Genomic DNA, 72089 nt, shown 5'->3' with positions numbered 1-72089 from the left:
CACGTTGAGTTACAACTGTGCCCACTTCTCGCTGACCCTAGAGTCTGCAGGGTCTCCACCAGACTCAATACACGCAGAATTCCTAACCTGTGGGAGACCACGTTCTAGTTGGAGGGGAGGAAAGAGACAATGAACATCTGTAAGTTTTCCGGTAGCTTAGCCGGTAACAAACACTATGAAGAATGAAAAGCAGGATATGGAGGACTGAGATTGTAGGCAGAGAGAAGCAGGGCTTTCAAAATAAACAGTGGACAGGGTAAGCCTCACCAGGGAGGCGGGACTTGAACAGTCTAGAAGGAGGTGACAGAACCAGGTATCTGAGGGAAAAGCATTCCATACAATGGGATAAATTACTGAAAAAGCCAAGAGGAGGGATGCTTGTGGTCTTCAGGGAGCAGTCAGTCAACAAATGCGGCTAGAATACCGTCAGCAAGGAGGGCAAAGAGGACCGGGGACAGAGATATGGGTTGAAGTCCCCGCACCACCATTGACTAGTTTTGTAGTCACACGCTGTTGACTCGATGTGCAAATGTCTCGGTGAACCCAGTGCTGTCTGTCTCTAGGGCCTAGTTACCTTGCAGGCTTTTGGAAACATAAGTAGGGAAGTGACATATAAGCCATCTTGTGAACTGTTCTGTACATAAAGATAGATGGGTAGACAAAAACATGATGATAGATAGATAGGACAGATAGACAGATAGATAGATGATAGATTAGATAGGATAGATGACAGGTATAGATAGATTGAATATATGATTGATAGATAGATAGATAGATAGATAGACAGACAGACAGACAGACAGACAGACAGACAGACAGACAGACAGATAGATAGATAGCCAGCCATGTTAGATAGCCGTGTTGTTAACTGTTTGTAAGGCTGGGGGCACTGATGGGAGGAGCGAGCACGTCGGACACTGAGGATGTGCCAATGTCTCCGGCTGCTGCCCCCTCCCACGTGGGACACTGATGATGGGCCGAAGTTCTTGGCTGTTGCCCCCTCCCAACCTGAAAAATATGCCTTGGGCTAGCCAATCCTCGTGCTGCTGTAAATCTAAGCTCTGCCTCCCCCTACCTTCTTGAAAATCTCGCTGCCTGCCTGTCTACTTAAGTGTGAATTCCCCAGCCTCCATTTCTATAGACCGGGGAAATCTCGCCCGGGTATTTGCGTTCAAATAAACTACCGGGCCCTTTGTTGCCTCCCTTCACCTGCTTATTTCAGCTAGAATTTATCTTACACTGTTCTGTACATAAGGATAGATGGGTAGACAAAAAGATGACAACAGGTAGGTGACAGATAGGTGACAGATGATAGATTAGAAATACATACATTAGATAGATGATAGATATTCATACGTTAGACGAATAGATTGACAGAGATGACAGATAGATAAGACATATATAGATGATGGATGATAGACTAGATAGGACAGATGATATAGGTAGGTTACGTTAGAAAGACAGATGATAAGATATTGATAGATTAGATAGAGAATAGATAGATGATAGATAGATACAGAGTTATGAACTGAATTTTTGGGCCCTCACCTCACCATCTTCTGCTCCTCCTAACCCCCCGCCGCCGCCACCACACACACACACACACACACACACACACACACACACACACACACACACAAGTTCATATTTGAATTGAGTCAGGGTTGAAGCCCTAACCCCCACTGTCATGGTCTTGGGAGGTGGGGCCTTTGGAGGTAATTTGGTTCGGAAGCTATCATGAGGGTGTGGGTGGAGCTGCCATTATGCAATCAGTGCTATTAAGAGGAACAGAGGACAGAGCTTTCTCCCTCGACCCTGTGAGGACACAGCAGGGATGCGGCCGTATGCAAGCCAGAAGAAGGGACCTCACCAGGAACTGAACCTGCCTTGGTCTTGGACTTCTGCTTCCAGAATGGTGAGAAATCAGTGTCTATGGATGAAGCCCCCACTCAATGACACTCTGGTTATCAGCTTGAGTAGACTAACATAGATATGTAGGTAAACAGAGACGCACTTAAGACGATGGATGGAGAGAGCCTACGCATAGATATCTGTGCTTAGGTGTCTGCATAGGTATCTGTGTCCAACCACCTCTGCACTTTGAAGTCCGCTCCCTATGGGGGGCACGCCAGGAGCACAACTTATGCGCGTTTCTTTTTTAAAGTGCGGGCTGCAGTTTCCTATAACTGGTGTCTCCGTTAACTCTCAGCCGTGTGTGTGTGTGTGTGTGTGTGTGTGTGTGTGTGTGTGTCTGTGTGCGTGCGTGTGCGCGCGCCTGTGCGTGTGCGTGTGCGTGTGCGTGTGTGTGTGCGTGCGTGTGTGTGTGTGTGTGTGTGTGTGTGTGTACGCCACTGCCCCATCGGTCTACAATCACAGGAGATGCAAAAGTAACAAAGGAACGCAGGATAGGGCAAACATCTTGCAAACTATGACCAGAAAGAGTAAAGTTCTCCACTAGCCTCTGGGGATATCTTTGCCAAGTGATTCTATGCAATTTTAGAAAGATCTTGCCGGAAATGTTGCTGGGACCACTCTGAACCATCGAGTTAGTTAAGGTAATAAGCCAGGACAGGAGGGCAGCAAAGAGCACCCACGGTGTGTCTCCTATGTATCAGGCCAAGGTGTACAGGCTTTAATTCTACTACACCACTTCATCTCACCATGGCTGACGTGGGATGACCTTATGCACCACCTTCATCCGTGAGTAAAAAGTTACTTCAGAATCACCTCCCTTAACAGAAAATAAATAAGTGCGGGGACATAAACATTCCTAGAATTCCTGCCACCATCACCCAACTCTTTATGCTCAGCACCCTTTTCATACGAACGGAAACATAGCTCTCAACGCTACTATTCCATTTCAGAGAGACCTCACTCACATCTAAATGCCTAAATGCACTGAAACTCCACCTCCACCTTGACAGCAGAGGGGAGCAGTTTCCCCACAAGCTAGCTGGCCTGCCACCTCAGCAAGCCCACGGGCCACCGGCCCACAAGAGCCCTGCGTGTCACCAAAAGGCAGTTCCCTTAACCAGTGACTACACGCATGCTCTCTGGAGATGGGCCAGCAAGCAGGGCCGCCGAGGTGACATCGGTGCACAGGCAAAAAGACCTACTACTGGGCATGCACCTGCCTCGGACCCCGCAGGCCAGCCAGGGTGCTCCCTGCGTGGGGCCTCGGATATGCCCCGCAGCTCACGCAGCCGCCACAGCGGGAACGGCCCAGGGGCAGAGCAGCCGGAGGGCCCTGGCCCGCACAGGTTCAAGAGCCCAGCCCGCCAACCACACCGTCCACACCCAGCGGACTCGTGCCACCTACGCAGGAGAAGTTCCCACCCGAGGCCACTCCTCTCAAGACCCAAACACACAGCTAACTCACATAAACAGACACAAGGAATTGAGACTGAGAAGGACACAGAGGAATCAAACTGCACCTAGTGACAGAACGTTGACAAAAGTGAGACAACAGATACACAGACAGACAGATGATTGATACATAGATTGGGTTGATATACATACATATAGGTGATAGATTAATTAGATAGATACACAGATGAGAGTAGATAGATGATAGATCATAGATAGATAGATAGGTAGATAGATAAAGGGATAGGTAGGTAGGTAGATAGGAGAGCATCATACTAAACAAAGCTATCTCTCGCTCAAGACCATCTACGTGCTCCCTTACAGGAGACTCACTTGAGATCCAAGGACACAGACAGACTAGAAGCCGAAGGGGCGGGGACAGGTACCCTACACAGGTGAAACTGAGAAACAAACAAACAAACAAACAAACGGATTCTGTCTGAGTCCCCAGAGACAGTCACTAGAAAATAGCCCTATCTGGCCACCGTGAATTCTTTTTGTTTGGTTTCAGCAGGGCCCAGCCATAGATTTAGTGGTGCAGCAACGCCCTTCTCATCTTCTCTCACCTCAACAACTGAATTGCGGTAATAATATGCGTCTGGGCCTTTGAAATCAGTGGCTTTTATGATGTTCACGAATGTAAAGAGGCAATAACCAGATACCGAGGGAAGTTTGGATGCTTAACCGAACACGTCACTCCACAGCACACTCTTTGCTCCCAACTGCTCCTGTCTAGAAACTGGTGTTCCTTTTTATTTGTCCCTCCCTCCTATCAGCGGCGATCACGCCGATGTCCCTCAAACATGGTGGTGAGCAAAGCACCAAGTTTACTTTTCTGTCGACAACAGGCCCAGAGGAAGGATACTTGTGGTCTTCAGGGAGCACTTAGTCAGTGAATGTGGCTAAATACAGTCAGCAAGCGAGAAGGAGGTAAAAGAGGACAGAGGACAGAGATACGGGTTCAAGTCCCTGCACCACCATTTCCTGGTTTTGTAGGTGCACGCGGCTGACTCGACCTGCAAGTGTCTCGGTGAAAACCCAGTGCTCTCCCTACGGCCTAGTTACCTTGCAAGATTTTTGGAGGCATAATGTAGGGAAGTGACATAGCCTATGTTGTTGACTGTTCTTGTACATAAGGACAGAAGGGCAGACAAAAAGATGATTGATTCATAGATAGATAGATAGATAGATAGATAGATAGATAGATAGATAGATAGATAGATAGACAGATAGATAGAGAGATAGATAGAGAGACAGAGAGATAGAGAGAGAGATATAGGTACATATCAATTAATAAAAGCTATTGCTCATAAACCAGGAGAGTAATGGTGAAAGCACACAGCGAAACTACAAACAAAAAAGAAGAATGAAAAATCCAGTTTAAAAAGTGCAGCAAGCAGCCATAAGAAGAAAACAAATCCTACCATTTGCAATGATGTGGACGGAGCTAGACGGTATTATGCTCAGTGAAATAAGCCAGGCGGAGAAAGACAAGTACCAAATGATTTCACTCGTGTGTGGAGTATCACAACAAAGAAAAACTGAAGGAGAAAAACAGCAGCAGACTCACAGAACCCGAGAGTGGACTCACAGTTACCAAAGGGAAAGGGACTGGGGAGGGAGGGATAGGGGCGGGGAGAAAGAAAGGGGGCATCAGGATTAGCATGTAGAATGTGTGGGGCGGGGGGAGCATGGGGAGGGCTGTACAACCCAGAGAAGACAAGTAGTGATTCTACAGCATCTTACTACACGCTGATGGACAGCGACTGTAACGGGGTGTGTCGGGGGGACATGGTGAAGGGGTCTACAGCATCCAAACTACACTGATGGACAGTGACTGTAAGAGGTTTTCGCGGGGGACTTGGTGAAGGGGGGAGCCTGGTAAACGTAATGTTCTTCACGTGACTGTAGATGAATGATGACAAAAAGAATTTAAGAAGTGCAATAAGGGCACAGCTCTGAATCATCAGAATAAAAGGACAGGCTTTGAGTGCTCCAAACAAAAGACACAGGGTTAAAAGAAGGGATGAAAGCTCAAGACCACCTACGTGCTCCCTTACAGGGTGGGGACAGGTACCCTACACAAGTGAAACTGAAAAAACAAACAATCAAACAAATGGATTCTGTCTGAGTCCCCAGAGACAGCCACTAGAAAATAGCCCTATCTGGCCACCGTGAATTCTTTTTGTTTGGTTTCAGCAGTGCCCAGCCATAGATTTAGTGGTGCAGCAACGTCCTTCTCATCTTCTCTCACCTCAGTATGCGTCTGGGCCTTTGAAATCAGTGGCTTTTATGATGTTCACGAATGTAAAGAAGTAATAGCCACATAAAGAGGGAAGTTTGGACACTCAAATAAACACGTCAGTCCACAACACACTCTTTGCTCCCAGCTGCTCCTGTCTAGAAATTGGGTGTTCCTTTCTGTTTGTCCCTCCCTCCGATCAGCGGCGATCACGCCGTCTTTATACTCATGTGTGGAGTATCACAACAAAGAAAAACTGAAGGAAAAAAAACAGCAGCAGACTCACAGAACCCGAGAGTGGACTCACAGTTACCAAAGGGAAAGGGGCTGGGCAGGGTGGGTGGGAAGGGAGGGATAAGGGCGGGGAGAAAGAAAGGGGGCATCAGGATTCGCATGTATAACGTGTGGGGCGGGGGGAGCATGGGGAGGGCTGTACAACCCAGAGAAGACAAGTAGTGATTCTACAGCATCTCACTACACGCTGATGGTCAGCGACTGTAACGGGGTTTTTGGGGGGGACTTGGTGATCATCATGTTCTTCACGTGACTGTAGATGAATGATAACAAAAAAAATTTTTTAAGTGCAATAAGGACACAGCTCTCAATTGTCAGAATAAAAGGACAGGCTCTGAGGGCTCCAATCAAAAGACACAGGGTTAAAAGAAGGGATGAAAACTCAAGACCACCTACGTGCTCCCTTACAGGAGACTCACTTGAGATCCAAGGACGAAGACAAACCAGAAGTTGAGGGGGTGGGGACAGGTACCCTAGACAAGTGAAACTGAAAAGAAAAAAAAAAAAAAAGAAGAAGAAGAAAAAAGATGTGCTGCTGGGATTAAAGACGGCGGCTCACGTGAGAGGGGAGGCGGAAACCTCCTCCCAAAACCAAAACCACATACATACGTACTATATGGAAATAGAACAACTACACCAAATCCCGGAAGAGCAGCAGGGAAGAACGCTGCTGCGGCAGGCTGTCACCTCGAGGAGACGTGTGACGTACAGCCCCGGAGATGTGCTCTGGGAGCACGAACCTACCGTACACGTGCTGCGCTCTGGAGGATCGGTGGGCTTGGAAAGCAGAGACAGGCGGAAGACTTCGAGAGACTTGAGATTCCAGCCACTTGTGGGACAACACAGGGATCCACATCCGGCCGCTGTGGGACAAAAGAAAGGCGGACAGTCTGAGAGACTTCCTGACAGCGAGAGAACTGCTAAAGGGGCAAGGCTTCCGCAGGGCTTGCCGCTCAGGAGAAAGGACAGGTGCGCCAAACTGCCCGGGTGCACTCTGCCCGGCAGGCGGGGGAGCTTTCAGGAGCTCCGGGCGCTCCATCCCCCTGGCTGGCCTCGCAGCTCCGAGGCCCCTTACCGTGCTGTGACTGGCACACGGCCTGCCTCCCCGCCGGCACCGGCCTGCAAAACGGCCGCCCCCACCTACGGCAGCTTCTCCCTGCGTGCTCCGCAAACTGGCCCCGGCAGTGGAGACGGGCACTGCGGTCGGGAAGCAGGAAAGACCTCTTTCCTCCCGGCGGGGGTGGGCACCGGCACCTCTCCCCTGGGACCCCTGCCACCCCACCCCCCACCCACCCCAAGGGCTGAGCATCTCCAGAGAGTAAAGCTTCTGGGAGCTAGAGGGCGCCACCTACAAATATGAACCTTCAAAGGAACCTGGTAACTGGACTCAAATCAATCTTCCTGAGAAAGAGATCTCAAAATAAACACCAGGAGCATGCTCAGGGAGCTACAGAAAATATAACTGCCCCTGTCTCTCGAGCGCAATTCTCTCTCTCTCTCTGTCTCTCTCTGTCTCTCTCTGTCTCTGTCTCTGTCTCTGTCTCTCTCTCTCTCTCCCGGGAGCGCTGCTGAGGCCCTGTTCCGAGAGGGGTGCTGCGACAGCCCAGCAGGAACGGCACAGCTCTCGGGTCCACCCCGGCCGGTGCCAGGACAGTCCCACACGGGCTCTGACTGAACTGCAAGCGGGGGACGCCGCTCGTCTTAACTCCGCAGGAAAGACAACAGTGCCGCATGCTAGCCTCCCCGTCAATGGCTAGAGGCTACGTGGCTCCACCGATACCAGGTGACGTCAACACCCCGGGCTTCATCTCCTTGGCGATCTTTTTTCCCTATGACCCTTGAAAGCAGCACATGGAAAGATACAACCTACCAGTCTCCACACCGCCTCACCTCTCAGTTTTACGCCAGATGTTCCCGCATCACAGCTTCTCCTCTTCGTTCCCGTTTTCTCGGCTGGTTGGTGTTCTGGGAAAAAAAAAAAAAAAAAAAATCAGTCAGATTTGGAATGAAGTGGTAGGGGGTTTCGTAAGATTCTGTTTGACCACCATCAGTAGAACCAAAAGACATCCTTCAGTATGGGAGAATATACTCACTGATGACATATCTGATAAGGCGTTGCCATCCAAAACATGTATCAAGAGCTCACGAACCTCAACACACAAAAAGCAAATGAATCCAGTTACAAAATGGGCAGAGGCTCTCAACAGACACTTCTCCACAGAAGCAATTTCAGGTGGCCGGCAGGCACATGGAAAAGACGCTCCACATCGCTAACCATCAGAGAAATGCACACTAAAACCACAACGGGGTATCACCTCACACCAGTTAGGATGGCCACCACCCAAAAGACAGACAACAACAGATGTCGGCAAGGGTGTGGAGAAAGGGGAACCCTCCTACACTGCTGGTGGGAATGTCAGTCAGCTCAACCATTGTGGAAAGCGGTATGGAGGTTCCCCCAAAAACCAAAGAACAGAAATGCCATTTGACCCAGGAATTCCTCTCCTAGGAATTTACCCTAAGAGTGCAGGAGCCCAGTTTGAAAGAGACAGATGCACCCCTATGTTGATCACAGCACTACTTACAATACCCAAGAAAGGGAAGCAACCTAAGTGTCCATCGGGAGATGAAGGGATAAAGAAGAGGTGGTACATACGCACTACGGAATATCACTCAGCCATAGGAAGAAAACAAATCCTACCACCATTTGCAACAACACGGACGGAGCTAGAGGGTGTTATGCTCAGTGAAATAAGCCAGGTGGAGAAAGACAAGTATCCAAGGATTTCACTCCTCTGGTGAGGTATGAGAACAAAGCAAAAACGGGAAGGAACAAAACAGCAGCAGACTCACAGAACCCAAGAATGGACTAACAGTTACCAAAGGGAAAGGGACCTGGGAGGACGGGTGGGGAGGGAGCGATAAGGGGGTAAAGGGGGCATTACGATCCGCACACATAATGTAGGGGGTGGGGGGCCACGGGGATTGCAGTGTAACACACAGAAGACAGGTAGTGATTCCATAGCATCTTACTACATTGATGGACAGCGACTGTAATGGGGTGCGGGGAGCGGACTTGATAATGGGGGGGGAGTCTAGTAACCACAATGTTGCTCATGTAATTGTACTCTAATGGTAACAACAAAAAAATCACAATGAGCTATCACCTCACAGCATTCAGAATGGCTAGTTCCCCAAAAAACAAGAAATAACAAGTTATTTATGAGGATGTGGACAAAAGGGAACCGTCATGCACTGTTCGTGACCATGTAAATTGGTGCAGCTACTATGGAAAACAGTGTGGTGGTTCCTACATATATTAATAGCGGTTTCATCTGACCCAGCGTTCTTTTTCATACACAGCAGTGTAACTCCTTTCAGGATACTGGACCTGTTTCCAATGCATACACCACCAAGCAATTCTTGAACACCAGCAGGGTGTCTGAGAACTCAATGCTGAGGCTATCTGCCCAGAGACAACACCAGATTCTACAGGGTAAGGTTTCTATCCTCAAGACTGCCCTCCTCCCCAGCTCCAGAGCCTGGTTGCAAGCCCCACGCAATTAGCTTGTGCTTCCCACCTGCAGGCTAAGATTGCGGGTTCCAACAACTTCCCCTTTAGGTCTGCCCAAGTTGCTAAGGTGCCTCAGAATCTCAGAAGAACACTCACGTTTAACAAAGAGTACCATAAAGGACACAACAGCCGGATGAACACACACATATGGCAAGGTCCCAAATAAAAGAGCTTCTATCCTCCTGGGGTGCTTGGGGCCTGGCCTGGTGGCATGTGCAGGCCACCTGGTTCCCCAGGCATGGAAGCTCTGACAGAGAAACAGGAGATGAGAGAGATGTGCTCTTCTCTTAGGGTTTTGTGAGGGCTTCACTGCAGAGTCATGACTGACTGAATCACTGGCCATTGCTGATTCAGCCTCCAGCCCTCATCCCTTTCCTCTTCCCTGGGGGCTGAGGGCTAATAATTTCCATCCTCTAATCACAAGCTTGGTGCCCCTGGCAACCAGCCTCTAACCTAGGATAGGGCCCCAAAGCCTCTGCATTAACCTAACAAGACACCCATTGGACAGTTATGGCTCAGAAGGATCTTCAGGAATTGTGCACGAGGAGCAAAAATACCTAGGAAATGTATTTTGGTCATCTCAATTACCAAATATTTACTTATCATCAGTCATATCACAACAGGTGTCCCCACATACCCATAATGCCTGCAGGGACCTCCCTCTCCCCAAGACGAGGCACAGAGCTTCCCACTTCCACCATAATTTCCTTCACAGTCATGACACTGATCTGCACCAAGGACGATCCCTTTCAGGAGGATAAAGTGAAGGCTTCCGGCATAATGCCAAGGCCAAGGAGGCCCTCCTCCCCAGGGACATGGGGCAGAGAGATGGGAGAAATGGCTTCAGGAGTCTGTTTTCCTGTCAGCCGCTCTCCACTCCCCCAGCCTCAGCTGTCACCTCACCACCCAGCCTGACACACAGGGGCTTGCGAAGAAAAAAATCCTGGAGTCAGAGCAGCTGAACAGCTGCCGTGTGTGCTCAGCTTTGCAATGCGAGGGGTTCCACTCCTCTCGGGGTTCAGACTGGAAAAACCCGACAGGGAAGATGAGGTGGTCCAGCGACTCCCTGTTGCCACGTCGAATGGGGCAGTGCAAGCTCCACTTCCGCTGGAGATGCTTCCTGGCTGTCTCTGAGCACTTGCAAGGCAGCACGATAGGGTGTAGTTAGGGGGAAAATTCCCAAATCTAGAATTTTAATTTCCTGAGTATGATGACTAGACTTTCTGCTGCTCTGACTACACTGGAGAACAAAGAATGTCTAAGCAGCAGGTTCCACTTCTGAGAGACAGCACCCACGTTACCCGTTCGCTGCTGCCTCTGGTGACCAAGATGAGGACTAGCTGGATGTTACTAGGAAGTTTTGACTGTCAAAACAAAAGTGCAAATTTTGGAGACACCTTCTCAATCCACTCTCTGCATTTGCAGTGAGACAGAGCACAGAAATGGGATGAGGGTCATGACACTGTGAAATATACTCAGCCTAGAAAAAGCCCACTTTATACTTTAACTTCATCTACATGCTGTTCTGCTTCTTCCAGCCCCTCTATCAATTAAGGAACCTTGTAACCAGGATGGGAGGTAGACCTCCAAAGTGTAAGTGAACCTAGGGGGATAAAAAATGCTGAGATCTGCACTCCCCAACTTCAAGCTCTACTATAAAGCCATAGTAATCAAGACAGTTTGGTACTGGCACAAGAGCAGAGCCACAGACCAATGGAACAGACTAGAGAATCCAGACATTAACCCAGACATATATGGTCAATTAATATTTGATAAAGGAGCCATGGACATACAGTGGCAAAATGACAGTCTCTTCAACAGGTGGTGCTGGCAAAACTGGACCATTGTCTAACCCCATATACAAAAGTAAACTCAAAATGGATCAAAGACCTGAATGTAAGTCACGAAACCATTAAACTCTTGGAAGAAAACATAGGCAAAAACCTCTTAGACATAAACATGAGTGACCTCTTCTTGAACATATCTCCCCGGGCAAGGAAAACAACAGCAAAAATGAGTAAGTGGGACTATATTAAGCTGAAAAGCTTCTGTACAGCAAAAGACACCATCAATAGAACAGAAAGGAACCCTACAGTATGGGAGAATATATTTGAAAATGACAGATCCGATAAAGGCTTGACATCCAGAATATATAAAGAGCTCACACGCCTCAACAAACAAAAAACAAATAACCCAATTTAAAAAATGGGCAGAGGAACTGAACAGACAGTTCTCCAAAAAAGAAATACAGATGGCCAACAGACACATGAAAAGATGCTCCACATCGCTAATTATCAGAGAAATGCAAATTAAAACTACAATGAGGTATCACCTCACACCAGTAAGGATGGCTGCCATCCAAAAGACAAACAACAACAAATGTTGGCGAGGCTGTGGAGAAAGGGGAACCCTCCTACACTGCTGGTGGGAATGTAAGTTAGTTCAACCATTGTGGAAAGCAGTATGGAGGTACATCAAAATGCTCAAAACAGACTTACCATTTGACCCAGGAATTTCACTCCTAGGAATTTACCCTAAGAATGCAGCAATCAAGTATGAGAAAGATCAGTGCACCCCTATGTTTATCACAGCACTATTTACAGTAGCCAAGAATTGGAAGCAACCTGAATGTCCATCGATAGATGAATGGATAAAGAAGATGTGGTACATACACACAATGGAATACTACTCAGCCATAAGAAAAGGGAAAATCCAACCATTTGCAGCAACATGGATGGAGCTGGAGGGTATTATGCTCAGTGAAACAAGCCAAGTGGAGAAAGAGAAATACCAAATGATTTCACTTATCTGTGGAATATAAGAACAAAGGAAAAACTGAAGGAACAAAACAGCAGCAGAATCACAGAACTCAAGAATGGACTAACAGGTACCAAAGGGAAAGGGACTGGGGAGGAGGGGTGGGTAGGGAGGGATAAGGGGGGGGGGAGGAGTAGGGGGGTATTAAGATTCGCATGCATGGGGGGGGGGGTAGGAGAAAAGGGAGGGCTGTACAGCACAGAGAAGGCAAGTAGTGATTCTACAACATTTTGCTCTGCTGATGGACAGTGACTGTAAAGGGGTTTATAGGGGAGACCTGGTATAGGGGAGAGCCTAGTAAACATAATATTCGTCATGTAAGTGTAGATTAGTGATACCAAAAACAAAACAAAAAAACAAAAAAAAAAGGGCAGTTCCTGTGTGGTAACCGCCAATGAGTTCTACACAAGGGTATAAAGGGCATATAAAAGTGTAGGCAAAGGGTCTGTTTGTGTTTATACAGAGGATCAAAGCCTAATTGGGCTACCCCGAAAATGAACTAAGATACGATATGAAAAAGAACTTCCAACATCAGCACTCTCTGGAAGACTCATGCCAAAAGATGATCATCAAAAAACCCCAACAAAGATCCACGCACTGCTACAGCTGTAGATGCACTCATCCCACCAGTTCCTGGACTTGCCATGGGAATGAAGGAGACATCTAAGCTGGCCTGTGCATACGGTAAAACAACAAATTTGACTGGATCTATACTGTTGGAACTCAACCAAGAATTAGGAGAAGTGCAAATTGTAGCGCTCCAAAGTCTTACAACTACAGACTATTTACTGTTAAAAGAACATAAGGGATGTGAACATTCCCCAGGAATGGATTGTTTTAATCTGTCTGATTTCTCTCAGACTGTTCAAGTTCAGTTGGACAATATCCACCACATCACAGATAAGTTTTCACAAACGCCTAAGGTGCCTAACTGGTTTTCTCGGTTTCACTGGAGATGGCTGGTAATTACAGGTATGCTTTGGTTATGTAACTATACTCCTATTATGTTAATGTGTGTGCGCAATTTAAGTAGTAGCTTAAAACCTATACATGCTGAAGTTACTCTACAAGAAGATATGTCAAAGAAATAATCAATCTTCCCATGTTTTCTTCCGCCTGCTACTTCTATAGCTTTTCTTCTTCCTTCCTAATTACAACCCTTAAATAGAATTCGTGCCTCATATCAAATTTACCGAGTATCATAATTCTTCCAAGTGGTAAAGATACCTCAAGACAGATGCTGGGCATAGAAGCTACAGGGCATAACCATGCAAAGAAATAGAAAGCTAACCATTTCAAACAATAAGGCTTCTCTCTCACTTACCAACTCTACATTTCCCTGTATGGCCCCGGAAGATGACTGGTTAGCCAGAGACGGGTAAGATTCCTCAAGGGAGGAACAACCTAAGACAGGCACAGTCGCAGGGGGGTCATCAGGTGAGAAATTGGGGATCAACAGAGGTGAGGCTTAGAACCTCACCCCACCGTTCTGAGAGAAATCTTCTGCATACGTGGATGTTTTATTGCCCTGGTCTAGCTTGGATTAACACATAGTCTACAGGCACACACCTGATCATCTACATTTGCCCTCTTACAACACTAAACTATGTTTTCTACCTTTATTTTGTATCTACCTTCCACTTCAGCATTTTACTAAAAATAATAATAATAAAGAGAGAAATGTGGTATCCACATATAAATCAAGTATAAAAACCAAATGAGTATTCATATTTGAACTGACTGTTTATAGTTCATAATGCATGAGCAAAACCGAAAGTTTCTGTGATGACTGCCCTTGTACTGTTCACTATGTAACTTATTCACTATGTAAGAATTTGTTCTCCATGTAAGAACTTGTTTGTTATGCCTCAGAAGATTGGAGACTGACGAAAATTAGGCTTGGGGTGGATTAATGATTGTGCATTGAGCATTGACTCCCCTATACAGAATTTTATTGTCCTTAACAACCATTTGATCAATAAATATGAGAGATGCCCTCACAGAAAAAAAAAAAAAGAAAAAAAAGGACAAGACTTCCAATGGTAAAATAAATAAGTAACCGGGATGTAATGGATAGCGTAAGGAATATAGTCAAGATATTGTAACGGCTTGGTAGGGCGATAGCTGGAACCTAGAATTATGTATATAAATGTTTTATCACTGTGTTGTACACTTGAAACTGACGTAATGTAATACTGTGCGTCAACTACCCTTCAATAAAAAATAATACACTAAAAAAATAAATAAAATAAAAATAAAAATAAAAAGTAGAGTTTAAAAAAAAAAAAAAAAACAAAAACGTAAAGGATGAACAGTCGGGATCGGGAATGGACAGGCTGACTGCTGAGAGGAGGCGAGGTCGCCCCGCAAGCTTCCAGCTTGGCTGACGGGCAGGAACGGCGACGCCATCGAGACCGAGAGTCTAAAGGAGAAGCATTTTAAAAATAAAAAGTGTTTCCCAGTTTATACTCTGCTGTGTTATTCACGTACGAGACACAGGCCCCCAAAACTAGATCAGAGAGAAAATCTGGGCAGCCAGGCCCAGTCAGAATGCGGGATGTGGCTATGCTGAGACCCGGTGGTCCCCGACCTACGCTTTCTGTGAGAAGCAAAGAAAGAACCTGCCCGCTAGCTAGGACGGCAAGTCATGGGGTCTGCGCCCTCCTCAGAAGTCAGCCGCCTGGCTGGCCATGGCCGAGAAGGCATGCCTGGCTCCCGGTGTCCCAGAGAAGCTGGGAACGCCCGGGAAAGGGCGGGCCGTGCCCCGGGCAGCCTCTGGGTGGCTCCGCGCCGGGCCGTGAGCAGGCCCTGGCCTCCGGGAGCGCGGGGGGGCGGGCGGGGGGGTGGGGGTGGGGGGCAAGGCACTTGCCGCCCGCCGCACCCCGGGTGCCGAGAACATGCAGAGCCGGCACCCGGGCGGGCTGAGCTCCGACAGACGCGGGCACTGCAGCCCTCGACGGTCCGCACGGTGGCCTCGTCGGTCCGAACACCCGCACGGCCCTCAGCGGGCAGTCCCGGGGGCTAGGGATTCTACTGGGGTTGGCCTTGGGGCCGCGCCGTGGCCTTGGCCCAGGGTCTCCTCTGGGCGGGGCCGGTGTGCTTAAGGCAGTGGGGGGGGGGGGGCTTGGTGATGCGGCCCCTGGGTGACGTCACAGCGGCCCAGGCCGCTTTGTGATGCGTCCCCTGGCTGACATACATACCAGGCTCGCCCTAGCTGGGCAGCTCAGTGCGTGCTTGGCCTGAGAAGGAGTTAGTGGCAAAGGAGACCCTCTCCCTAGCTTCAGACCCTTTCCTCGGATCGTTTGGCGCACACCACAACCCATTTTCCCGTGTGGACAGTTTCCTCCTTCCTAAGGTTCGTGCCCCACCCCGCCCGCCGCCTCCCCAGCCCCACCTTCTTCGCCCGCCGGTCCTTCCCGTCCCCGGGACGCTGGCCCCTACCCCTCCTGCCAGGGAGCACCCTGCACCTGCCCGCTGCCCTGGTCACAGGCTGTTCCACTGGGGATCCTGTGCCTTTAGCGGCTGGCTTTTCCCACTTTTCCCAACAGAGTTCCCACTTCCACGGGGAGCAGTCCTGGGCCTCTGGACCATCCTAGGCTCCCAGCAGACGGCTGGAGAGAGACCACCCAGACGAGCTCCTCCTCTGCAGGGCACACGGGCACCACTACCAGCCCGCCTCGAGGTGTCCTGCCTCTGTGAAACCGCCATCCAGAGTCAGCCAACAGACAAGGCCATGGGCAGCGCCACCGCAGGCCTCCTGCGCGCCTCAGACAACCACCGCGCGGGCGGTCGTCGTCTGGTCTCCCCTGGCCCCATACGATGCTGTGGGAGGCACAGACGACGGCCTCGGCCCTACCCGCAAGGCGGACGACGACCCGATGGGCACGCCACCGCCTTCGGGAAAGGCACCCACAACTGCCCCCTGGCCACGGACAAGTCCGTGGGCTGCACAGGCGCCAGCCTGAAGGCTGATGCTCAGGACGACGAGCCCATGGACACGACGCCACCCTCCATGGCCGTCATCTTCCGGTCGCCCCCGGCCGCACACGGGACCGTGGGCAGCTCCACCTTCGGCCCGAGGGGCGGCGATGACGACCGGGACGAGCCCATGGACACGACGCCACCCTCCATGGCCGTCATCTTCCGGTCGCCCCCGGCCCCGCACGGGGCCGTGGGCAGCTCCACCTTCGGCCCGAGGGCCGGCGATGACGCCGGGGACGAGCCCATGGACACGACGCCACCCTCCATGGCCGTCATCTTCCGGTCGCCCCCGGCCCCGCACGGGGCCGTGGGCAGCACCACCGCCGGCCTCCTGTGTGCCTCCGACAACCACCGCGCGGGCGGTCGTCGTCTGGTCTCCCCTGGCCCCATACGATGCCGTGGGAGGCACAGACGACGGCCTCGGCCCTACCCGTAAGTCAGCCTCGGACCCGATGGGCACGCCGCCGCCCTCGGGAAAGGCACCTACAACTGCCCCCCCGGCCCCAGGCAAGGCCCAGGGCAGCACAAGCGCCCGCCCGAAGGCTGACGCTGACGCTCAAGACGAGCCGATGGGACACGACACCCCCCTCGATGGCCGTCATCTTCCGGCCCCCCCCCAGCCCCACACGAGGCCGTGGGCAGCGGCACCGCCGGCCTCCCCTGGCCCCACACGATCCCGTGGGAGGCACAGACGACGGCCTCGGACCGGTACCCGCAAGTCGGACTAGGACCCGATGGGCACGCCACCGCCATCGGGAAAGGCACCTACTCGTCCCCCCGGGCCCCAGACGACGCAGTGGGCAGCACAGGCGCCGGCCCGAAGGCTCACTCTGACTCTCAAGGCGAGCCAATGGACACGACGCCACCGTCGCTCGCCGTCATCTTCCGGTCCCCACCGGGCCCCACACCAGGCCGTGGGCATCACCACCGCCGGCCTCCTGCGCACCTCAGACACCCACCGCGCGGGCGGTCATCGTCCGGTCTCCCCTGGACCCACACGATGCCGTGGGAGGCACAGACGACGGCCTCGGCCCTACCCCCAAGTCGGACGATGACCCGATGGGCCCGCCACCACCCTCGGGAAAGGCACCTACAACTGATCCCCGGCCCCAGACAAGGCCATGGGCAGGACAAGCGCCGGCCTTAAGGCCGACGCTGACGCTCAAGACGAACCAGTGGACACGACGCCACCCTGGCTGGCCGTGATCTTGCGGTCTCCCCCGGCGCCACACGAGGCCGTGGGCAGCACCACCGCCGGCCCGAAGGCCGACGATGACGCTCGGGTCGAGCCGATGGACACGACGCCACCCTCGGTGGCCGTCATCTTCCGGTCCCCACCGGCCTCGCACGAGGCCGTGGGCGGCGCCACCGCCGGCCTCCTGCGCACCTCAGACACCCACCGCGCGGGCGGTCATCCTCCGGTCAGCCCTGGACCCACACGATGCCGTGGGAGGCACAGCCGACGGCCTCGGCCCTACCCCTAACTCGGCCTCCGACCCGGTGGACACGCCACAGCCCTTGCCAACGGCACCTACAGGCCTCCCCCGGCTCCAGACAAGGCCTATGTCCTCCTATCCATTTAACAAAATCTTTCCCACAGTATGTGCGTATATTATATATTCACACTAAACCCTGCTCTTGCTAGTATGCCTCTGCTCTGTTTACTCTTTGACTCGGCGACAGAGGAAGAACACACATACATGAGTGATAGTGTTCTGAGCCACACTTAACTACGCAACGTGTTCCGTGCCCCAGCGACTGGGATGTGGAAGTAGCCGCGTTTTATGACTGTGCGTGCTCACCGCGAGGTCTGCGTGCTGAGCGTTTAATGGATGACAACCCAGGGGGAGGCAAGTCCAGAGGAAGGAGACCGGGTTGGCTTATGTGGCCCCTTCCCTCTCCTCTCCCACTGCTCTGAGCTCACTGGGGGCTAGGGGATCCCTGCTGTGACACAGGCAACCTCTCTCATCATTTTGGTTTTTAAACATGTTTAATTCTGTATGTGTGTGCCTTGTGTAACTTAAGACTTTGGCCGATCATCCTCACACACTCCCACTTCCCCACGAGAGAACGGATTTGGCATCCAGGTCCTCGAGGCTGGAGGAACGACAGAAGGAAGTGCTTCTGCCTGCTGTGTGATTATTGAAAATGTAAGCTTACTTAGAATTTACCAAGTAGCTTAGTAATATCAGAAAAGGTCCTCTTTAATGACCGCCTGGCCTGACTCTAACCTAAACTGCTAACATGTCAAGCCACGTTGAGTTACAACTGTGCCCACTTCTCGCTGACCCTAGAGTCTGCAGGGTCTCCACCAGACTCAATACACGCAGAATTCCTAACCTGTGGAGACCACGTTCTAGTTGGAGGGGAGGAAAGAGACAATGAACATCTGTAAGTTTTCCGGTAGCTTAGCCGGTAACAAACACTATGAAGAATGAAAAGCAGGATATGGAGGACTGAGATTGTAGGCAGAGAGAAGCAGGGCTTTCAAAATAAACAGTGGACAGGGTAAGCCTCACCAGGGAGGCGGGACTTGAACAGTCTAGAAGGAGGTGACAGAACCAGGTATCTGAGGGAAAAGCATTCCATACAATGGGATAAATTACTGAAAAAGCCAAGAGGAGGGATGCTTGTGGTCTTCAGGGAGCAGTCAGTCAACAAATGCGGCTAGAATACCGTCAGCAAGGAGGGCAAAGAGGACCGGGGACAGAGATATGGGTTGAAGTCCCCGCACCACCATCGACTAGTTTTGTAGTCACACGCTGTTGACTCGATGTGCAAATGTCTCGGTGAACCCAGTGCTGTCTGTCTCTAGGGCCTAGTTACCTTGCAGGCTTTTGGAAACATAAGTAGGGAAGTGACATATAAGCCATCTTGTGAACTGTTCTGTACATAAAGATAGATGGGTAGACAAAAACATGATGATAGATAGATAGGACAGATAGACAGATAGATAGATGATAGATTAGATAGGATAGATGACAGGTATAGATAGATTGAATATATGATTGATAGATAGATAGATAGATAGATAGACAGACAGACAGACAGACAGACAGACAGATAGATAGATAGATAGCCAGCCATGTTAGATAGCCGTGTTGTTAACTGTTTGTAAGGCTGGGGGCACTGATGGGAGGAGCGAGCACGTCGGACACTGAGGATGTGCCAATGTCTCCGGCTGCTGCCCCCTCCCACGTGGGACACTGATGATGGGCCGAAGTTCTTGGCTGTTGCCCCCTCCCAACCTGAAAAATATGCCTTGGGCTAGCCAATCCTCGTGCTGCTGTAAATCTAAGCTCTGCCTCCCCCTACCTTCTTGAAAATCTCACTGCCTGCCTGTCTACTTAAGTGTGAATTCCCCAGCCTCCATTTCTATAGACCGGGGAAATCTCGCCCGGGTATTTGCGTACAAATAAACTACCGGGCCCTTTGTTGCCTCCCTTCACCTGCTTATTTCAGCTAGAATTTATCTTACACTGTTCTGTACATAAGGATAGATGGGTAGACAAAAAGATGACAACAGGTAGGTGACAGATAGGTGACAGATGATAGATTAGAAATACATACATTAGATAGATGATAGATATTCATACGTTAGACGAATAGATTGACAGAGATGACAGATAGATAAGACATATATAGATGACGGATGATAGACTAGATAGGACAGATGATATAGGTAGGTTACGTTAGAAAGACAGATGATAAGATATTGATAGATTAGATAGAGAATAGATAGATGATAGATAGATACAGAGTTATGAACTGAATTTTTGGGCCCTCACCTCACCATCTTCTGCTCCTCCTAACCCCCCGCCGCCGCCACCACACACACACACACACACACACACACACACACACACACACACACACACACACACACACAAGTTCATATTTGAATTGAGTCAGGGTTGAAGCCCTAACCCCCACTGTCATGGTCTTGGGAGGTGGGGCCTTTGGAGGTAATTTGGTTCGGAAGCTATCATGAGGGTGTGGGTGGAGCTGCCATTATGCAATCAGTGCTATTAAGAGGAACAGAGGACAGAGCTTTCTCCCTCGACCCTGTGAGGACACAGCAGGGATGCGGCCGTATGCAAGCCAGAAGAAGGGACCTCACCAGGAACTGAACCTGCCTTGGTCTTGGACTTCTGCTTCCAGAATGGTGAGAAATCAGTGTCTATGGATGAAGCCCCCACTCAATGACACTCTGGTTATCAGCTTGAGTAGACTAACATAGATATGTAGGTAAACAGAGACGCACTTAAGACGATGGATGGAGAGAGCCTACGCATAGATATCTGTGCTTAGGTGTCTGCATAGGTATCTGTGTCCAACCACCTCTGCACTTTGAAGTCCGCTCCCTATGGGGGGCACGCCAGGAGCACAACTTATGCGCGTTTCTTTTTTAAAGTGCGGGCTGCAGTTTCCTATAACTGGGGTCTCCGTTAACTCTCAGCCGTGTGTGTGTGTGTGTGTGTGTGTGTGTGTGTGTGTCTGTGTGCGTGCGTGTGCGCGCGCCTGTGCGTGTGCGTGTGCGTGTGTGTGTGCGTGTGTGTGTGTGTGTGTGTGTGTGTGTGTGTGTGTGTACGCCACTGCCCCATCGGTCTACAATCACAGGAGATGCAAAAGTAACAAAGGAACGCAGGATAGGGCAAACATCTTGCAAACTATGACCAGAAAGAGTAAAGTTCTCCACTAGCCTCTGGGGATATCTTTGCCAAGTGATTCTATGCAATTTTAGAAAGATCTTGCCGGAAATGTTGCTGGGACCACTCTGAACCATCGAGTTAGTTAAGGTAATAAGCCAGGACAGGAGGGCAGCAAAGAGCACCCACGGTGTGTCTCCTATGTATCAGGCCAAGGTGTACAGGCTTTAATTCTACTACACCACTTCATCTCACCATGGCTGACGTGGGATGACCTTATGCACCACCTTCATCCGTGAGTAAAAAGTTACTTCAGAATCACCTCCCTTAACAGAAAATAAATAAGTGCGGGGACATAAACATTCCTAGAATTCCTGCCACCATCACCCAACTCTTTATGCTCAGCACCCTTTTCATACGAACGGAAACATAGCTCTCAACGCTACTATTCCATTTCAGAGAGACCTCACTCACATCTAAATGCCTAAATGCACTGAAACTCCACCTCCACCTTGACAGCAGAGGGGAGCAGTTTCCCCACAAGCTAGCTGGCCTGCCACCTCAGCAAGCCCACGGGCCACCGGCCCACAAGAGCCCTGCGTGTCACCAAAAGGCAGTTCCCTTAACCAGTGACTACACGCATGCTCTCTGGAGATGGGCCAGCAAGCAGGGCCGCCGAGGTGACATCGGTGCACAGGCAAAAAGACCTACTACTGGGCATGCACCTGCCTCGGACCCCGCAGGCCAGCCAGGGTGCTCCCTGCGTGGGGCCTCGGATATGCCCCGCAGCTCACGCAGCCGCCACAGCGGGAACGGCCCAGGGGCAGAGCAGCCGGAGGGCCCTGGCCCGCACAGGTTCAAGAGCCCAGCCCGCCAACCACACCGTCCACACCCAGCGGACTCGTGCCACCTACGCAGGAGAAGTTCCCACCCGAGGCCACTCCTCTCAAGACCCAAACACACAGCTAACTCACATAAACAGACACAAGGAATTGAGACTGAGAAGGACACAGAGGAATCAAACTGCACCTAGTGACAGAACGTTGACAAAAGTGAGACAACAGATACATAGACAGACAGATGATTGATACATAGATTGGGTTGATATACATACATATAGGTGATAGATTAATTAGATAGATACACAGATGAGAGTAGATAGATGATAGATCATAGATAGATAGATAGGTAGATAGATAAAGGGATAGGTAGGTAGGTAGATAGGAGAGCATCATACTAAACAAAGCTATCTCTCGCTCAAGACCATCTACGTGCTCCCTTACAGGAGACTCACTTGAGATCCAAGGACACAGACAGACTAGAAGCCGAAGGGGCGGGGACAGGTACCCTACACAGGTGAAACTGAGAAACAAACAAACAAACAAACAAACGGATTCTGTCTGAGTCCCCAGAGACAGTCACTAGAAAATAGCCCTATCTGGCCACCGTGAATTCTTTTTGTTTGGTTTCAGCAGGGCCCAGCCATAGATTTAGTGGTGCAGCAACGCCCTTCTCATCTTCTCTCACCTCAACAACTGAATTGCGGTAATAATATGCGTCTGGGCCTTTGAAATCAGTGGCTTTTATGATGTTCACGAATGTAAAGAGGCAATAACCAGATACCGAGGGAAGTTTGGATGCTTAACCGAACACGTCACTCCACAGCACACTCTTTGCTCCCAACTGCTCCTGTCTAGAAACTGGTGTTCCTTTTTATTTGTCCCTCCCTCCTATCAGCGGCGATCACGCCGATGTCCCTCAAACATGGTGGTGAGCAAAGCACCAAGTTTACTTTTCTGTCGACAACAGGCCCAGAGGAAGGATACTTGTGGTCTTCAGGGAGCACTTAGTCAGTGAATGTGGCTAAATACAGTCAGCAAGCGAGAAGGAGGTAAAAGAGGACAGAGGACAGAGATACGGGTTCAAGTCCCTGCACCACCATTTCCTGGTTTTGTAGGTGCACGCGGCTGACTCGACCTGCAAGTGTCTCGGTGAAAACCCAGTGCTCTCCCTACGGCCTAGTTACCTTGCAAGATTTTTGGAGGCATAATGTAGGGAAGTGACATAGCCTATGTTGTTGACTGTTCTTGTACATAAGGACAGAAGGGCAGACAAAAAGATGATTGATTCATAGATAGATAGATAGATAGATAGATAGATAGATAGATAGATAGATAGATAGACAGATAGATAGAGAGATAGATAGAGAGACAGAGAGATAGAGAGAGAGATATAGGTACATATCAATTAATAAAAGCTATTGCTCATAAACCAGGAGAGTAATGGTGAAAGCACACAGCGAAACTACAAACAAAAAAGAAGAATGAAAAATCCAGTTTAAAAAGTGCAGCAAGCAGCCATAAGAAGAAAACAAATCCTACCATTTGCAATGATGTGGACGGAGCTAGACGGTATTATGCTCAGTGAAATAAGCCAGGCGGAGAAAGACAAGTACCAAATGATTTCACTCGTGTGTGGAGTATCACAACAAAGAAAAACTGAAGGAGAAAAACAGCAGCAGACTCACAGAACCCGAGAGTGGACTAACAGTTACCAAAGGGAAAGGGACTGGGGAGGGAGGGATAGGGGCGGGGAGAAAGAAAGGGGGCATCAGGATTAGCATGTAGAATGTGTGGGGCGGGGGGAGCATGGGGAGGGCTGTACAACCCAGAGAAGACAAGTAGTGATTCTACAGCATCTTACTACACGCTGATGGACAGCGACTGTAACGGGGTGTGTCGGGGGGACATGGTGAAGGGGTCTACAGCATCCAAACTACACTGATGGACAGTGACTGTAAGAGGTTTTCGCGGGGGACTTGGTGAAGGGGGGAGCCTGGTAAACGTAATGTTCTTCACGTGACTGTAGATGAATGATGACAAAAAGAATTTAAGAAGTGCAATAAGGGCACAGCTCTGAATCATCAGAATAAAAGGACAGGCTTTGAGTGCTCCAAACAAAAGACACAGGGTTAAAAGAAGGGATGAAAGCTCAAGACCACCTACGTGCTCCCTTACAGGGTGGGGACAGGTACCCTACACAAGTGAAACTGAAAAAACAAACAATCAAACAAATGGATTCTGTCTGAGTCCCCAGAGACAGCCACTAGAAAATAGCCCTATCTGGCCACCGTGAATTCTTTTTGTTTGGTTTCAGCAGTGCCCAGCCATAGATTTAGTGGTGCAGCAACGTCCTTCTCATCTTCTCTCACCTCAGTATGCGTCTGGGCCTTTGAAATCAGTGGCTTTTATGATGTTCACGAATGTAAAGAAGTAATAGCCACATAAAGAGGGAAGTTTGGACACTCAAATAAACACGTCAGTCCACAACACACTCTTTGCTCCCAGCTGCTCCTGTCTAGAAATTGGGTGTTCCTTTCTGTTTGTCCCTCCCTCCGATCAGCGGCGATCACGCCGTCTTTATACTCATGTGTGGAGTATCACAACAAAGAAAAACTGAAGGAAAAAAACAGCAGCAGACTCACAGAACCCGAGAGTGGACTCACAGTTACCAAAGGGAAAGGGGCTGGGCAGGGTGGGTGGGAAGGGAGGGATAAGGGCGGGGAGAAAGAAAGGGGGCATCAGGATTCGCATGTATAACGTGTGGGGCGGGGGGAGCATGGGGAGGGCTGTACAACCCAGAGAAGACAAGTAGTGATTCTACAGCATCTCACTACACGCTGATGGTCAGCGACTGTAACGGGGTTTTTGGGGGGGACTTGGTGATCATCATGTTCTTCACGTGACTGTAGATGAATGATAACAAAAAAAATTTTTTAAGTGCAATAAGGACACAGCTCTCAATTGTCAGAATAAAAGGACAGGCTCTGAGGGCTCCAATCAAAAGACACAGGGTTAAAAGAAGGGATGAAAACTCAAGACCACCTACGTGCTCCCTTACAGGAGACTCACTTGAGATCCAAGGACGAAGACAAACCAGAAGTTGAGGGGGTGGGGACAGGTACCCTAGACAAGTGAAACTGAAAAGAAAAAAAAAAAAAAGAAGAAGAAGAAAAAAGATGTGCTGCTGGGATTAAAGACGGCGGCTCACGTGAGAGGGGAGGCGGAAACCTCCTCCCAAAACCAAAACCACATACATACGTACTATATGGAAATAGAACAACTACACCAAATCCCGGAAGAGCAGCAGGGAAGAACGCTGCTGCGGCAGGCTGTCACCTCGAGGAGACGTGTGACGTACAGCCCCGGAGATGTGCTCTGGGAGCACGAACCTACCGTACACGTGCTGCGCTCTGGAGGATCGGTGGGCTTGGAAAGCAGAGACAGGCGGAAGACTTCGAGAGACTTGAGATTCCAGCCACTTGTGGGACAACACAGGGATCCACATCCGGCCGCTGTGGGACAAAAGAAAGGCGGACAGTCTGAGAGACTTCCTGACAGCGAGAGAACTGCTAAAGGGGCAAGGCTTCCGCAGGGCTTGCCGCTCAGGAGAAAGGACAGGTGCGCCAAACTGCCCGGGTGCACTCTGCCCGGCAGGCGGGGGAGCTTTCAGGAGCTCCGGGCGCTCCATCCCCCTGGCTGGCCTCGCAGCTCCGAGGCCCCTTACCGTGCTGTGACTGGCACACGGCCTGCCTCCCCGCCGGCACCGGCCTGCAAAACGGCCGCCCCCACCTACGGCAGCTTCTCCCTGCGTGCTCCGCAAACTGGCCCCGGCAGTGGAGACGGGCACTGCGGTCGGGAAGCAGGAAAGACCTCTTTCCTCCCGGCGGGGGTGGGCACCGGCACCTCTCCCCTGGGACCCCTGCCACCCCACCCCCCACCCACCCCAAGGGCTGAGCATCTCCAGAGAGTAAAGCTTCTGGGAGCTAGAGGGCGCCACCTACAAATATGAACCTTCAAAGGAACCTGGTAACTGGACTCAAATCAATCTTCCTGAGAAAGAGATCTCAAAATAAACACCAGGAGCATGCTCAGGGAGCTACAGAAAATATAACTGCCCCTGTCTCTCGAGCGCAATTATCTCTCTCTCTCTGTCTCTCTCTGTCTCTCTCTGTCTCTGTCTCTGTCTCTGTCTCTCTCTCTCTCTCCCGGGAGCGCTGCTGAGGCCCTGTTCCGAGAGGGGTGCTGCGACAGCCCAGCAGGAACGGCACAGCTCTCGGGTCCACCCCGGCCGGTGCCAGGACAGTCCCACACGGGCTCTGACTGAACTGCAAGCGGGGGACGCCGCTCGTCTTAACTCCGCAGGAAAGACAACAGTGCCGCATGCTAGCCTCCCCGTCAATGGCTAGAGGCTACGTGGCTCCACCGATACCAGGTGACGTCAACACCCCGGGCTTCATCTCCTTGGCGATCTTTTTTCCCTATGACCCTTGAAAGCAGCACATGGAAAGATACAACCTACCAGTCTCCACACCGCCTCACCTCTCAGTTTTACGCCAGATGTTCCCGCATCACAGCTTCTCCTCTTCGTTCCCGTTTTCTCGGCTGGTTGGTGTTCTGGGAAAAAAAAAAAAAAAAAAAAAAATCAGTCAGATTTGGAATGAAGTGGTAGGGGGTTTCGTAAGATTCTGTTTGACCACCATCAGTAGAACCAAAAGACATCCTTCAGTATGGGAGAATATACTCACTGATGACATATCTGATAAGGCGTTGCCATCCAAAACATGTATCAAGAGCTCACGAACCTCAACACACAAAAAGCAAATGAATCCAGTTACAAAATGGGCAGAGGCTCTCAACAGACACTTCTCCACAGAAGCAATTTCAGGTGGCCGGCAGGCACATGGAAAAGACGCTCCACATCGCTAACCATCAGAGAAATGCACACTAAAACCACAACGGGGTATCACCTCACACCAGTTAGGATGGCCACCACCCAAAAGACAGACAACAACAGATGTCGGCAAGGGTGTGGAGAAAGGGGAACCCTCCTACACTGCTGGTGGGAATGTCAGTCAGCTCAACCATTGTGGAAAGCGGTATGGAGGTTCCCCCAAAAACCAAAGAACAGAAATGCCATTTGACCCAGGAATTCCTCTCCTAGGAATTTACCCTAAGAGTGCAGGAGCCCAGTTTGAAAGAGACAGATGCACCCCTATGTTGATCACAGCACTACTTACAATACCCAAGAAAGGGAAGCAACCTAAGTGTCCATCGGGAGATGAAGGGATAAAGAAGAGGTGGTACATACGCACTACGGAATATCACTCAGCCATAGGAAGAAAACAAATCCTACCACCATTTGCAACAACACGGACGGAGCTAGAGGGTGTTATGCTCAGTGAAATAAGCCAGGTGGAGAAAGACAAGTATCCAAGGATTTCACTCCTCTGGTGAGGTATGAGAACAAAGCAAAAACGGGAAGGAACAAAACAGCAGCAGACTCACAGAACCCAAGAATGGACTAACAGTTACCAAAGGGAAAGGGACCTGGGAGGACGGGTGGGGAGGGAGCGATAAGGGGGTAAAGGGGGCATTACGATCCGCACACATAATGTAGGGGGTGGGGGGCCACAGGGATTGCAGTGTAACACACAGAAGACAGGTAGTGATTCCATAGCATCTTACTACATTGATGGACAGCGACTGTAATGGGGTGCGGGGAGCGGACTTGATAATGGGGGGGGAGTCTAGTAACCACAATGTTGCTCATGTAATTGTACTCTAATGGTAACAACAAAAAAATCACAATGAGCTATCACCTCACAGCATTCAGAATGGCTAGTTCCCCAAAAAACAAGAAATAACAAGTTATTTATGAGGATGTGGACAAAAGGGAACCGTCATGCACTGTTCGTGACCATGTAAATTGGTGCAGCTACTATGGAAAACAGTGTGGTGGTTCCTACATATATTAATAGCGGTTTCATCTGACCCAGCGTTCTTTTTCATACACAGCAGTGTAACTCCTTTCAGGATACTGGACCTGTTTCCAATGCATACACCACCAAGCAATTCTTGAACACCAGCAGGGTGTCTGAGAACTCAATGCTGAGGCTATCTGCCCAGAGACAACACCAGATTCTACAGGGTAAGGTTTCTATCCTCAAGACTGCCCTCCTCCCCAGCTCCAGAGCCTGGTTGCAAGCCCCACGCAATTAGCTTGTGCTTCCCACCTGCAGGCTAAGATTGCGGGTTCCAACAACTTCCCCTTTAGGTCTGCCCAAGTTGCTAAGGTGCCTCAGAATCTCAGAAGAACACTCACGTTTAACAAAGAGTACCATAAAGGACACAACAGCCGGATGAACACACACATATGGCAAGGTCCCAAATAAAAGAGCTTCTATCCTCCTGGGGTGCTTGGGGCCTGGCCTGGTGGCATGTGCAGGCCACCTGGTTCCCCAGGCATGGAAGCTCTGACAGAGAAACAGGAGATGAGAGAGATGTGCTCTTCTCTTAGGGTTTTGTGAGGGCTTCACTGCAGAGTCATGACTGACTGAATCACTGGCCATTGCTGATTCAGCCTCCAGCCCTCATCCCTTTCCTCTTCCCTGGGGGCTGAGGGCTAATAATTTCCATCCTCTAATCACAAGCTTGGTGCCCCTGGCAACCAGCCTCTAACCTAGGATAGGGCCCCAAAGCCTCTGCATTAACCTAACAAGACACCCATTGGACAGTTATGGCTCAGAAGGATCTTCAGGAATTGTGCACGAGGAGCAAAAATACCTAGGAAATGTATTTTGGTCATCTCAATTACCAAATATTTACTTATCATCAGTCATATCACAACAGGTGTCCCCACATACCCATAATGCCTGCAGGGACCTCCCTCTCCCCAAGACGAGGCACAGAGCTTCCCACTTCCACCATAATTTCCTTCACAGTCATGACACTGATCTGCACCAAGGACGATCCCTTTCAGGAGGATAAAGTGAAGGCTTCCGGCATAATGCCAAGGCCAAGGAGGCCCTCCTCCCCAGGGACATGGGGCAGAGAGATGGGAGAAATGGCTTCAGGAGTCTGTTTTCCTGTCAGCCGCTCTCCACTCCCCCAGCCTCAGCTGTCACCTCACCACCCAGCCTGACACACAGGGGCTTGCGAAGAAAAAAATCCTGGAGTCAGAGCAGCTGAACAGCTGCCGTGTGTGCTCAGCTTTGCAATGCGAGGGGTTCCACTCCTCTCGGGGTTCAGACTGGAAAAACCCGACAGGGAAGATGAGGTGGTCCAGCGACTCCCTGTTGCCACGTCGAATGGGGCAGTGCAAGCTCCACTTCCGCTGGAGATGCTTCCTGGCTGTCTCTGAGCACTTGCAAGGCAGCACGATAGGGTGTAGTTAGGGGGAAAATTCCCAAATCTAGAATTTTAATTTCCTGAGTATGATGACTAGACTTTCTGCTGCTCTGACTACACTGGAGAACAAAGAATGTCTAAGCAGCAGGTTCCACTTCTGAGAGACAGCACCCACGTTACCCGTTCGCTGCTGCCTCTGGTGACCAAGATGAGGACTAGCTGGATGTTACTAGGAAGTTTTGACTGTCAAAACAAAAGTGCAAATTTTGGAGACACCTTCTCAATCCACTCTCTGCATTTGCAGTGAGACAGAGCACAGAAATGGGATGAGGGTCATGACACTGTGAAATATACTCAGCCTAGAAAAAGCCCACTTTATACTTTAACTTCATCTACATGCTGTTCTGCTTCTTCCAGCCCCTCTATCAATTAAGGAACCTTGTAACCAGGATGGGAGGTAGACCTCCAAAGTGTAAGTGAACCTAGGGGGATAAAAAATGCTGAGATCTGCACTCCCCAACTTCAAGCTCTACTATAAAGCCATAGTAATCAAGACAGTTTGGTACTGGCACAAGAGCAGAGCCACAGACCAATGGAACAGACTAGAGAATCCAGACATTAACCCAGACATATATGGTCAATTAATATTTGATAAAGGAGCCATGGACATACAGTGGCAAAATGACAGTCTCTTCAACAGGTGGTGCTGGCAAAACTGGACCATTGTCTAACCCCATATACAAAAGTAAACTCAAAATGGATCAAAGACCTGAATGTAAGTCACGAAACCATTAAACTCTTGGAAGAAAACATAGGCAAAAACCTCTTAGACATAAACATGAGTGACCTCTTCTTGAACATATCTCCCCGGGCAAGGAAAACAACAGCAAAAATGAGTAAGTGGGACTATATTAAGCTGAAAAGCTTCTGTACAGCAAAAGACACCATCAATAGAACAGAAAGGAACCCTACAGTATGGGAGAATATATTTGAAAATGACAGATCCGATAAAGGCTTGACATCCAGAATATATAAAGAGCTCACACGCCTCAACAAACAAAAAACAAATAACCCAATTTAAAAAATGGGCAGAGGAACTGAACAGACAGTTCTCCAAAAAAGAAATACAGATGGCCAACAGACACATGAAAAGATGCTCCACATCGCTAATTATCAGAGAAATGCAAATTAAAACTACAATGAGGTATCACCTCACACCAGTAAGGATGGCTGCCATCCAAAAGACAAACAACAACAAATGTTGGCGAGGCTGTGGAGAAAGGGGAACCCTCCTACACTGCTGGTGGGAATGTAAGTTAGTTCAACCATTGTGGAAAGCAGTATGGAGGTACATCAAAATGCTCAAAACAGACTTACCATTTGACCCAGGAATTTCACTCCTAGGAATTTACCCTAAGAATGCAGCAATCAAGTATGAGAAAGATCAGTGCACCCCTATGTTTATCACAGCACTATTTACAGTAGCCAAGAATTGGAAGCAACCTGAATGTCCATCGATAGATGAATGGATAAAGAAGATGTGGTACATATACACAATGGAATACTACTCAGCCATAAGAAAAGGGAAAATCCAACCATTTGCAGCAACATGGATGGAGCTGGAGGGTATTATGCTCAGTGAAACAAGCCAAGTGGAGAAAGAGAAATACCAAATGATTTCACTTATCTGTGGAATATAAGAACAAAGGAAAAACTGAAGGAACAAAACAGCAGCAGAATCACAGAACTCAAGAATGGACTAACAGGTACCAAAGGGAAAGGGACTGGGGAGGAGGGGTGGGTAGGGAGGGATAAGGGGGGGGGAGGAGTAGGGGGGTATTAAGATTCGCATGCATGGGGGGGGGGGTAGGAGAAAAGGGAGGGCTGTACAGCACAGAGAAGGCAAGTAGTGATTCTACAACATTTTGCTCTGCTGATGGACAGTGACTGTAAAGGGGTTTATAGGGGAGACCTGGTATAGGGGAGAGCCTAGTAAACATAATATTCGTCATGTAAGTGTAGATTAGTGATACCAAAAACAAAACAAAAAAACAAAAAAAAAAAGGGCAGTTCCTGTGTGGTAACTGCCAATGAGTTCTACACAAGGGTATAAAGGGCATATAAAAGTGTAGGCAAAGGGTCTGTTTGTGTTTATACAGAGGATCAAAGCCTAATTGGGCTACCCCGAAAATGAACTAAGATACGATATGAAAAAGAACTTCCAACATCAGCACTCTCTGGAAGACTCATGCCAAAAGATGATCATCAAAAAACCCCAACAAAGATCCACGCACTGCTACAGCTGTAGATGCACTCATCCCACCAGTTCCTGGACTTGCCATGGGAATGAAGGAGACATCTAAGCTGGCCTGTGCATACGGTAAAACAACAAATTTGACTGGATCTATACTGTTGGAACTCAACCAAGAATTAGGAGAAGTGCAAATTGTAGCGCTCCAAAGTCTTACAACTACAGACTATTTACTGTTAAAAGAACATAAGGGATGTGAACATTCCCCAGGAATGGATTGTTTTAATCTGTCTGATTTCTCTCAGACTGTTCAAGTTCAGTTGGACAATATCCACCACATCACAGATAAGTTTTCACAAATGCCTAAGGTGCCTAACTGGTTTTCTCGGTTTCACTGGAGATGGCTGGTAATTACAGGTATGCTTTGGTTATGTAACTATACTCCTATTATGTTAATGTGTGTGCGCAATTTAAGTAGTAGCTTAAAACCTATACATGCTGAAGTTACTCTACAAGAAGATATGTCAAAGAAATAATCAATCTTCCCATGTTTTCTTCCGCCTGCTACTTCTATAGCTTTTCTTCTTCCTTCCTAATTACAACCCTTAAATAGAATTCGTGCCTCATATCAAATTTACCGAGTATCATAATTCTTCCAAGTGGTAAAGATACCTCAAGACAGATGCTGGGCATAGAAGCTACAGGGCATAACCATGCAAAGAAATAGAAAGCTAACCATTTCAAACAATAAGGCTTCTCTCTCACTTACCAACTCTACATTTCCCTGTATGGCCCCGGAAGATGACTGGTTAGCCAGAGACGGGTAAGATTCCTCAAGGGAGGAACAACCTAAGACAGGCACAGTCGCAGGGGGGTCATCAGGTGAGAAATTGGGGATCAACAGAGGTGAGGCTTAGAACCTCACCCCACCGTTCTGAGAGAAATCTTCTGCATACGTGGATGTTTTATTGCCCTGGTCTAGCTTGGATTAACACATAGTCTACAGGCACACACCTGATCATCTACATTTGCCCTCTTACAACACTAAACTATGTTTTCTACCTTTATTTTGTATCTACCTTCCACTTCAGCATTTTACTAAAAATAATAATAATAAAGAGAGAAATGTGGTATCCACATATAAATCAAGTATAAAAACCAAATGAGTATTCATATTTGAACTGACTGTTTATAGTTCATAATGCATGAGCAAAACCGAAAGTTTCTGTGATGACTGCCCTTGTACTGTTCACTATGTAACTTATTCACTATGTAAGAATTTGTTCTCCATGTAAGAACTTGTTTGTTATGCCTCAGAAGATTGGAGACTGACGAAAATTAGGCTTGGGGTGGATTAATGATTGTGCATTGAGCATTGACTCCCCTATACAGAATTTTATTGTCCTTAACAACCATTTGATCAATAAATATGAGAGATGCCCTCACAGAAAAAAAAAAAAGAAAAAAAAGGACAAGACTTCCAATGGTAAAATAAATAAGTAACCGGGATGTAATGGATAGCGTAAGGAATATAGTCAAGATATTGTAACGGCTTGGTAGGGCGATAGCTGGAACCTAGAATTATGTATATAAATGTTTTATCACTGTGTTGTACACTTGAAACTGACGTAATGTAATACTGTGCGTCAACTACCCTTCAATAAAAAATAATACACTAAAAAAATAAATAAAATAAAAAGTAGAGTTTAAAAAAAAAAAAAAAACAAAAACGTAAAGGATGAACAGTCGGGATCGGAATGGACAGGCTGACTGCTGAGAGGAGGCGAGGTCGCCCCGCAAGCTTCCAGCTTGGCTGACGGGCAGGAACGGCGACGCACTCGAGACCGAGAGTCTAAAGGAGAAGCATTTTAAAAATAAAAAGTGTTTCCCCAGTTTATACTCTGCTGTGTTATTCACGTACGAGACACAGGCCCCCAAACTAGATCAGAGAGAAAATCTGGGCAGCCAGGCCCAGTCAGAATGCGGGATGTGGCTATGCTGAGACCCGGTGGTCCCCGACCTACGCTTTCTGTGAGAAGCAAAGAAAGAACCTGCCCCGCTAGCTAGGACGGCAAGTCATGGGGTCCTGCGCCCTCCTCAGAAGTCAGCCGCCTGGCTGGCCATGGCCGAGAAGGCATGCCTGGCTCCCGGTGTCCCAGAGAAGCTGGAACGCCCGGGAAAGGGCGGGCCGTGCCCCGGGCAGCCTCTGGGTGGCTCCGCGCCGGGCCGTGAGCAGGCCCTGGCCTCCGGGAGCGCGGGGGGGCGGGCGGGGGGGTGGGGGTGGGGGGCAAGGCACTTGCCGCCCGCCGCACCCCGGGCGCCCTGAGAACATGCAGAGCCGGCACCCGGGCGGGCCGAGCTCCGACAGACGCGGGCACTGCAGCCCTCGACGGTCCGCACGGTGGCCTCGTCGGTCCGACCACCCGCACGGCCCTCAGCGGGCAGTCCCGGGGGCTAGGGATTCTACTGGGGTTGGCCTTGGGGCCGCGCCGTGGCCTTGGCCCAGGGTCTCCTCTGGGCGGGGCCGGTGTGCTTAAGGCAGTGGGGGGGGGGGGCTTGGTGATGCGGCCCCTGGGTGACGTCACAGCGGCCCAGGCCGCTTTGTGATGCGTCCCCTGGCTGACATACATACCAGGCTCGCCCTAGCTGGGCAGCTCAGTGCGTGCTTGGCCTGAGAAGGAGTTAGTGGCAAAGGAGACCCTCTCCCTAGCTTCAGACCCTTTCCTCGGATCGTTTGGCGCACACCACAACCCATTTTCCCGTGTGGACAGTTTCCTCCTTCCTAAGGTTCGTGCCCCACCCCGCCCGCCGCCTCCCCCAGCCCCCACCTTCTTCGCCCGCCGGTCCTTCCCGTCCCCGGGACGCTGGCCCCTACCCCTCCTGCCAGGGAGCACCCTGCACCTGCCCGCTGCCCTGGTCACAGGCTGTTCCACTGGGGATCCTGTGCCTTTAGCGGCTGGCTTTTCCCACTTTTCCCAACAGAGTTCCCACTTCCACGGGAGCAGTCCTGGGCCTCTGGACATCCTAGGCTCCCAGCAGACGGCTGGAGAGAGACCACCCAGACGAGCTCCTCCTCTGCAGGGCACACGGGCACCACTACCAGCCCGCCTCGAGGTGTCCTGCCTCTGTGAAACCGCCATCCAGAGTCAGCCACAGACAAGGCCATGGGCAGCGCCACCGCCGGCCTCCTGCGCGCCTCAGACAACCACCGCGCGGGCGGGTCGTCGTCTGGTCTCCCCTGGCCCCATACGATGCCGTGGGAGGCACAGACGACGGCCTCGGCCCTACCCGCAAGGCGGACGACGACCCGATGGGCAAGCCACCGCCTTCGGGAAAGGCACCCACAACTGCCCCCTGGCCACGGACAAGTCCGTGGGCTGCACAGGCGCCAGCCTGAAGGCTGATGCTCAGGACGACGAGCCATGGACACGACACCACCCTCCATGGCCGTCATCTTCCGGTCGCCCCCGGCCGCACACGGGGCCGTGGGCAGCTCCACCTTCGGCCCGAGGGGCGGCGATGACGACCGGGACGAGCCCATGGACACGACGCCACCCTCCATGGCCGTCATCTTCCGGTCGCCCCCGGCCGCACACGGGGCCGTGGGCAGCTCCACCTTCGGCCCGAAGGTCGGCGATGACGACCGGGACGAGCCCATGGACACGACGCCACCCTCCATGGCCGTCATCTTCCGGTCGCCCCCGGCCCCGCACGGGGCCGTGGGCAGCACCACCTTCGGCCCGAGGGCCGGCGATGACGCCCGGGACGAGCCCATGGGACACGACGCCACCCTCCATGGCCGTCATCTTCCGGTCGCCCCCGGCCGCGCACGGGGCCGTCGGCAGCTCCACCTTCGGCCCGAGGGCCGGCGATGACGCCGGGGACGAGCCCATGGACACGACGCCACCCTCCATGGCCGTCATCTTCCGGTCCGCCCCCGGCCCCCGCACGGGGCCGTGGGCAGCACCACCGCCGGCCTCCTGTGTGCCTCCGACAACCACCGCGCGGGGCGGTCGTCGTCTGGTCTCCCCTGGCCCCATACGATGCCGTGGGAGGCACAGACGACGGCCTCGGCCCTACCCGTAAGTCAGCCTCGGACCCGATGGGCACGCCGCCGCCCTCGGGAAAGGCACCTACAACTGCCCCCCCGGCCCCAGGCAAGGCCCAGGGCAGCACAAGCGCCCGCCCGAAGGCTGACGCTGACGCTCAAGACGAGCCGATGGGACACGACACCCCCCCTCGATGGCCGTCATCTTCCGGCCCCCCCCCCCCAGCCCCACACGAGGCCGTGGGCAGCGCACCGCCGGCCTCCCCTGGCCCCACACGATGCCGTGGGAGGCACAGACGACGGCCTCGGACCGGTACCCGCAAGTCGGACTAGGACCCGATGGTCACGCCACTGCCATCGGGGAAAGGCACCTACTCGTCCCCCCGGGCCCCAGACGACGCAGTGGGCAGCACAGGCGCCGGCCCGAAGGCTCACTCTGACTCTCAAGGCGAGCCAATGGACACGACGCCACCGTCGCTCGCCGTCATCTTCCGGTCCCACCGGGCCCCACACCAGGCCGTGGGCATCACCACCGCCGGCCTCCTGCGCACCTCAGACACCCACCGCGCGGGCGGGTCATCGTCCGGTCTCCCCTGGACCCACACGATGCCGTGGGAGGCACAGACGACGGCCTCGGCCCTACCCCCAAGTCGGACGATGACCCGATGGGCCCGCCACCACCCTCGGGAAAGGCACCTACAACTGATCCCCGGCCCCAGACAAGGCCATGGGCAGGACAAGCGCCGGCCTTAAGGCCGACGCTGACGCTCAAGACGAACCAGTGGACACGACGCCACCCTGGCTGGCCGTGATCTTGCGGTCTCCCCCGGCGCCACACGAGGCCGTGGGCAGCACCACCGCCGGCCCGAAGGCCGACGATGACGCTCGGGTCGAGCCGATGGACACGACGCCACCCTCGGTGGCCGTCATCTTCCGGTCCCCACCGGCCTCGCACGAGGCCGTGGGCGGCGCCACCGCCGGCCTCCTGCGCACCTCAGACACCCACCGCGCGGGCGGTCATCCTCCGGTCAGCCCTGGACCCACACGATGCCGTGGGAGGCACAGCCGACGGCCTCGGCCCTACCCCTAACTCGGCCTCCGACCCGGTGGACACGCCACAGCCCTTGCCAACGGCACCTACAGGCCTCCCCCGGCTCCAGACAAGGCCTATGTCCTCCTATCCATTTAACAAAATCTTTCCCACAGTATGTGCGTATATTATATATTCACACTAAACCCTGCTCTTGCTAGTATGCCTCTGCTCTGTTTACTCTTTGACTCGGCGACAGAGGAAGAACACACATACATGAGTGATAGTGTTCTGAGCCACACTTAACTACGCAACGTGTTCCGTGCCCCAGCGACTGGGATGTGGAAGTAGCCGCGTTTTATGACTGTGCGTGCTCACCGCGAGGTCTGCGTGCTGAGCGTTTAATGGATGACAACCCAGGGGGAGGCAAGTCCAGAGGAAGGAGACCGGGTTGGCTTATGTGGCCCCTTCCCTCTCCTCTCCCACTGCTCTGAGCTCACTGGGGGCTAGGGGATCCCTGCTGTGACACAGGCAACCTCTCTCATCATTTTGGTTTTTAAACATGTTTAATTCTGTATGTGTGTGCCTTGTGTAACTTAAGACTTTGGCCGATCATCCTCACACACTCCCACTTCCCCACGAGAGAACGGATTTGGCATCCAGGTCCTCGAGGCTGGAGGAACGACAGAAGGAAGTGCTTCTGCCTGCTGTGTGATTATTGAAAATGTAAGCTTACTTAGAATTTACCAAGTAGCTTAGTAATATCAGAAAAGGTCCTCTTTAATGACCGCCTGGCCTGACTCTAACCTAAACTGCTAACATGTCAAGCCACGTTGAGTTACAACTGTGCCCACTTCTCGCTGACCCTAGAGTCTGCAGGGTCTCCACCAGACTCAATACACGCAGAATTCCTAACCTGTGGGAGACCACGTTCTAGTTGGAGGGGAGGAAAGAGACAATGAACATCTGTAAGTTTTCCGGTAGCTTAGCCGGTAACAAACACTATGAAGAATGAAAAGCAGGATATGGAGGACTGAGATTGTAGGCAGAGAGAAGCAGGGCTTTCAAAATAAACAGTGGACAGGGTAAGCCTCACCAGGGAGGCGGGACTTGAACAGTCTAGAAGGAGGTGACAGAACCAGGTATCTGAGGGAAAAGCATTCCATACAATGGGATAAATTACTGAAAAAGCCAAGAGGAGGGATGCTTGTGGTCTTCAGGGAGCAGTCAGTCAACAAATGCGGCTAGAATACCGTCAGCAAGGAGGGCAAAGAGGACCGGGGACAGAGATATGGGTTGAAGTCCCCGCACCACCATTGACTAGTTTTGTAGTCACACGCTGTTGACTCGATGTGCAAATGTCTCGGTGAACCCAGTGCTGTCTGTCTCTAGGGCCTAGTTACCTTGCAGGCTTTTGGAAACATAAGTAGGGAAGTGACATATAAGCCATCTTGTGAACTGTTCTGTACATAAAGATAGATGGGTAGACAAAAACATGATGATAGATAGATAGGACAGATAGACAGATAGATAGATGATAGATTAGATAGGATAGATGACAGGTATAGATAGATTGAATATATGATTGATAGATAGATAGATAGATAGATAGACAGACAGACAGACAGACAGACAGACAGACAGATAGATAGATAGATAGCCAGCCATGTTAGATAGCCGTGTTGTTAACTGTTTGTAAGGCTGGGGGCACTGATGGGAGGAGCGAGCACGTCGGACACTGAGGATGTGCCAATGTCTCCGGCTGCTGCCCCCTCCCACGTGGGACACTGATGATGGGCCGAAGTTCTTGGCTGTTGCCCCCTCCCAACCTGAAAAATATGCCTTGGGCTAGCCAATCCTCGTGCTGCTGTAAATCTAAGCTCTGCCTCCCCCTACCTTCTTGAAAATCTCGCTGCCTGCCTGTCTACTTAAGTGTGAATTCCCCAGCCTCCATTTCTATAGACCGGGGAAATCTCGCCCGGGTATTTGCGTTCAAATAAACTACCGGGCCCTTTGTTGCCTCCCTTCACCTGCTTATTTCAGCTAGAACTTATCTTACACTGTTCTGTACATAAGGATAGATGGGTAGACAAAAAGATGACAACAGGTAGGTGACAGATAGGTGACAGATGATAGATTAGAAATACATACATTAGATAGATGATAGATATTCATACGTTAGACGAATAGATTGACAGAGATGACAGATAGATAAGACATATATAGATGACGGATGATAGACTAGATAGGACAGATGATATAGGTAGGTTACGTTAGAAAGACAGATGATAAGATATTGATAGATTAGATAGAGAATAGATAGATGATAGATAGATACAGAGTTATGAACTGAATTTTTGGGCCCTCACCTCACCATCTTCTGCTCCTCCTAACCCCCCGCCGCCGCCACCACACACACACACACACACACACACACACACACACACACACACACACACAAGTTCATATTTGAATTGAGTCAGGGTTGAAGCCCTAACCCCCACTGTCATGGTCTTGGGAGGTGGGGCCTTTGGAGGTAATTTGGTTCGGAAGCTATCATGAGGGTGTGGGTGGAGCTGCCATTATGCAATCAGTGCTATTAAGAGGAACAGAGGACAGAGCTTTCTCCCTCGACCCTGTGAGGACACAGCAGGGATGCGGCCGTATGCAAGCCAGAAGAAGGGACCTCACCAGGAACTGAACCTGCCTTGGTCTTGGACTTCTGCTTCCAGAATGGTGAGAAATCAGTGTCTATGGATGAAGCCCCCACTCAATGACACTCTGGTTATCAGCTTGAGTAGACTAACATAGATATGTAGGTAAACAGAGACGCACTTAAGACGATGGATGGAGAGAGCCTACGCATAGATATCTGTGCTTAGGTGTCTGCATAGGTATCTGTGTCCAACCACCTCTGCACTTTGAAGTCCGCTCCCTATGGGGGGCACGCCAGGAGCACAACTTATGCGCGTTTCTTTTTTAAAGTGCGGGCTGCAGTTTCCTATAACTGGGGTCTCCGTTAACTCTCAGCCGTGTGTGTGTGTGTGTGTGTGTGTGTGTGTCTGTGTGCGTGCGTGTGCGCGCGCCTGTGCGTGTGCGTGTGCGTGTGCGTGTGTGTGTGCGTGCGTGTGTGTGTGTGTGTGTGTGTGTGTGTGTGTGTGTACGCCACTGCCCCATCGGTCTACAATCACAGGAGATGCAAAAGTAACAAAGGAACGCAGGATAGGGCAAACATCTTGCAAACTATGACCAGAAAGAGTAAAGTTCTCCACTAGCCTCTGGGGATATCTTTGCCAAGTGATTCTATGCAATTTTAGAAAGATCTTGCCGGAAATGTTGCTGGGACCACTCTGAACCATCGAGTTAGTTAAGGTAATAAGCCAGGACAGGAGGGCAGCAAAGAGCACCCACGGTGTGTCTCCTATGTATCAGGCCAAGGTGTACAGGCTTTAATTCTACTACACCACTTCATCTCACCATGGCTGACGTGGGATGACCTTATGCACCACCTTCATCCGTGAGTAAAAAGTTACTTCAGAATCACCTCCCTTAACAGAAAATAAATAAGTGCGGGGACATAAACATTCCTAGAATTCCTGCCACCATCACCCAACTCTTTATGCTCAGCACCCTTTTCATACGAACGGAAACATAGCTCTCAACGCTACTATTCCATTTCAGAGAGACCTCACTCACATCTAAATGCCTAAATGCACTGAAACTCCACCTCCACCTTGACAGCAGAGGGGAGCAGTTTCCCCACAAGCTAGCTGGCCTGCCACCTCAGCAAGCCCACGGGCCACCGGCCCACAAGAGCCCTGCGTGTCACCAAAAGGCAGTTCCCTTAACCAGTGACTACACGCATGCTCTCTGGAGATGGGCCAGCAAGCAGGGCCGCCGAGGTGACATCGGTGCACAGGCAAAAAGACCTACTACTGGGCATGCACCTGCCTCGGACCCCGCAGGCCAGCCAGGGTGCTCCCTGCGTGGGGCCTCGGATATGCCCCGCAGCTCACGCAGCCGCCACAGCGGGAACGGCCCAGGGGCAGAGCAGCCGGAGGGCCCTGGCCCGCACAGGTTCAAGAGCCCAGCCCGCCAACCACACCGTCCACACCCAGCGGACTCGTGCCACCTACGCAGGAGAAGTTCCCACCCGAGGCCACTCCTCTCAAGACCCAAACACACAGCTAACTCACATAAACAGACACAAGGAATTGAGACTGAGAAGGACACAGAGGAATCAAACTGCACCTAGTGACAGAACGTTGACAAAAGTGAGACAACAGATACACAGACAGACAGATGATTGATACATAGATTGGGTTGATATACATACATATAGGTGATAGATTAATTAGATAGATACACAGATGAGAGTAGATAGATGATAGATCATAGATAGATAGATAGGTAGATAGATAAAGGGATAGGTAGGTAGGTAGATAGGAGAGCATCATACTAAACAAAGCTATCTCTCGCTCAAGACCATCTACGTGCTCCCTTACAGGAGACTCACTTGAGATCCAAGGACACAGACAGACTAGAAGCCGAAGGGGCGGGGACAGGTACCCTACACAGGTGAAACTGAGAAACAAACAAACAAACAAACAAACGGATTCTGTCTGAGTCCCCAGAGACAGTCACTAGAAAATAGCCCTATCTGGCCACCGTGAATTCTTTTTGTTTGGTTTCAGCAGGGCCCAGCCATAGATTTAGTGGTGCAGCAACGCCCTTCTCATCTTCTCTCACCTCAACAACTGAATTGCGGTAATAATATGCGTCTGGGCCTTTGAAATCAGTGGCTTTTATGATGTTCACGAATGTAAAGAGGCAATAACCAGATACCGAGGGAAGTTTGGATGCTTAACCGAACACGTCACTCCACAGCACACTCTTTGCTCCCAACTGCTCCTGTCTAGAAACTGGTGTTCCTTTTTATTTGTCCCTCCCTCCTATCAGCGGCGATCACGCCGATGTCCCTCAAACATGGTGGTGAGCAAAGCACCAAGTTTACTTTTCTGTCGACAACAGGCCCAGAGGAAGGATACTTGTGGTCTTCAGGGAGCACTTAGTCAGTGAATGTGGCTAAATACAGTCAGCAAGCGAGAAGGAGGTAAAAGAGGACAGAGGACAGAGATACGGGTTCAAGTCCCTGCACCACCATTTCCTGGTTTTGTAGGTGCACGCGGCTGACTCGACCTGCAAGTGTCTCGGTGAAAACCCAGTGCTCTCCCTACGGCCTAGTTACCTTGCAAGATTTTTGGAGGCATAATGTAGGGAAGTGACATAGCCTATGTTGTTGACTGTTCTTGTACATAAGGACAGAAGGGCAGACAAAAAGATGATTGATTCATAGATAGATAGATAGATAGATAGATAGATAGATAGATAGATAGATAGATAGACAGATAGATAGAGAGATAGATAGAGAGACAGAGAGATAGAGAGAGAGATATAGGTACATATCAATTAATAAAAGCTATTGCTCATAAACCAGGAGAGTAATGGTGAAAGCACACAGCGAAACTACAAACAAAAAAGAAGAATGAAAAATCCAGTTTAAAAAGTGCAGCAAGCAGCCATAAGAAGAAAACAAATCCTACCATTTGCAATGATGTGGACGGAGCTAGACGGTATTATGCTCAGTGAAATAAGCCAGGCGGAGAAAGACAAGTACCAAATGATTTCACTCGTGTGTGGAGTATCACAACAAAGAAAAACTGAAGGAGAAAAACAGCAGCAGACTCACAGAACCCGAGAGTGGACTAACAGTTACCAAAGGGAAAGGGACTGGGGAGGGAGGGATAGGGGCGGGGAGAAAGAAAGGGGGCATCAGGATTAGCATGTAGAATGTGTGGGGCGGGGGGAGCATGGGGAGGGCTGTACAACCCAGAGAAGACAAGTAGTGATTCTACAGCATCTTACTACACGCTGATGGACAGCGACTGTAACGGGGTGTGTCGGGGGGACATGGTGAAGGGGTCTACAGCATCCAAACTACACTGATGGACAGTGACTGTAAGAGGTTTTCGCGGGGGACTTGGTGAAGGGGGGAGCCTGGTAAACGTAATGTTCTTCACGTGACTGTAGATGAATGATGACAAAAAGAATTTAAGAAGTGCAATAAGGGCACAGCTCTGAATCATCAGAATAAAAGGACAGGCTTTGAGTGCTCCAAACAAAAGACACAGGGTTAAAAGAAGGGATGAAAGCTCAAGACCACCTACGTGCTCCCTTACAGGGTGGGGACAGGTACCCTACACAAGTGAAACTGAAAAAACAAACAATCAAACAAATGGATTCTGTCTGAGTCCCCAGAGACAGCCACTAGAAAATAGCCCTATCTGGCCACCGTGAATTCTTTTTGTTTGGTTTCAGCAGTGCCCAGCCATAGATTTAGTGGTGCAGCAACGTCCTTCTCATCTTCTCTCACCTCAGTATGCGTCTGGGCCTTTGAAATCAGTGGCTTTTATGATGTTCACGAATGTAAAGAAGTAATAGCCACATAAAGAGGGAAGTTTGGACACTCAAATAAACACGTCAGTCCACAACACACTCTTTGCTCCCAGCTGCTCCTGTCTAGAAATTGGGTGTTCCTTTCTGTTTGTCCCTCCCTCCGATCAGCGGCGATCACGCCGTCTTTATACTCATGTGTGGAGTATCACAACAAAGAAAAACTGAAGGAAAAAAACAGCAGCAGACTCACAGAACCCGAGAGTGGACTCACAGTTACCAAAGGGAAAGGGGCTGGGCAGGGTGGGTGGGAAGGGAGGGATAAGGGCGGGGAGAAAGAAAGGGGGCATCAGGATTCGCATGTATAACGTGTGGGGCGGGGGGAGCATGGGGAGGGCTGTACAACCCAGAGAAGACAAGTAGTGATTCTACAGCATCTCACTACACGCTGATGGTCAGCGACTGTAACGGGGTTTTTGGGGGGGACTTGGTGATCATCATGTTCTTCACGTGACTGTAGATGAATGATAACAAAAAAAATTTTTTAAGTGCAATAAGGACACAGCTCTCAATTGTCAGAATAAAAGGACAGGCTCTGAGGGCTCCAATCAAAAGACACAGGGTTAAAAGAAGGGATGAAAACTCAAGACCACCTACGTGCTCCCTTACAGGAGACTCACTTGAGATCCAAGGACAAAGACAAACCAGAAGTTGAGGGGGTGGGGACAGGTACCCTAGACAAGTGAAACTGAAAAGAAAAAAAAAAAAAAGAAGAAGAAGAAAAAAGATGTGCTGCTGGGATTAAAGACGGCGGCTCACGTGAGAGGGGAGGCGGAAACCTCCTCCCAAAACCAAAACCACATACATACGTACTATATGGAAATAGAACAACTACACCAAATCCCGGAAGAGCAGCAGGGAAGAACGCTGCTGCGGCAGGCTGTCACCTCGAGGAGACGTGTGACGTACAGCCCCGGAGATGTGCTCTGGGAGCACGAACCTACCGTACACGTGCTGCGCTCTGGAGGATCGGTGGGCTTGGAAAGCAGAGACAGGCGGAAGACTTCGAGAGACTTGAGATTCCAGCCACTTGTGGGACAACACAGGGATCCACATCCGGCCGCTGTGGGACAAAAGAAAGGCGGACAGTCTGAGAGACTTCCTGACAGCGAGAGAACTGCTAAAGGGGCAAGGCTTCCGCAGGGCTTGCCGCTCAGGAGAAAGGACAGGTGCGCCAAACTGCCCGGGTGCACTCTGCCCGGCAGGCGGGGGAGCTTTCAGGAGCTCCGGGCGCTCCATCCCCCTGGCTGGCCTCGCAGCTCCGAGGCCCCTTACCGTGCTGTGACTGGCACACGGCCTGCCTCCCCGCCGGCACCGGCCTGCAAAACGGCCGCCCCCACCTACGGCAGCTTCTCCCTGCGTGCTCCGCAAACTGGCCCCGGCAGTGGAGACGGGCACTGCGGTCGGGAAGCAGGAAAGACCTCTTTCCTCCCGGCGGGGGTGGGCACCGGCACCTCTCCCCTGGGACCCCTGCCACCCCACCCCCCACCCACCCCAAGGGCTGAGCATCTCCAGAGAGTAAAGCTTCTGGGAGCTAGAGGGCGCCACCTACAAATATGAACCTTCAAAGGAACCTGGTAACTGGACTCAAATCAATCTTCCTGAGAAAGAGATCTCAAAATAAACACCAGGAGCATGCTCAGGGAGCTACAGAAAATATAACTGCCCCTGTCTCTCGAGCGCAATTCTCTCTCTCTCTCTGTCTCTCTCTGTCTCTCTCTGTCTCTGTCTCTGTCTCTGTCTCTCTCTCTCTCTCCCGGGAGCGCTGCTGAGGCCCTGTTCCGAGAGGGGTGCTGCGACAGCCCAGCAGGAACGGCACAGCTCTCGGGTCCACCCCGGCCGGTGCCAGGACAGTCCCACACGGGCTCTGACTGAACTGCAAGCGGGGGACGCCGCTCGTCTTAACTCCGCAGGAAAGACAACAGTGCCGCATGCTAGCCTCCCCGTCAATGGCTAGAGGCTACGTGGCTCCACCGATACCAGGTGACGTCAACACCCCGGGCTTCATCTCCTTGGCGATCTTTTTTCCCTATGACCCTTGAAAGCAGCACATGGAAAGATACAACCTACCAGTCTCCACACCGCCTCACCTCTCAGTTTTACGCCAGATGTTCCCGCATCACAGCTTCTCCTCTTCGTTCCCGTTTTCTCGGCTGGTTGGTGTTCTGGGAAAAAAAAAAAAAAAAAAAAAAATCAGTCAGATTTGGAATGAAGTGGTAGGGGGTTTCGTAAGATTCTGTTTGACCACCATCAGTAGAACCAAAAGACATCCTTCAGTATGGGAGAATATACTCACTGATGACATATCTGATAAGGCGTTGCCATCCAAAACATGTATCAAGAGCTCACGAACCTCAACACACAAAAAGCAAATGAATCCAGTTACAAAATGGGCAGAGGCTCTCAACAGACACTTCTCCACAGAAGCAATTTCAGGTGGCCGGCAGGCACATGGAAAAGACGCTCCACATCGCTAACCATCAGAGAAATGCACACTAAAACCACAACGGGGTATCACCTCACACCAGTTAGGATGGCCACCACCCAAAAGACAGACAACAACAGATGTCGGCAAGGGTGTGGAGAAAGGGGAACCCTCCTACACTGCTGGTGGGAATGTCAGTCAGCTCAACCATTGTGGAAAGCGGTATGGAGGTTCCCCCAAAAACCAAAGAACAGAAATGCCATTTGACCCAGGAATTCCTCTCCTAGGAATTTACCCTAAGAGTGCAGGAGCCCAGTTTGAAAGAGACAGATGCACCCCTATGTTGATCACAGCACTACTTACAATACCCAAGAAAGGGAAGCAACCTAAGTGTCCATCGGGAGATGAAGGGATAAAGAAGAGGTGGTACATACGCACTACGGAATATCACTCAGCCATAGGAAGAAAACAAATCCTACCACCATTTGCAACAACACGGACGGAGCTAGAGGGTGTTATGCTCAGTGAAATAAGCCAGGTGGAGAAAGACAAGTATCCAAGGATTTCACTCCTCTGGTGAGGTATGAGAACAAAGCAAAAACGGGAAGGAACAAAACAGCAGCAGACTCACAGAACCCAAGAATGGACTAACAGTTACCAAAGGGAAAGGGACCTGGGAGGACGGGTGGGGAGGGAGCGATAAGGGGGTAAAGGGGGCATTACGATCCGCACACATAATGTAGGGGGTGGGGGGCCACAGGGATTGCAGTGTAACACACAGAAGACAGGTAGTGATTCCATAGCATCTTACTACATTGATGGACAGCGACTGTAATGGGGTGCGGGGAGCGGACTTGATAATGGGGGGGGAGTCTAGTAACCACAATGTTGCTCATGTAATTGTACTCTAATGGTAACAACAAAAAAATCACAATGAGCTATCACCTCACAGCATTCAGAATGGCTAGTTCCCCAAAAAACAAGAAATAACAAGTTATTTATGAGGATGTGGACAAAAGGGAACCGTCATGCACTGTTCGTGACCATGTAAATTGGTGCAGCTACTATGGAAAACAGTGTGGTGGTTCCTACATATATTAATAGCGGTTTCATCTGACCCAGCGTTCTTTTTCATACACAGCAGTGTAACTCCTTTCAGGATACTGGACCTGTTTCCAATGCATACACCACCAAGCAATTCTTGAACACCAGCAGGGTGTCTGAGAACTCAATGCTGAGGCTATCTGCCCAGAGACAACACCAGATTCTACAGGGTAAGGTTTCTATCCTCAAGACTGCCCTCCTCCCCAGCTCCAGAGCCTGGTTGCAAGCCCCACGCAATTAGCTTGTGCTTCCCACCTGCAGGCTAAGATTGCGGGTTCCAACAACTTCCCCTTTAGGTCTGCCCAAGTTGCTAAGGTGCCTCAGAATCTCAGAAGAACACTCACGTTTAACAAAGAGTACCATAAAGGACACAACAGCCGGATGAACACACACATATGGCAAGGTCCCAAATAAAAGAGCTTCTATCCTCCTGGGGTGCTTGGGGCCTGGCCTGGTGGCATGTGCAGGCCACCTGGTTCCCCAGGCATGGAAGCTCTGACAGAGAAACAGGAGATGAGAGAGATGTGCTCTTCTCTTAGGGTTTTGTGAGGGCTTCACTGCAGAGTCATGACTGACTGAATCACTGGCCATTGCTGATTCAGCCTCCAGCCCTCATCCCTTTCCTCTTCCCTGGGGGCTGAGGGCTAATAATTTCCATCCTCTAATCACAAGCTTGGTGCCCCTGGCAACCAGCCTCTAACCTAGGATAGGGCCCCAAAGCCTCTGCATTAACCTAACAAGACACCCATTGGACAGTTATGGCTCAGAAGGATCTTCAGGAATTGTGCACGAGGAGCAAAAATACCTAGGAAATGTATTTTGGTCATCTCAATTACCAAATATTTACTTATCATCAGTCATATCACAACAGGTGTCCCCACATACCCATAATGCCTGCAGGGACCTCCCTCTCCCCAAGACGAGGCACAGAGCTTCCCACTTCCACCATAATTTCCTTCACAGTCATGACACTGATCTGCACCAAGGACGATCCCTTTCAGGAGGATAAAGTGAAGGCTTCCGGCATAATGCCAAGGCCAAGGAGGCCCTCCTCCCCAGGGACATGGGGCAGAGAGATGGGAGAAATGGCTTCAGGAGTCTGTTTTCCTGTCAGCCGCTCTCCACTCCCCCAGCCTCAGCTGTCACCTCACCACCCAGCCTGACACACAGGGGCTTGCGAAGAAAAAAATCCTGGAGTCAGAGCAGCTGAACAGCTGCCGTGTGTGCTCAGCTTTGCAATGCGAGGGGTTCCACTCCTCTCGGGGTTCAGACTGGAAAAACCCGACAGGGAAGATGAGGTGGTCCAGCGACTCCCTGTTGCCACGTCGAATGGGGCAGTGCAAGCTCCACTTCCGCTGGAGATGCTTCCTGGCTGTCTCTGAGCACTTGCAAGGCAGCACGATAGGGTGTAGTTAGGGGGAAAATTCCCAAATCTAGAATTTTAATTTCCTGAGTATGATGACTAGACTTTCTGCTGCTCTGACTACACTGGAGAACAAAGAATGTCTAAGCAGCAGGTTCCACTTCTGAGAGACAGCACCCACGTTACCCGTTCGCTGCTGCCTCTGGTGACCAAGATGAGGACTAGCTGGATGTTACTAGGAAGTTTTGACTGTCAAAACAAAAGTGCAAATTTTGGAGACACCTTCTCAATCCACTCTCTGCATTTGCAGTGAGACAGAGCACAGAAATGGGATGAGGGTCATGACACTGTGAAATATACTCAGCCTAGAAAAAGCCCACTTTATACTTTAACTTCATCTACATGCTGTTCTGCTTCTTCCAGCCCCTCTATCAATTAAGGAACCTTGTAACCAGGATGGGAGGTAGACCTCCAAAGTGTAAGTGAACCTAGGGGGATAAAAAATGCTGAGATCTGCACTCCCCAACTTCAAGCTCTACTATAAAGCCATAGTAATCAAGACAGTTTGGTACTGGCACAAGAGCAGAGCCACAGACCAATGGAAAAGACTAGAGAATCCAGACATTAACCCAGACATATATGGTCAATTAATATTTGATAAAGGAGCCATGGACATACAGTGGCAAAATGACAGTCTCTTCAACAGGTGGTGCTGGCAAAACTGGACCATTGTCTAACCCCATATACAAAAGTAAACTCAAAATGGATCAAAGACCTGAATGTAAGTCACGAAACCATTAAACTCTTGGAAGAAAACATAGGCAAAAACCTCTTAGACATAAACATGAGTGACCTCTTCTTGAACATATCTCCCCGGGCAAGGAAAACAACAGCAAAAATGAGTAAGTGGGACTATATTAAGCTGAAAAGCTTCTGTACAGCAAAAGACACCATCAATAGAACAGAAAGGAACCCTACAGTATGGGAGAATATATTTGAAAATGACAGATCCGATAAAGGCTTGACATCCAGAATATATAAAGAGCTCACACGCCTCAACAAACAAAAAACAAATAACCCAATTTAAAAAATGGGCAGAGGAACTGAACAGACAGTTCTCCAAAAAAGAAATACAGATGGCCAACAGACACATGAAAAGATGCTCCACATCGCTAATTATCAGAGAAATGCAAATTAAAACTACAATGAGGTATCACCTCACACCAGTAAGGATGGCTGCCATCCAAAAGACAAACAACAACAAATGTTGGCGAGGCTGTGGAGAAAGGGGAACCCTCCTACACTGCTGCTGGGAATGTAAGTTAGTTCAACCATTGTGGAAAGCAGTATGGAGGTACATCAAAATGCTCAAAACAGACTTACCATTTGACCCAGGAATTTCACTCCTAGGAATTTACCCTAAGAATGCAGCAATCAAGTATGAGAAAGATCAGTGCACCCCTATGTTTATCACAGCACTATTTACAGTAGCCAAGAATTGGAAGCAACCTGAATGTCCATCGATAGATGAATGGATAAAGAAGATGTGGTACATATACACAATGGAATACTACTCAGCCATAAGAAAAGGGAAAATCCAACCATTTGCAGCAACATGGATGGAGCTGGAGGGTATTATGCTCAGTGAAACAAGCCAAGTGGAGAAAGAGAAATACCAAATGATTTCACTTATCTGTGGAATATAAGAACAAAGGAAAAACTGAAGGAACAAAACAGCAGCAGAATCACAGAACTCAAGAATGGACTAACAGGTACCAAAGGGAAAGGGACTGGGGAGGAGGGGTGGGTAGGGAGGGATAAGGGGGGGGGGAGGAGTAGGGGGGTATTAAGATTCGCATGCATGGGGGGGGTAGGAGAAAAGGGAGGGCTGTACAGCACAGAGAAGGCAAGTAGTGATTCTACAACATTTTGCTCTGCTGATGGACAGTGACTGTAAAGGGGTTTATAGGGGAGACCTGGTATAGGGGAGAGCCTAGTAAACATAATATTCGTCATGTAAGTGTAGATTAGTGATACCAAAAACAAAACAAAAAAACAAAAAAAAAAGGGCAGTTCCTGTGTGGTAACCGCCAATGAGTTCTACACAAGGGTATAAAGGGCATATAAAAGTGTAGGCAAAGGGTCTGTTTGTGTTTATACAGAGGATCAAAGCCTAATTGGGCTACCCCGAAAATGAACTAAGATACGATATGAAAAAGAACTTCCAACATCAGCACTCTCTGGAAGACTCATGCCAAAAGATGATCATCAAAAAACCCCAACAAAGATCCACGCACTGCTACAGCTGTAGATGCACTCATCCCACCAGTTCCTGGACTTGCCATGGGAATGAAGGAGACATCTAAGCTGGCCTGTGCATACGGTAAAACAACAAATTTGACTGGATCTATACTGTTGGAACTCAACCAAGAATTAGGAGAAGTGCAAATTGTAGCGCTCCAAAGTCTTACAACTACAGACTATTTACTGTTAAAAGAACATAAGGGATGTGAACATTCCCCAGGAATGGATTGTTTTAATCTGTCTGATTTCTCTCAGACTGTTCAAGTTCAGTTGGACAATATCCACCACATCACAGATAAGTTTTCACAAATGCCTAAGGTGCCTAACTGGTTTTCTCGGTTTCACTGGAGATGGCTGGTAATTACAGGTATGCTTTGGTTATGTAACTATACTCCTATTATGTTAATGTGTGTGCGCAATTTAAGTAGTAGCTTAAAACCTATACATGCTGAAGTTACTCTACAAGAAGATATGTCAAAGAAATAATCAATCTTCCCATGTTTTCTTCCGCCTGCTACTTCTATAGCTTTTCTTCTTCCTTCCTAATTACAACCCTTAAATAGAATTCGTGCCTCATATCAAATTTACCGAGTATCATAATTCTTCCAAGTGGTAAAGATACCTCAAGACAGATGCTGGGCATAGAAGCTACAGGGCATAACCATGCAAAGAAATAGAAAGCTAACCATTTCAAACAATAAGGCTTCTCTCTCACTTACCAACTCTACATTTCCCTGTATGGCCCCGGAAGATGACTGGTTAGCCAGAGACGGGTAAGATTCCTCAAGGGAGGAACAACCTAAGACAGGCACAGTCGCAGGGGGGTCATCAGGTGAGAAATTGGGGATCAACAGAGGTGAGGCTTAGAACCTCACCCCACCGTTCTGAGAGAAATCTTCTGCATACGTGGATGTTTTATTGCCCTGGTCTAGCTTGGATTAACACATAGTCTACAGGCACACACCTGATCATCTACATTTGCCCTCTTACAACACTAAACTATGTTTTCTACCTTTATTTTGTATCTACCTTCCACTTCAGCATTTTACTAAAAATAATAATAATAAAGAGAGAAATGTGGTATCCACATATAAATCAAGTATAAAAACCAAATGAGTATTCATATTTGAACTGACTGTTTATAGTTCATAATGCATGAGCAAAACCGAAAGTTTCTGTGATGACTGCCCTTGTACTGTTCACTATGTAACTTATTCACTATGTAAGAATTTGTTCTCCATGTAAGAACTTGTTTGTTATGCCTCAGAAGATTGGAGACTGACGAAAATTAGGCTTGGGGTGGATTAATGATTGTGCATTGAGCATTGACTCCCCTATACAGAATTTTATTGTCCTTAACAACCATTTGATCAATAAATATGAGAGATGCCCTCACAGAAAAAAAAAAAAGAAAAAAAAGGACAAGACTTCCAATGGTAAAATAAATAAGTAACCGGGATGTAATGGATAGCGTAAGGAATATAGTCAAGATATTGTAACGGCTTGGTAGGGCGATAGCTGGAACCTAGAATTATGTATATAAATGTTTTATCACTGTGTTGTACACTTGAAACTGACGTAATGTAATACTGTGCGTCAACTACCCTTCAATAAAAAATAATACACTAAAAAAATAAATAAAATAAAAAGTAGAGTTTAAAAAAAAAAAAAAAACAAAAACGTAAAGGATGAACAGTCGGGATCGGGAATGGACAGGCTGACTGCTGAGAGGAGGCGAGGTCGCCCCGCAAGCTTCCAGCTTGGCTGACGGGCAGGAACGGCGACGCCATCGAGACCGAGAGTCTAAAGGAGAAGCATTTTAAAAATAAAAAGTGTTTCCCAGTTTATACTCTGCTGTGTTATTCACGTACGAGACACAGGCCCCCAAAACTAGATCAGAGAGAAAATCTGGGCAGCCAGGCCCAGTCAGAATGCGGGATGTGGCTATGCTGAGACCCGGTGGTCCCCGACCTACGCTTTCTGTGAGAAGCAAAGAAAGAACCTGCCCGCTAGCTAGGACGGCAAGTCATGGGGTCTGCGCCCTCCTCAGAAGTCAGCCGCCTGGCTGGCCATGGCCGAGAAGGCATGCCTGGCTCCCGGTGTCCCAGAGAAGCTGGGAACGCCCGGGAAAGGGCGGGCCGTGCCCCGGGCAGCCTCTGGGTGGCTCCGCGCCGGGCCGTGAGCAGGCCCTGGCCTCCGGGAGCGCGGGGGGGCGAGCGGGGGGGTGGGGGTGGGGGGCAAGGCACTTGCCGCCCGCCGCACCCCGGGCGCCGAGAACATGCAGAGCCGGCACCCGGGCGGGCCGAGCTCCGACAGACGCGGGCACTGCAGCCCTCGACGGTCCGCACGGTGGCCTCGTCGGTCCGAACACCCGCACGGCCCTCAGCGGGCAGTCCCGGGGGCTAGGGATTCTACTGGGGTTGGCCTTGGGGCCGCGCCGTGGCCTTGGCCCAGGGTCTCCTCTGGGCGGGGCCGGTGTGCTTAAGGCAGTGGGGGGGGGGGCTTGGTGATGCGGCCCCTGGGTGACGTCACAGCGGCCCAGGCCGCTTTGTGATGCGTCCCCTGGCTGACATACATACCAGGCTCGCCCTAGCTGGGCAGCTCAGTGCGTGCTTGGCCTGAGAAGGAGTTAGTGGCAAAGGAGACCCTCTCCCTAGCTTCAGACCCTTTCCTCGGATCGTTTGGCGCACACCACAACCCATTTTCCCGTGTGGACAGTTTCCTCCTTCCTAAGGTTCGTGCCCCACCCCGCCCGCCGCCTCCCCAGCCCCACCTTCTTCGCCCGCCGGTCCTTCCCGTCCCCGGGACGCTGGCCCCTACCCCTCCTGCCAGGGAGCACCCTGCACCTGCCCGCTGCCCTGGTCACAGGCTGTTCCACTGGGGATCCTGTGCCTTTAGCGGCTGGCTTTTCCCACTTTTCCCAACAGAGTTCCCACTTCCACGGGGAGCAGTCCTGGGCCTCTGGACCATCCTAGGCTCCCAGCAGACGGCTGGAGAGAGACCACCCAGACGAGCTCCTCCTCTGCAGGGCACACGGGCACCACTACCAGCCCGCCTCGAGGTGTCCTGCCTCTGTGAAACCGCCATCCAGAGTCAGCCAACAGACAAGGCCATGGGCAGCGCCACCGCCGGCCTCCTGCGCGCCTCAGACAACCACCGCGCGGGCGGTCGTCGTCTGGTCTCCCCTGGCCCCATACGATGCCGTGGGAGGCACAGACGACGGCCTCGGCCCTACCCGCAAGGCGGACGACGACCCGATGGGCACGCCACCGCCTTCGGGAAAGGCACCCACAACTGCCCCCTGGCCACGGACAAGTCCGTGGGCTGCACAGGCGCCAGCCTGTAGGCTGATGCTCAGGACGACGAGCCCATGGACACGACACCACCCTCCATGGCCGTCATCTTCCGGTCGCCCCCGGCCGCACACGGGGCCGTGGGCAGCTCCACCTTCGGCCCGAGGGGCGGCGATGACGACCGGGACGAGCCCATGGACACGACGCCACCCTCCATGGCCGTCATCTTCCGGTCGCCCCCGGCCGCACACGGGGCCGTGGGCAGCTCCACCTTCGGCCCGAAGGTCGGCGATGACGACCGGGACGAGCCCATGGACACGACGCCACCCTCCATGGCCGTCATCTTCCGGTCGCCCCCGGCCGCACACGGGGCCGTGGGCAGCTCCACCTTCGGCCCGAGGGCCGGCGATGACGCCGGGGACGAGCCCATGGACACGACGCCACCCTCCATGGCCGTCATCTTCCGGTCGCCCCCGGCCCCACACGGGGCCGTGGGCAGCACCACCGCCGGCCTCCTGTGTGCCTCCGACAACCACCGCGCGGGCGGTCGTCGTCTGGTCTCCCCTGGCCCCATACGATGCCGTGGGAGGCACAGACGACGGCCTCGGCCCTACCCGTAAGTCAGCCTCGGACCCGATGGGCACGCCGCCGCCCTCGGGAAAGGCACCTACAACTGCCCCCCCGGCCCCAGGCAAGGCCCAGGGCAGCACAAGCGCCCGCCCGAAGGCTGACGCTGACGCTCAAGACGAGCCGATGGGACACGACACCCCCCTCGATGGCCGTCATCTTCCGGCCCCCCCCCCCCAGCCCCACACGAGGCCGTGGGCAGCGGCACCGCCGGCCTCCCCTGGCCCCACACGATGCCGTGGGAGGCACAGACGACGGCCTCGGACCGGTACCCGCAAGTCGGACTAGGACCCGATGGGCACGCCACCGCCATCGGGAAAGGCACCTACTCGTCCCCCCGGGCCCCAGACGACGCAGTGGGCAGCACAGGCGCCGGCCCGAAGGCTCACTCTGACTCTCAAGGCGAGCCAATGGACACGACGCCACCGTCGCTCGCCGTCATCTTCCGGTCCCCACCGGGCCCCACACCAGGCCGTGGGCATCACCACCGCCGGCCTCCTGCGCACCTCAGACACCCACCGCGCGGGCGGTCATCGTCCGGTCTCCCCTGGACCCACACGATGCCGTGGGAGGCACAGACGATGGCCTCGGCCCTACCCCCAAGTCGGACGATGACCCGATGGGCCCGCCACCACCCTCGGGAAAGGCACCTACAACTGATCCCCGGCCCCAGACAAGGCCATGGGCAGGACAAGCGCCGGCCTTAAGGCCGACGCTGACGCTCAAGACGAACCAGTGGACACGACGCCACCCTGGCTGGCCGTGATCTTGCGGTCTCCCCCGGCGCCACACGAGGCCGTGGGCAGCACCACCGCCGGCCCGAAGGCCGACGATGACGCTCGGGTCGAGCCGATGGACACGACGCCACCCTCGGTGGCCGTCATCTTCCGGTCCCCACCGGCCTCGCACGAGGCCGTGGGCGGCGCCACCGCCGGCCTCCTGCGCACCTCAGACACCCACCGCGCGGGCGGTCATCCTCCGGTCAGCCCTGGACCCACACGATGCCGTGGGAGGCACAGCCGACGGCCTCGGCCCTACCCCTAACTCGGCCTCCGACCCGGTGGACACGCCACAGCCCTTGCCAACGGCACCTACAGGCCTCCCCCGGCTCCAGACAAGGCCTATGTCCTCCTATCCATTTAACAAAATCTTTCCCACAGTATGTGCGTATATTATATATTCACACTAAACCCTGCTCTTGCTAGTATGCCTCTGCTCTGTTTACTCTTTGACTCGGCGACAGAGGAAGAACACACATACATGAGTGATAGTGTTCTGAGCCACACTTAACTACGCAACGTGTTCCGTGCCCCAGCGACTGGGATGTGGAAGTAGCCGCGTTTTATGACTGTGCGTGCTCACCGCGAGGTCTGCGTGCTGAGCGTTTAATGGATGACAACCCAGGGGGAGGCAAGTCCAGAGGAAGGAGACCGGGTTGGCTTATGTGGCCCCTTCCCTCTCCTCTCCCACTGCTCTGAGCTCACTGGGGGCTAGGGGATCCCTGCTGTGACACAGGCAACCTCTCTCATCATTTTGGTTTTTAAACATGTTTAATTCTGTATGTGTGTGCCTTGTGTAACTTAAGACTTTGGCCGATCATCCTCACACACTCCCACTTCCCCACGAGAGAACGGATTTGGCATCCAGGTCCTCGAGGCTGGAGGAACGACAGAAGGAAGTGCTTCTGCCTGCTGTGTGATTATTGAAAATGTAAGCTTACTTAGAATTTACCAAGTAGCTTAGTAATATCAGAAAAGGTCCTCTTTAATGACCGCCTGGCCTGACTCTAACCTAAACTGCTAACATGTCAAGCCACGTTGAGTTACAACTGTGCCCACTTCTCGCTGACCCTAGAGTCTGCAGGGTCTCCACCAGACTCAATACACGCAGAATTCCTAACCTGTGGGAGACCACGTTCTAGTTGGAGGGGAGGAAAGAGACAATGAACATCTGTAAGTTTTCCGGTAGCTTAGCCGGTAACAAACACTATGAAGAATGAAAAGCAGGATATGGAGGACTGAGATTGTAGGCAGAGAGAAGCAGGGCTTTCAAAATAAACAGTGGACAGGGTAAGCCTCACCAGGGAGGCGGGACTTGAACAGTCTAGAAGGAGGTGACAGAACCAGGTATCTGAGGGAAAAGCATTCCATACAATGGGATAAATTACTGAAAAAGCCAAGAGGAGGGATGCTTGTGGTCTTCAGGGAGCAGTCAGTCAACAAATGCGGCTAGAATACCGTCAGCAAGGAGGGCAAAGAGGACCGGGGACAGAGATATGGGTTGAAGTCCCCGCACCACCATTGACTAGTTTTGTAGTCACACGCTGTTGACTCGATGTGCAAATGTCTCGGTGAACCCAGTGCTGTCTGTCTCTAGGGCCTAGTTACCTTGCAGGCTTTTGGAAACATAAGTAGGGAAGTGACATATAAGCCATCTTGTGAACTGTTCTGTACATAAAGATAGATGGGTAGACAAAAACATGATGATAGATAGATAGGACAGATAGACAGATAGATAGATGATAGATTAGATAGGATAGATGACAGGTATAGATAGATTGAATATATGATTGATAGATAGATAGATAGATAGATAGACAGACAGACAGACAGACAGACAGACAGACAGATAGATAGATAGCCAGCCATGTTAGATAGCCGTGTTGTTAACTGTTTGTAAGGCTGGGGGCACTGATGGGAGGAGCGAGCACGTCGGACACTGAGGATGTGCCAATGTCTCCGGCTGCTGCCCCCTCCCACGTGGGACACTGATGATGGGCCGAAGTTCTTGGCTGTTGCCCCCTCCCAACCTGAAAAATATGCCTTGGGCTAGCCAATCCTCGTGCTGCTGTAAATCTAAGCTCTGCCTCCCCCTACCTTCTTGAAAATCTCGCTGCCTGCCTGTCTACTTAAGTGTGAATTCCCCAGCCTCCATTTCTATAGACCGGGGAAATCTCGCCCGGGTATTTGCGTTCAAATAAACTACCGGGCCCTTTGTTGCCTCCCTTCACCTGCTTATTTCAGCTAGAATTTATCTTACACTGTTCTGTACATAAGGATAGATGGGTAGACAAAAAGATGACAACAGGTAGGTGACAGATAGGTGACAGATGATAGATTAGAAATACATACATTAGATAGATGATAGATATTCATACGTTAGACGAATAGATTGACAGAGATGACAGATAGATAAGACATATATAGATGACGGATGATAGACTAGATAGGACAGATGATATAGGTAGGTTACGTTAGAAAGACAGATGATAAGATATTGATAGATTAGATAGAGAATAGATAGATGATAGATAGATACAGAGTTATGAACTGAATTTTTGGGCCCTCACCTCACCATCTTCTGCTCCTCCTAACCCCCCGCCGCCGCCACCACACACACACACACACACACACACACACACACACACACACACACAAGTTCATATTTGAATTGAGTCAGGGTTGAAGCCCTAACCCCCACTGTCATGGTCTTGGGAGGTGGGGCCTTTGGAGGTAATTTGGTTCGGAAGCTATCATGAGGGTGTGGGTGGAGCTGCCATTATGCAATCAGTGCTATTAAGAGGAACAGAGGACAGAGCTTTCTCCCTCGACCCTGTGAGGACACAGCAGGGATGCGGCCGTATGCAAGCCAGAAGAAGGGACCTCACCCTTGGTCTTGGACTTCTGCTTCCAGAATGGTGAGAAATCAGTGTCTATGGATGAAGCCCCCACTCAATGACACTCTGGTTATCAGCTTGAGTAGACTAACATAGATATGTAGGTAAACAGAGACGCACTTAAGACGATGGATGGAGAGAGCCTACGCATAGATATCTGTGCTTAGGTGTCTGCATAGGTATCTGTGTCCAACCACCTCTGCACTTTGAAGTCCGCTCCCTATGGGGGGCACGCCAGGAGCACAACTTATGCGCGTTTCTTTTTTAAAGTGCGGGCTGCAGTTTCCTATAACTGGGGTCTCCGTTAACTCTCAGCCGTGTGTGTGTGTGTGTGTGTGTGTGTGTGTGTGTCTGTGTGCGTGCGTGTGCGCGCGCCTGTGCGTGTGCGTGTGCGTGTGCGTGTGTGTGTGCGTGCGTGTGTGTGTGTGTGTGTGTGTGTGTACGCCACTGCCCCATCGGTCTACAATCACAGGAGATGCAAAAGTAACAAAGGAACGCAGGATAGGGCAAACATCTTGCAAACTATGACCAGAAAGAGTAAAGTTCTCCACTAGCCTCTGGGGATATCTTTGCCAAGTGATTCTATGCAATTTTAGAAAGATCTTGCCGGAAATGTTGCTGGGACCACTCTGAACCATCGAGTTAGTTAAGGTAATAAGCCAGGACAGGAGGGCAGCAAAGAGCACCCACGGTGTGTCTCCTATGTATCAGGCCAAGGTGTACAGGCTTTAATTCTACTACACCACTTCATCTCACCATGGCTGACGTGGGATGACCTTATGCACCACCTTCATCCGTGAGTAAAAAGTTACTTCAGAATCACCTCCCTTAACAGAAAATAAATAAGTGCGGGGACATAAACATTCCTAGAATTCCTGCCACCATCACCCAACTCTTTATGCTCAGCACCCTTTTCATACGAACGGAAACATAGCTCTCAACGCTACTATTCCATTTCAGAGAGACCTCACTCACATCTAAATGCCTAAATGCACTGAAACTCCACCTCCACCTTGACAGCAGAGGGGAGCAGTTTCCCCACAAGCTAGCTGGCCTGCCACCTCAGCAAGCCCACGGGCCACCGGCCCACAAGAGCCCTGCGTGTCACCAAAAGGCAGTTCCCTTAACCAGTGACTATACGCATGCTCTCTGGAGATGGGCCAGCAAGCAGGGCCGCCGAGGTGACATCGGTGCACAGGCAAAAAGACCTACTACTGGGCATGCACCTGCCTCGGACCCCGCAGGCCAGCTAGGGTGCTCCCTGCGTGGGGCCTCGGATATGCCCCGCAGCTCACGCAGCCGCCACAGCGGGAACGGCCCAGGGGCAGAGCAGCCGGAGGGCCCTGGCCCGCACAGGTTCAAGAGCCCAGCCCGCCAACCACACCGTCCACACCCAGCGGACTCGTGCCACCTACGCAGGAGAAGTTCCCACCCGAGGCCACTCCTCTCAAGACCCAAACACACAGCTAACTCACATAAACAGACACAAGGAGTTGAGACTGAGAAGGACACAGAGGAATCAAACTGCACCTAGTGACAGAACGTTGACAAAAGTGAGACAACAGATACACAGACAGACAGATGATTGATACATAGATTGGGTTGATATACATACATATAGGTGATAGATTAATTAGATAGATACACAGATGAGAGTAGATAGATGATAGATCATAGATAGATAGATAGGTAGATAGATAAAGGGATAGGTAGGTAGGTAGATAGGAGAGCATCATACTAAACAAAGCTATCTCTCGCTCAAGACCATCTACGTGCTCCCTTACAGGAGACTCACTTGAGATCCAAGGACACAGACAGACTAGAAGCCGAAGGGGCGGGGACAGGTACCCTACACAGGTGAAACTGAGAAACAAACAAACAAACAAACGGATTCTGTCTGAGTCCCCAGAGACAGTCACTAGAAAATAGCCCTATCTGGCCACCGTGAATTCTTTTTGTTTGGTTTCAGCAGGGCCCAGCCATAGATTTAGTGGTGCAGCAACGCCCTTCTCATCTTCTCTCACCTCAACAACTGAATTGCGGTAATAATATGCGTCTGGGCCTTTGAAATCAGTGGCTTTTATGATGTTCACGAATGTAAAGAGGCAATAACCAGATACCGAGGGAAGTTTGGATGCTTAACCGAACACGTCACTCCACAGCACACTCTTTGCTCCCAACTGCTCCTGTCTAGAAACTGGTGTTCCTTTTTATTTGTCCCTCCCTCCTATCAGCGGCGATCACGCCGATGTCCCTCAAACATGGTGGTGAGCAAAGCACCAAGTTTACTTTTCTGTCGACAACAGGCCCAGAGGAAGGATACTTGTGGTCTTCAGGGAGCACTTAGTCAGTGAATGTGGCTAAATACAGTCAGCAAGCGAGAAGGAGGTAAAAGAGGACAGAGGACAGAGATACGGGTTCAAGTCCCTGCACCACCATTTCCTGGTTTTGTAGGTGCACGCGGCTGACTCGACCTGCAAGTGTCTCGGTGAAAACCCAGTGCTCTCCCTACGGCCTAGTTACCTTGCAAGATTTTTGGAGGCATAATGTAGGGAAGTGACATAGCCTATGTTGTTGACTGTTCTTGTACATAAGGACAGAAGGGCAGACAAAAAGATGATTGATTCATAGATAGATAGATAGATAGATAGATAGATAGATAGATAGATAGATAGATAGATAGATAGACAGACAGATAGAGAGATAGATAGAGAGACAGAGAGATAGAGAGACAGAGAGATGTAGGTACATATCAATTAATAAAAGCTATTGCTCATAAACCAGGAGAGTAATGGTGAAAGCACATAGCGAAACTACAAACAAAAAAGAAGAATGAAAAATCCAGTTTAAAAAGTGCAGCAAGCAGCCATAAGAAGAAAACAAATCCTACCATTTGCAATGATGTGGACGGAGCTAGACGGTATTATGCTCAGTGAAATAAGCCAGGCGGAGAAAGACAAGTACCAAATGATTTCACTCGTGTGTGGAGTATAACAACAAAGAAAAACTGAAGGAGAAAAACAGCAGCAGACTCACAGAACCCGAGAGTGGACTAACAGTTACCAAAGGGAAAGGGACTGGGGAGGGTGGGTGGGGAGGGAGGGATAGGGGCGGGGAGAAAGAAAGGGGGCATCAGGATTAGCATGTAGAATGTGTGGGGCGGGGGGAGCATGGGGAGGGCTGTACAACCCAGAGAAGACAAGTAGTGATTCTACAGCATCTTACTACACGCTGATGGACAGCGACTGTAACGGGGTGTGTCGGGGGGACATGGTGAAGGGGTCTACAGCATCCAAACTACACTGATGGACAGTGACTGTAAGAGGTTTTCGCGGGGGACTTGGTGAAGGGGGGAGCCTGGTAAACGTAATGTTCTTCACGTGACGGTAGATGAATGACGACAAAAAGAATTTAAGAAGTGCAATAAGGGCACAGCTCTGAATCATCAGAATAAAAGGACAGGCTTTGAGTGCTCCAAACAAAAGACACAGGGTTAAAAGAAGGGATGAAAGCTCAAGACCACCTACGTGCTCCCTTACAGGGTGGGGACAGGTACCCTACACAAGTGAAACTGAAAAAACAAACAATCAAACAAATGGATTCTGTCTGAGTCCCCAGAGACAGCCACTAGAAAATAGCCCTATCTGGCCACCGTGAATTCTTTTTGTTTGGTTTCAGCAGTGCCCAGCCATAGATTTAGTGGTGCAGCAACGTCCTTCTCATCTTCTCTCACCTCAGTATGCGTCTGGGCCTTTGAAATCAGTGGCTTTTATGATGTTCACGAATGTAAAGAAGTAATAGCCACATAAAGAGGGAAGTTTGGACACTCAAATAAACACGTCAGTCCACAACACACTCTTTGCTCCCAACTGCTCCTGTCTAGAAATTGGGTGTTCCTTTTTGTTTGTCCCTCCCTCCGATCAGCGGCGATCACGCCGTCTTTATACTCATGTGTGGAGTATCACAACAAAGAAAAACTGAAGGAAAAAAACAGCAGCAGACTCACAGAACCCGAGAGTGGACTCACAGTTACCAAAGGGAAAGGGACTGGGCAGGGTGGGTGGGAAGGGAGGGATAAGGGCGGGGAGAAAGAAAGGGGGCATCAGGATTCGCATGTATAACGTGTGGGGCGGGGGGAGCATGGGGAGGGCTGTACAACCCAGAGAAGACAAGTAGTGATTCTACAGCATCTTACTACACGCTGATGGTCAGCGACTGTAACGGGGTGTGTCGGGGGGGACTTGGTGATCATCATGTTCTTCACGTGACTGTAGATGAATGATAACAAAAAAAATTTTTTAAGTGCAATAAGGACACAGCTCTCAATTGTCAGAATAAAAGGACAGGCTCTGAGGGCTCCAATCAAAAGACACAGGGTTAAAAGAAGGGATGAAAACTCAAGACCACCTACGTGCTCCCTTACAGGAGACTCACTTGAGATCCAAGGACGAAGACAAACCAGAAGTTGAGGGGGTGGGGACAGGTACCCTAGACAAGTGAAACTGAAAAGAAAAAAAAAAAAGAAGAAGAAAAAAGATGTGCTGCTGGGATTAAAGACGGCGGCTCACGTGAGAGGGGAGGCGGAAACCTCCTCCCAAAACCAAAACCACATACATACGTACTATATGGAAATAGAACAACTACACCAAATCCTGGAAGAGCAGCAGGGAAGAACGCTGCTGCGGCAGGCTGTCACCTCGAGGAGAAGTGTGACGTACAGCCCCGGAGATGTGCTCTGGGAGCACGAACCTACCGTCCACGTGCTGCGCTCTGGAGGATCGGTGGGCTTGGAAAGCAGAGACAGGCGGAAGACTTCGAGAGACTTGAGATTCCATCCACTTGTGGGACAACACAGGGATCCACATCCGGCCGCTGTGGGACAAAAGAAAGGCGGACAGTCTGAGAGACTTCCTGACAGCGAGAGAACTGCTAAAGGGGCAAGGCTTCCGCAGGGCTTGCCGCTCAGGAGAAAGGACAGGTGCGCCAAACTGCCCGGGTGCACTCTGCCCGGCAGGCGGGGGAGCTTTCAGGAGCTCCGGGCGCTCCATCCCCCTGGCTGGCCTCGCAGCTCCGAGGCCCCTTACCGTGCTGTGACTGGTACACGGCCTGCCTCCCCGCCGGCACCGGCCTGCAAAACGGCCGCCCCCACCTACGGCAGCTTCTCCCCGCGTGCTCCGCAAACTGGCCCCGGCAGTGGAGACGGGCACTGCGGTCGGGAAGCAGGAAAGACCTCTTTCCTCCCGGCGGGGGTGGGCACCGGCACCTCTCCCCTGGGACCCCTGCCACCCCACCCCCCCACCCACCCCAAGGGCTGAGCATCTCCAGAGAGTAAAGCTTCTGGGAGCTAGAGGGCGCCACCTACAAATATGAACCTTCAAAGGAACCTGGTAACTGGACTCAAATCAATCTTCCTGAGAAAGAGATCTCAAAATAAACACCAGGAGCATGCTCAGGGAGCTACAGAAAATATAACTGCCCCTGTCTCTCGAGCGCAATTCTCTCTCTCTCTGTCTCTCTCTGTCTCTCTCTGTCTCTCTCTGTCTCTCTCTCTCTGTCTGTCTCTCTCTCTCTCTCTCTCTCTCTCTCTCTCTCTCTCTCTCTCTCTCTCTCTCTCCCGGGAGCGCTGCTGAGGCCCTGTTCCGAGAGGGGTGCTGCGACAGCCCAGCAGGAACGGCACAGCTCTCGGGTCCACCCCGGCCGGTGCCAGGACAGTCCCACACGGGCTCTGACTGAACTGCAAACGGGGGACGCCGCTCGTCTTAACTCCGCAGGAAAGACGACAGTGCCGCATGCTAGCCTCCCCGTCAATGGCTAGAGGCTACGTGGCTCCACCGATACCAGGTGACGTCAACACCCCGGGCTTCATCTCCTTGGCGATCTTTTTTCCCTATGACCCTTGAAAGCAGCACATGGAAAGATACAACCTACCAGTCTCCACACCGCCTCACCTCTCAGTTTTACGCCAGATGTTCCCGCATCACAGCTTCTCCTCTTCGTTCCCGTTTTCTCGGCTGGTTGGTGTTCTGGGGAAAAAAAAAAAAAAAAAAAATTAGTCAGATTTGGAATGAAGTGGTAGGGGGTTTCGTAAGATTCTGTTTGACCACCATCAGTAGAACCAAAAGACATCCTTCAGTATGGGAGAATATACTCACTGATGACATATCTGATAAGGCGTTGCCATCCAAAACATGTATCAAGAGCTCACGAACCTCAACACACAAAAAGCAAATGAATCCAGTTACAAAATGGGCAGAGGCTCTCAACAGACACTTCTCCACAGAAGCAATTTCAGGTGGCCGGCAGGCACATGGAAAAGACGCTCCACATCGCTAACCATCAGAGAAATGCACACTAAAACCACAACGGGGTATCACCTCACACCAGTTAGGATGGCCACCACCCAAAAGACAGACAACAACAGATGTCGGCAAGGGTGTGGAGAAAGGGGAACCCTCCTACACTGCTGGTGGGAATGTCAGTCAGCTCAACCATTGTGGAAAGCGGTATGGAGGTTCCCCCAAAAACCAAAGAACAGAAATGCCATTTGACCCAGGAATTCCTCTCCTAGGAATTTACCCTAAGAGTGCAGGAGCCCAGTTTGAAAGAGACAGATGCACCCCTATGTTGATCACAGCACTACTTACAATACCCAAGAAAGGGAAGCAACCTAAGTGTCCATCGGGAGATGAAGGGATAAAGAAGAGGTGGTACATACACACTACGGAATATCACTCAGCCATAGGAAGAAAACAAATCCTACCACCATTTGCAACAACACGGACGGAGCTAGAGGGTGTTATGCTCAGTGAAATAAGCCAGGTGGAGAAAGACAAGTATCCAAGGATTTCACTCCTCTGTGAGGTATGAGAACAAAGCAAAAACGGGAAGGAACAAAACAGCAGCAGACTCACAGAACCCAAGAATGGACTAACAGTTACCAAAGGGAAAGGGACCTGGGAGGACGGGTGGGGAGGGAGCGATAAGGGGGTAAAGGGGGCATTACGATCCGCACACATAATGTAGGGGGTGGGGGGCCACAGGGATTGCAGTGTAACACACAGAAGACAGGTAGTGATTCCATAGCATCTTACTACATTGATGGACAGCGACTGTAATGGGGTGCGGGGAGCGGACTTGATGATGGGGGGGGAGTCTAGTAACCACAATGTTGCTCATGTAATTGTACTCTAATGGCAACAACAAAAAAATCACAACGAGCTATCACCTCACAGCATTCAGAATGGCTAGTTCCCCAAAAAACAAGAAATAACAAGTTATTTATGAGGATGTGGACAAAAGGGAACCGTCATGCACTGTTTGTGACCATGTAAATTGGTGCAGCTACTATGGAAAACAGCGTGGTGGTTCCTACATATATTAATAGCGGTTTCATGTGACCCAGCGTTCTTTTTCATACACAGCAGTGTAACTCCTTTCAGGATACCGGACCTGTTTCCAATGCATACACCACCAAGCAATTCTTGAACACCAGCAGGGTGTCTGAGAACTCAATGCTGAGGCTATCTGCCCGGAGACAACACCAGATTCTACAGGGTAAGGTTTCTATCCTCAAGACTGCCCTCCTCCCCCAGCTCCAGAGCCTGGCTGCAAGCCCCACGCAATTAGCTTGTGCTTCCCACCTGCAGGCTAAGATTGCGGGTTCCAACAACTTCCCCTTTAGGTCTGCCCAAGTTGCTAAGGTGCCTCAGAATCTCAGAAGAACACTCACGTTTAACAAAGAGTACCATAAAGGACACAACAGCCGGATGAACACACACATATGGCAAGGTCCCAAATAAAAGAGCTTCTATCCTCCTGGGGTGCTTGGGGCCTGGCCTGGTGGCATGTGCAGGCCACCTGGTTCCCCAGGCATGGAAGCTCTGACAGAGAAACAGGAGATGAGAGAGATGTGCTCTTCTCTTAGGGTTTTGTGAGGGCTTCACTGCAGAGTCATGACTGACTAAATCACTGGCCATTGCTGATTCAGCCTCCAGCCCTCATCCCTTTCCTCTTCCCTGGGGGCTGAGGGCTAATAATTTCAATCCTCTAATCACAAGCTTGGTGCCCCTGGCAACCAGCCTCTAACCTAGGATAGGGCCCCAAAGCCTCTGCATTAACCTAACAAGACACCCATTGGACAGTTATGGCTCAGAAGGATTTTCAGGAATTGTGCACGAGGAGCAAAAATACCTAGGAAATGTATTTTGGTCATCTCAATTACCAAATATTTACTTATCATCAGTCATATCACAACAGGTGTCCCCACATACCCATAATGCCTGCAGGGACCTCCCTCTCCCCAAGACGAGGCACAGAGCTTTCCCGCTTCCACCATAATTTCCTTCACAGTCATGACATTGATCTGCACCAAGGACGATCCCTTTCAGGAGGATAAAGTGAAGGCTTCCGGCATAATGCCAAGGCCAAGGAGGCCCTCCTCCCCAGGGACACGGGGCAGAGAGATGGGAGAAATGGCTTCAGGAGTCTGTTTTCCTGTCAGCCGCTCTCCACTCCCCCAGCCTCAGCTGTCACCTCACCACCCAGCCTGACACACAGGGGCTTGCGAAGAAAAAAATCCTGGAGTCAGAGCAGCTGAACAGCTGCCGTGTGTGCTCAGCTTTGCAATGCGAGGGGTTCCACTCCTCTCGGGGTTCAGACTGGAAAAACCCGACAGGGAAGATGAGGTGGTCCAGCGACTCCCCGTTGCCACGTCGAATGGGGCAGTGCAAGCTCCACTTCCGCTGGAGATGCTTCCTGGCTGTCTCTGAGCACTTGCAAGGCAGCACGATAGGGTGTAGTTAGGGGGAAAATTCCCAAATCTAGAATTTTAATTTCCTGAGTATGATGACTAGACTTTCTGCTGCTCTGACTACACTGGAGAACAAAGAATGTCTAAGCAGCAGGTTCCACTTCTGAGAGACAGCACCCACGTTACCCGTTCGCTGCTGCCTCTGGTGACCAAGATGAGGACTAGCTGGATGTTACTAGGAAGTTTTGACTGTCAAAACAAAAGTGCAAATTTTGGAGACACCTTCTCAATCCACTCTCTGCATTTGCAGTGAGACAAAGCACAGAAATGGGATGAGGGTCATGACACTGTGAAATATACTCAGGCTAGAAAAAGCCCACTTTATACTTTAACTTCATCTACATGCTGTTCTGCTTCTTCCAGCCCCTCTATCAATTAAGGAACCTTGTAACCAGGATGGGAGGTAGACCTCCAAAGTGTAAGTGAACCTAGGGGGATAAAAAATGCTGAGATCTGCACTCCCCAACTTCAAGCTCTACTATAAAGCCATAGTAATCAAGACAGTTTGGTACTGGCACAAGAGCAGAGCCACAGACCAATGGAACAGACTAGAGAATCCAGACATTAACCCAGACATATATGGTCAATTAATATTTGATAAAGGAGCCATGGACATACAGTGGCAAAATGACAGTCTCTTCAACAGGTGGTGCTGGCAAAACTGGACCATTGTCTAACCCCATATACAAAAGTAAACTCAAAATGGATCAAAGACCTGAGTGTAAGTCACGAAACCATTAAACTCTTGGAAGAAAACATAGGCAAAAACCTCTTAGACATAAACATGAGTGACCTCTTCTTGAACATATCTCCCCGGGCAAGGAAAACAACAGCAAAAATGAGTAAGTGGGACTATATTAAGCTGAAAAGCTTCTGTACAGCAAAAGACACCATCAATAGAAAACAGAAAGGAACCCTACAGTATGGGAGAATATATTTGAAAATGACAGATCCGATAAAGGCTTGACATCCAGAATATATAAAGAGCTCACACGCCTCAACAAACAAAAAACAAATAACCCAATTTAAAAAATGGGCAGAGGAACTGAACAGACAGTTCTCCAAAAAAGAAATACAGATGGCCAACAGACACATGAAAAGATGCTCCACATCGCTAATTATCAGAGAAATGCAAATTAAAACTACAATGAGGTATCACCTCACACCAGTAAGGATGGCTGCCATCCAAAAGACAAACAACAACAAATGTTGGCGAGGCTGTGGAGAAAGGGGAACCCTCCTACGCTGCTGCTGGGAATGTAAGTTAGTTCAACCATTGTGGAAAGCAGTATGGAGGTACATCAAAATGCTCAAAACAGACTTACCATTTGACCCAGGAATTTCACTCCTAGGAATTTACCCTAAGAATGCAGCAATCAAGTATGAGAAAGATCAGTGCACCCCTATGTTTATCACAGCACTATTTACAGTAGCCAAGAATTGGAAGCAACCTGAATGTCCATCGATAGATGAATGGATAAAGAAGATGTGGTACATATACACAATGGAATACTACTCAGCCATAAGAAAAGGGAAAATCCAACCATTTGCAGCAACATGGATGGAGCTGGAGGGTATTATGCTCAGTGAAACAAGCCAAGTGGAGAAAGAGAAATACCAAATGATTTCACTTATCTGTGGAATATAAGAACAAAGGAAAAACTGAAGGAACAAAACAGCAGCAGAATCACAGAACTCAAGAATGGACTAACAGGTACCAAAGGGAAAGGGACTGGGGAGGAGGGGTGGGTAGGGAGGGATAAGGGGGGGGGGGGGGAGGAGTAGGGGGGTATTAAGATTAGCATGCATGGGGGGGGGGGGTAGGAGAAAAGGGAGGGCTGTACAGCACAGAGAAGGCAAGTAGTGATTCTACAACATTTTGCTCTGCTGATGGACAGTGACTGTAAAGGGGTTTATAGGGGAGACCTGGTATAGGGGAGAGCCTAGTAAACATAATATTCGTCATGTAAGTGTAGATTAGTGATACCAAAAACAAAACAAAAAAACAAAAAAAAAAGGGCAGTTCCTGTGTGGTAACCGCCAATGAGTTCTACACAAGGGTATAAAGGGCATATAAAAGTGTAGGCAAAGGGTCTGTTTGTGTTTATACAGAGGATCAAAGCCTAATTGGGCTACCCCGAAAATGAACTAAGATACGATATGAAAAAGAACTTCCAACATCAGCACTCTCTGGAAGACTCATGCCAAAAGATGATCATCAAAAAACCCCAACAAAGATCCACGCACTGCTACAGCTGTAGATGCACTCATCCCACCAGTTCCTGGACTTGCCATGGGAATGAAGGAGACATCTAAGCTGGCCTGTGCATACGGTAAAACAACAAATTTGACTGGATCTATACTGTTGGAACTCAACCAAGAATTAGAAGTGCAAATTGTAGCGCTCCAAAATCTTACAACTACAGACTATTTACTGTTAAAAGAACATAAGGGATGTGAACATTCCCCAGGAATGGATTGTTTTAATTTGTCTGATTTCTCTCAAGACTGTTCAAGTTCAGTTGGACAATATCCACCACATCATAGATAAGTCTTCACAAATGCCTAAGGTGCCTAACTGGTTTTCTCGGTTTCACTGGAGATGGCTGGTAATTACAGATACGCTTTGGTTATGTAACTATACTCCTATTATGTTAATGTGTGTGCGCAATTTAAGTAGTAGCTTAAAACCTATACATGCTGAAGTTACTCTACAAGAAGATATGTCAAAGAAATAATCAATCTTCCCATGTTTTCTTCCGCCTGCTACTTCTATAGCTTTTCTTCTTCCTTCCTAATTACAACCCTTAAATAGAATTCGTGCCTCATATCAAATTTACCGAGTATCATAATTCTTCCAAGTGGTAAAGATACCTCAAGACAGATGCTGGGCATAGAAGCTACAGGGCATAACCATGCAAAGAAATAGAAAGCTAACCATTTCAAACAATAAGGCTTCTCTCTCACTTACCAACTCTACATTTCCCTGTATGGCCCCGGAAGATGACTGGTTAGCCAGAGACGGGTAAGATTCCTCAAGGGAGGAACAACCTAAGACAGGCACAGTCGCAGGGGGGTCATCAGGTGAGAAATTGGGGATCAACAGAGGTGAGGCTTAGAACCTCACCCCACCGTTCTGAGAGAAATCTTCTGCATACGTGGATGTTTTATTGCCCTGGTCTAGCTTGGATTAACACATAGTCTACAGGCACACACCTGATCATCTACATTTGCCCTCTTACAACACTAAACTATGTTTTCTACCTTTATTTTGTATCTACCTTCCACTTCAGCATTTTACTAAAAATAATAATAATAAAGAGAGAAATGTGGTATCCACATATAAATCAAGTATAAAAACCAAATGAGTATTCATATTTGAACTGACTGTTTATAGTTCATAATGCATGAGCAAAACCGAAAGTTTCTGTGATGACTGCCCTTGTACTTATTCTGCACTATGTAACTTATTCACTATGTAAGAATTTGTTCTCCATGTAAGAACTTGTTTGTTATGCCTCAGAAGATTGGAGACTGACGAAAATTAGGCTTGGGGTGGATTAATGATTGTGCATTGAGCATTGACTCCCCTATACAGAATTTTATTGTCCTTAACAACCATTTGATCAATAAATATGAGAGATGCCCTCACAGAAAAAAAAAAAAAAAAAAGGACAAGACTTCCAATGGTAAAATAAATAAGTAACCGGGATGTAATGGATAGCGTAAGGAATATAGTCAAGATATTGTAACAGCTTGGTAGGGCGATAGCGGGAACCTAGAATTATGTATATAAATGTTTTATCACTGTGTTGTACACTTGAAACTAACGTAATGTAATACTGTGCGTCAACTACCCTTCAATAAAAAATAATAAACTAAAAAAATAAATAAAATAAAAATAAAAATAAAAAGTAGAGTTTAAAAAAAAACAAAACAAAACAAAACGTAAAGGATGAACAGTCGGGATCGGGAATGGACAGGCTGACTGCTGAGAGGAGGCGAGGTCGCCCCGCAAGCTTCCAGCTTGGCTGACGGGCAGGAACGGCGACGCCATCGAGACCGAGAGTCTAAAGGAGAAGCATTTTAAAAATAAAAAGTGTTTCCCAGTTTATACTCTGCTGTGTTATTCACGTACGAGACACAGGCCCCCAAAACTAGATCAGAGAGAGAAAATCTGGGCAGCCAGGCCCAGTCAGAATGCGGGATGTGGCTATGCTGAGACCCGGTGGTCCCCGACCTACGCTTTCTGTGAGAAGCAAAGAAAGAACCTGCCCGCTAGCTAGGACGGCAAGTCATGGGGTCTGCGCCCTCCTCAGAAGTCAGCCGCCTGGCTGGCCATGGCCGAGAAGGCATGCCTGGCTCCCGGTGTCCCAGAGAAGCTGGGAACGCCCGGGAAAGGGCGGGCCGTGCCCCGGGCAGCCTCTGGGTGGCTCCGCGCCGGGCCGTGAGCAGGCCCTGGCCTCCGGGAGCGCGGGGGGGCGGGCGGGGGGGTGGGGGTGGGGGGCAAGGCACTTGCCGCCCGCCGCACCCCGGGTGCCGAGAACATGCAGAGCCGGCACCCGGGCGGGCTGAGCTCCGACAGACGCGGGCACTGCAGCCCTCGACGGTCCGCACGGTGGCCTCGTCGGTCCGAACACCCGCACGGCCCTCAGCGGGCAGTCCCGGGGGCTAGGGATTCTACTGGGGTTGGCCTTGGGGCCGCGCCGTGGCCTTGGCCCAGGGTCTCCTCTGGGCGGGGCCGGTGTGCTTAAGGCAGTGGGGGGGGGGGGGGGGGGCTTGGTGATGCGGCCCCTGGGTGACGTCACAGCGGCCCAGGCCGCTTTGTGATGCGTCCCCTGGCTGACATACATACCAGGCTCGCCCTAGCTGGGCAGCTCAGTGCGTGCTTGGCCTGAGAAGGAGTTAGTGGCAAAGGAGACCCTCTCCCTAGCTTCAGACCCTTTCCTCGGATCGTTTGGCGCACACCACAACCCATTTTCCCGTGTGGACAGTTTCCTCCTTCCTAAGGTTCGTGCCCCACCCCGCCCGCCGCCTCCCCAGCCCCACCTTCTTCGCCCGCCGGTCCTTCCCGTCCCCGGGACGCTGGCCCCTACCCCTCCTGCCAGGGAGCACCCTGCACCTGCCCGCTGCCCTGGTCACAGGCTGTTCCACCGGGATCCTGTGCCCTTAGCGGCTGGCTTTTCCCACTTTTCCCAACAGAGTTCCCACTTCCACGGGGAGCAGTCCTGGGCCTCTGGACCATCCTAGGCTCCCAGCAGACGGCTGGAGAGAGACCACCCAGACGAGCTCCTCCTCTGCAGGGCACACGGGCACCACTACCAGCCCGCCTCGAGGTGTCCTGCCTCTGTGAAACCGCCATCCAGAGTCAGCCAACAGACAAGGCCATGGGCAGCGCCACCGCCGGCCTCCTGCGCGCCTCAGACAACCACCGCGCGGGCGGTCGTCGTCTGGTCTCCCCTGGCCCCATACGATGCCGTGGGAGGCACAGACGACGGCCTCGGCCCTACCCGCAAGGCGGACGACGACCCGAT

General features: G+C 50.5%; 1 long non-coding RNA gene across 1 annotated transcript; it reads right to left on the bottom strand.

The window, feature by feature from the left end:
• Positions 1-43906: 43906 nt before the first annotated feature.
• Positions 43907-62574, bottom strand: LOC130682415 (uncharacterized). Its single transcript, XR_008995622.1, has 3 exons — positions 62500-62574; positions 45045-45119; positions 43907-44017 (listed from the first exon to the last, which is right to left on the bottom strand). It is a non-coding gene; the product is annotated as an uncharacterized LOC130682415 (long non-coding RNA).
• Between the last annotated feature and the right edge of the window lie 9515 nt (positions 62575-72089).

Source organism: Manis pentadactyla, unplaced genomic scaffold (genome assembly GCF_030020395.1).
Source record: "Manis pentadactyla isolate mManPen7 unplaced genomic scaffold, mManPen7.hap1 scaffold_465, whole genome shotgun sequence".
NCBI lineage: Eukaryota > Metazoa > Chordata > Mammalia > Pholidota > Manidae > Manis > Manis pentadactyla.
The sequence above is the reverse complement of the archived record's forward strand: the minus strand, read 5'-3'. Positions and strand labels throughout refer to the sequence as shown.